The 71,727-nt window shown below is 50.3% G+C and overlaps 2 protein-coding genes and 2 pseudogenes across 2 annotated transcripts in view; 2 read left to right on the top strand and 2 right to left on the bottom strand.

The window, feature by feature from the left end:
- The window catches only part of LOC121835898 (trichohyalin-like), a 24,577-nt gene extending 23,287 nt beyond the window's left edge, over positions 1-1,290 (top strand). The window contains exon 7 of the mRNA XM_042290442.1: positions 922-1,290. Coding sequence (XP_042146376.1) covers positions 922-1,290 — 369 coding nt within the window. The remainder of the gene's footprint in view (positions 1-921) is intronic.
- A 32,842-nt stretch (positions 1,291-34,132) lies between these two features.
- Positions 34,133-44,523, bottom strand: LOC115329622 (annotated as a pseudogene).
- A 4,404-nt stretch (positions 44,524-48,927) lies between these two features.
- Positions 48,928-51,107, top strand: LOC115329614 (annotated as a pseudogene).
- A 1,594-nt stretch (positions 51,108-52,701) lies between these two features.
- LOC115329613 lies at positions 52,702-58,140 on the bottom strand. The gene is made up of 3 exons (XM_029991317.2): positions 57,529-58,140; positions 56,592-56,794; positions 52,702-53,182 (listed from the first exon to the last, which is right to left on the bottom strand). The coding sequence occupies exons 1-3, from the start codon at positions 58,138-58,140 to the stop codon at positions 52,702-52,704; spliced, it is 1,296 nt and encodes a 431-aa protein (XP_029847177.2).
- Positions 58,141-71,727: the final 13,587 nt, after the last annotated feature.

Here is a 71,727-nt window from a genome sequence, read left to right as displayed (position 1 = left end):
AACATGCAATAAAGAAAAAAAAAAAAAAAAACGTTGTAGCGTAGCTTAGCGATTCTGTCTCCGGCTGCCGATAGCGACGGTCGCAGAATGACTAGCTCCTCCGGAGCGGCGATAACGGCCCTTGACGGCCGCAGTAGTATGTCTTTTGCCACCGTACTTTCTACGGAAGAATACAGGATCGTACTGCCACCAGTACCTAGCGCTACAACCTGCGTCAACACTGTCCTGCTGCATTGCGACTTCAAGGGGCGTCCATACCGGATTGAAGACTTCCGCCAGGAACTGAAGCGCACCGTTGTTTTGTCTGATATCGTCTCGTTGGGCGCATATCAGATGAATCACGTGTGGCTGGCTACCCTTCGGACGCAAGAGGCCAGGGGGCGCCTCGTTAACTTCGGGGAGCTGACCATCAACAACCTACGGTGCGTCGTCATCGACCCCTGCTCCACCGAGGTGCGGCTTCGGGTTCACTGGGTCCCCTACCACGTCCCCGACGAAGCGGTGAGCAAGCTCTTCGAGCCATATGGGAAAGTGGGCGAAGTATCTCGCGAAAAGTGGCGTGTCGAGGGATTCCAGGCCATCGAATCGACGACGCGCATTGTACGCATGACGCTAAAGAACGGTGTCACGCCGGACAGCATGCCACACCAGTTGAGGCTTCAGGGAGGCAACGTCCTCATCGTGATCCCCGTACACGCGCCCGTCTGCCTTCATTGTAAGCGCACCGGGCACATAAGATGCAACTGCCCCTCGCCAAAGTGTTGGGTGTGCTATCGTTTTGGTCACCACGGCGACAAGTGTGTCAAGACTTACGCCGGCGTCACCGGTGGAGCCGTGACGGACGACCTTTCGCCCTTGACCATGGAAACAGAGGAGGCAGAGCGGGCTGTCCAAGGACTGGGACACGTCGTTCAACCGCAGCCTGATGAGCAGCAGGGGCTCCGCGTCGGAGACGCCACGCTCCCACAAGTCATCGCGGCGAAAGACGCGGCCGGGACGGCTCACGCCGCTTCTAAGCTAAGTCCAGGTCCTTCTCCCTCTGTAGCGACGTCGTCCGTGGGTGTCGAGGTTTCATCTACGGCCTGTTCCGTGACGACCAATAACACTCCCAAAGGCAACGAGGACATGGACGAGACGACGGACTCCATCAAGTGGGGCCTCGAAGAGGCGGACCCGACGACGGGGATGACCCCCAACCCCAACCCGTGGGTAGGGGTGGGCAAGCGCGTTCGGCACAAGGCGGAACATAACGTTCCCCCAGACGACCGACGACCCCACGACAGCAAGTAAGGCGGCAACGCCTGGTATCAGGGACCCCTTTGCGGGGCTAAAGCAAATGCTACACCACGCCCTGCATGATCTGTACGCCCGACACAGCCATCAAAGTCGCAACGCTAAATGTTCGAGGACTAGGCACGCGCAGAAAACAGTACCAAGTACAGCGTCTGCTCATCAAAGAGAGACCCGATTTCTTAGCGGTGCAGGAGACTAAGATGGCTGAGGAAGAGCAGGTAGCGACTGCGCTAAAGCCTTTTTTAACATCTTACGAAGTTTGTGTCACGCCGGCCGTCGGCGCTTCGGGGGGTTGGTTTTTGTTTTTGAGTAAGTCCCTACCCTTGTCGGAGTTGGCAGTCACCACCGACCAAGTGGGGCGCTTTATTTTGTGCGATTTCTTATTTTCAACAGTCCAATGGCGGTTTATTTGTATATATGCACCCAGTACGGTGAAAGACCGGGCTGCCTTTTTTTACGGCTTGCGCCGTTTTGTAGAATGTGATAGAATAGTCGTTTTGTGTGGGGATTTTAAATGTGTTATCCGAACAGCGGACAGATTGCCGTCTCGGCAACGCACAGATAGAAGTGTTACAGTACTAAGTGATTTGATCGATGATTTTGATTTGGTGGACGCCGGAACCGTGAGAAACGAAACGTCAGAGATTCGTTTCACACATTTCCAGGCGTCCTCACACGCGCGATTAGATAGTGTACGTGTCGGCTTCTGTTGCAGCCGTGTTAAGAAAGTACCGCGTCATGCCTGTTTATTTTTCGGGTCACTGTTTTATTTTGACTACTATAGGAGAAAATGCGTCGCCGAAGCCATTCAACTGGAGGCTCTGGAAGTTTAATGCAAAACTACTCAACGACGAAGCCTTTGTAATGGCGGCAGATAAAGCTTGTGAGAGTTCTTTTGAAGGAGCGAGGGGGGACATTTCTGGAGTCGTGGGAGCTCTTTAAGCAAGAGATTAAAATGGTTGCGATGGAAAGGTCCTCTTTCTTAGTTTTTGAGGCTCGCCGTGCTGAGGACAGTTTAACCGCCGATTTAGCGGCTTTGTCGAGAGCCGAGTGTGAGAATCCTTGTACTGGACTTAAAGATTTAGAGGGAGTAAAAGAACGTCTGGACGAGTTGCATTGCGAGCGGTTCCGGGGAGCCGTAGTGCGAGCTCGCTCGGAGATGTTCGTACTAGGCGAGCAACCGACTAGACGCGCCTTGGCCGAGGAGAAGAGGTACGCGCTCCGCAACGAAATAAGGGAAATAGAATGTCGGGGGGCGAGCAGCACGAGCCCGGCTGTAATCCAGAAGGCCTTCGTGGAACATTACCGGCAGCTATTTGATAGCCATACCAAAGGGAGGAAAGACCCCGCGTGCGGGAGCCTACTAGAGTATCTTCCCCAGTTAGACGCAGACGAGCGGGAGAGGCTCGAAGAACCCATTTCTATAGAGGAGGTGCATTGGGCCATCGACAGTTTGCCCAGCGCAAAAACGCCGGGGCCAGATGGTATAGGGGCGGAGTTCTACATAAAGTTCAAAAACTCAGTAGGCCTTGTTTTGTTACGAGTGTTTTCCCAAGCGTACGAACGTAAAACGCTGCCGCATTCTTTCGGGCGAGCGCACACCGTACTTATCCCAAAAAGCGACGACGACGATAAACTACGTAAAGTAACAGGTTATCGGCCGATAACGTTGTGCAACGTCGACTACAAAATCTTCGCGAAAATCTTAGCGCGTCGGTTTTAAGGCGTAGCCCGCCAACTTATCGGGGAGCATCAGACCTGCGGGATCCAGGGCCGCTCAATCACAACAAACATTCACGTAGCTCGTATTGTTTTGGAGACGTGTGATAACGGCAACGGGGGCCAGGCCGCCATGCTTCAAATCGACTTCGATAAAGCATTTGATCGCGTTAAACATGATGTACTCTTTGATGTTTTAGAGCGAGCTAATGTTGGCTCAGTTATTTTGGAGGGGGCCAGAATGGGGGGGGGGGGGGGGGGGGGGAGGGGGAGGCGTATAAAGATTGCACAACCCGGCTCATCGTTAACAAGGAGTTAACCGATGTGATAAACGTTCGTTCCTCTGTCAGACAATGATGTCCCTTGTCACCTTTATTTTTCAATTTATACCTGGAGCTATTTTGTCCGAGAGTTTTAAACGGTGAACAGTGTCGCGGTTTCCGGCTGGGAAACTTGGAAGTGAAAGTCATGAGCTACGCCGACGACGTAGCTGTCTTTTGTAGCGACAAGAGGAGCGTGAGTGCTGCGGTGACTTTGGCCAATAGGTTTTGTGAGGCTACAGGGGCTGCCGTAAATTGGTCAAAGTGTCGAGGCTTTTGGCATGGCGTGGGCCACGACGCCTTCGGTGTACGAAGGTGTGGGGTGGGACAGCGTACCGTGCACATACCTTGGCGTGCCTCTCAACGGTTACCGGGAGAACAAACAATATTGGTCGGGCGTCGCCACCGGCCTCGACAGGCGCGCTTCTTGCTGGAAGAGGCGTGATCTGTCGATTTTTGCTAAAGCGACGGTCTGCAACGTGTTTCTGATTTCTAAAGTGTCGTATGTCCTGCAGGCCATTCATTGTGCGCGCGTAAATATACTGAAGTTGCATCGAGTTTTCGCGAAGTTATTCTGGAACTCGTGTTGGGAAACAATGAGACGTGCCAATTTGTTTCACCGTCTACGTGATGGTGGGTTGGGGCTGTCGCATTTGTTTGTAAGGCAACTTGTGTCCCGTTTAGTCTTTTTGCTCGATCACGAACACCCATTCATACGTACATTTATCCAAGTAAAACTGGCGCCCCATCTTCCCTTCTTCCTTCTATCTTCGTGTGACGGCGAGCCAATGAGACTGGTTGGCTTCCAGAAAGAAGTTGTCGACGCAGTCCTTTTTTTGAATGCGCGTTTTTCTTTAGATTACCTCTCTGTTGTAAGCAAGAAAACACTCAAGCGTGACTTGCTGATTAGTTTATTTCCCACCCCAATGTACCGTGCTGTTGTGTGTAATGGCGCCCAAGACGTTTTGAAGCGAGTGAAGCGCATGTGCATACCCCCTGCGGCGAAAACTTTCTTTTTTAAATTGCACAGCAACACTTTACCCGTGAAGGCGTGGCTAAGAGAAAAGGGGTTAGAAATTCCCTGGTCTGTTGACTGTCCTTTATGCAAAGAACCGGAGACCATTGAGCATGTATTTATTGTCTGTTGGGACGCTTTATTTTTTTTGGGATGTCCTCCAACGCATGCTAAAGAAACAGTTTTCCATTAGCCCATTGGGCATACGTTTTCTGGACGCGAGGAACGATGACAACGTACCGCATGACATGTTTTTTCTTCTGGGACTTTTCAGCATATGGCAATCGCGTATGGCAGTGAGACATACGGACCCAACTGCGAAGGAAGTTCGGTTTTATTTTTTCAACCTCGTGAAGCGTGTTGAGAGCGTTTTTTCGGATTGCGAGCCCAATCCCGAGTGGCTGAGCGTGTGTGGCCCTCTTCTCGAGATGCGAGAATTTTAATGTGCGCTGCCAAATGTGCTGCAGTACATTTTTATTTGGAATTTGTACCAGCTGCTTTCTTGCAATAAAGAAAAAAAAATGTAGCGTAGCTTAGCGGTTACGATGTCAGCCTTATGCGCAATCGGTCGTAAGTTCGATCCGCAGTGGAGGCTTACTTTTCTTTTTTTTTTTTTCGAACATTTTGTTTTGTTGGGGCATTTGGCGATATTTACGACATTTCTTTTCTACGATTTTTTCTTTCTTTATTTGTTTTCCTTCGGGCAGAGCCGAAAAGAAAGACCAGTGCGAAAGGCTAAAAAAAAAAAAAAAAAAAAAGCCTGACGCGGCACTGGTTTCTTACAGTCCACACATAAAAAATAACATGGAAATGCATTACATCTAACAGAGCAGCAGGATACAAACTTTTGGAGAACTGAGGCACACACACATGACACAAATGCAACAATAAAAGCCATGTATATAAGGATAAAAAATCCGTACTGAATGCAAAAAACGATAATACATACTATAATCAACATGAAGGAAAAAACAAGTCATTAAGGAACACACAAAGAACAAACATCAATATCGCTCACTTTACGGAAACTGAACAGTATATACCCACTGAAAAAAAAAGTTGTCGACGACAGTGCTAAAAGCGCGAGCTAGTTGCTTCGAATCACGCGGCACGAGCGCTCTTGCAGCGGGTGCAGTCATGCCTGTCAAGGCTACTCGCTCGCCACTTGCACGGCGTTGCGGCTATTCTATGCAAGGGTGATAATCCGTCGCATTACACACAAGTACAGCTCCAGAAAAATGCGTACGAAATTACTGCGGCTGGGTTCTGTCGCTTCCGGTACACGTAATCTTCATTTGCAACAGGAGTGACGGACGGCACCGGGCGAAGTTTTAAAGGGATACTTCAACGAAATTTGAAATATTCCCGTCGTGTTCAAAAAATAGGTTGAATATGATCCACAATATCCGTAAATGACAATCGCACGTTTGTATTTTGATCCTGGTGGCTGTATTTTTCGTTATAAACGGCCCACTCTGGCAAGCGCTCGGAGAAGGCCCAGCTTAGAGCACGTGACATCCAACGCAATCGTGAGTTTGTTAGAGGAGGTCGTGGTTTGATGTTCGTGGGGACGCGACGAGTACAGGCGGCAACGTCGACAACACGCACCAGCGCGGACACCGCCGAGCCGCCGAGCACCCAGCCACACATACGCCGAGCGAGCAATACTTCAAAATGCAGTCAGCGGCATCCAAAGAAAACGTGTTGTTGACGTCAAAATAACTAAGACTTCAAAATAAAAGCTGATATTTTGACGTCCGTGACGTCATTGGTCACGCCTTTTGGATACCAAATCTCTGCCGAAAATACACAGCCAATAGTCTGCGGTCCTCCAAGGTAGATTCGTAATGAGAAAGAAGTTGGCTAAAGCCAAGACGAGCAGAGTTTAAAAAATGGCGGCTCTCAGGACCATGGTTGCGGCCGCTCTGGCGGCGTCGTGAGCGCGACGTCGGCGGCATCGTCGCGACTGCGATTTTCAATACGGGACGACGTTGTACTCGGTTTCGAAAACCCAGGAAGGTGGGCAACGATCACCGGCAACCTGGTGCTTGCGGCGCGCGAACATTTCTCGACGAAGGTACGGTGTGCGAAGGTCAGTACACCAGGAAAGCTAGGTTCGACATTGTACATGTACCTTTTTTTAGTACACGGAAGTGACGTCATCACGTCTGATTGGTTGGAAACAAAAGTGACGTAATTTCCCTAGAAAAATGTGGGCGGAGTCGGCAAAACTGGGCGGAGTCGGCTACCGGACGTGACAACAAAATGACGTTTCGTTTTGTATCGAGTACGTTTCAAAAGGTACTTGCTCGGAACTAGGTGTCATTGGCAGCATGTTTTCGGCGGCGAGGCGTCGTCGTCTCGTCAATTCGACTTTTTCTTTAATAGAGCTTTTTTTTTTTTCGCCCGAAAGGCTGTATCGGGAACACCGCGATGCATTCGAGCTCCCGGAGGAGATCTTTCGGAAGCAATACCGCCTGCCCAAGATCGTGGTGTGGTGGTTCTGCTGGTTGTGCGACGAACTTCACGAGGAACCGGAGGTGAGGAGAGTGCGTACCTCGTGGACGGTCATGACTGTGGAGCTTCAAGTGTTGTGTGCACTGCGCTTCTACGGCACGGGGAGCTTCCAAGGCATGGTGGCGAGCGACGAACACGTAGCGCGGGACCAAAAGACAGTCAGCGTTGCGGTCCGCGCCGTGTCCGTCGCTATCGTGCGTCGTCTCGGGGTCCAGCGTGGCTGGATCCACTTCCCCGAGACGCCGAGCGAGAGGTTCGACGCGGAGAGGGGCTTCAGGCTGCTCGGCAGGATACCCGGCGTCATCGGTTGCGTGGACGGGACCATGGTCTCCATCGTCGGCCCGTCCAAGAACGACCCCACCGTCACGAAGGCGGCGTACTGGTGCCGCAAGTACTTCTACGCCCTCAACGTGATGGTGGTAAGTACACTCATGTTACGTTGTCAAAACGCGCCCCAAATCTCTAGAAAAAAAAAAAAACGTATTGCCGATACGGTTTAAGTATGCCATTTTATGACTGCGGGCTGTGGGGTCTCACGACTGCGCGAGCGTGTGCTCTACGTAGCATGTGAGCCGTGAGACTCTTCTCCCAAAAATAATACTTGTCTGTTAAAACGTGCAAGCTTCCGTAAAAAAAAAACCACATTATTTTTGTTTCAAGGTAGTTAGTTGTACCTTGCATCCAGGAAGGTGTGTTGACATGCATGTGTCAGACAAAATAACTTAAAAGGTTCTGAAATTGCGACTGCTTTGTGAACCATAAGTACAATCTACTACTGGTGGATTCAGGTAATTACATGTCAATATCTCTCTCACTTTCAGGTGTGTGACGCCGACCGCCGGATAATGTGCATCGACCCACGGTATCCCGGGTCGGTGCACGACTCCTTCGTGTGGCAATTTTCTTGGCTCCGAAACCAACTCGAGCAAGGGCAGGTGCCACGCGACGGCCGGTTCCTGCTTGGTGAGCATACTAAATTCATTCCTTACGCACACGGTGGCTCCCACTGCTTGAAAGCCACAGTACCACACGTACTGTGCTTGTTGTGAGGCACACAGACACAGTTGCTGGAACTCCTTGAAGTAAGACAACACCCAAAGTTTGGCCATTAATCTCTGTTTATGTCCACATAACTCTCACACTCTGCAGGCTACGAAAGCCACACTACACCAATCTCACGACTATGCAAGGCATGCGACCGCAGTGCGAGTCGCTGTCCGGTTCGGCCCACTCACTGTTAAGGCCGGTTCTCACATGCAGCGAAGCGCTGATGTAGCGCACCTCACGTGCCATCAGCTACTTATCGTATGCCATGAGAAACAATTTTGACGGTGCGATACAAAGCTGGTGAACGCTGCCGTGAGCACGTGCTTAGCGCGAGGTTAGCGCTATGCTTGTAGCGCTCCGCTGCATGTGTGAACGGGCCTTTACTGTCTGCCTGTACCCTCTTGCTGGTTGGTTTTTGCATGAAGTTGGAGCTCTTTCACTGATACCTGGGGGCTCGCCTGGTCGCTTTGACGGTCGTCAGTTTGTACGGAATGGAATCAATTCCTCCTTGGCCACTTGGGGCTCGCCAAATCTGTCCTCGGGTCGTCTCTGTCCCACACACTGGATTCTTTTCCCTGACCCTTCTTCTTCGGTCTGCCTATATAGCTCCTCCTATTAGACCCTCCTTGTCCCAACAGGACCTGACTCCTTTCCAATCTAACCACCCCCTCTCTTTTCCCCATCTCCAACTCCGCCGAGGATTAGGAAAGAGGTTCGTCGAACTGGCGCCTTATCCCCTTGCTTGCCAAAGACAAGGCCAGCGTGTTCTGCTCTGCCCGTGCCTAAGGTCACGGCCACACTCCCAAAAGCAACAGAGCTTTTATCTGTCGGATGCAAGGGCCTAATAATGCACTTGCATAGAACACAGCACCCCTAAGGAATCGTGCACACATCCCATACAACCCACCAGGAAAACACATAGTTACATGAAATAACAGGGAGTTTGCAGGCAAGCTAGTGCTAATTAATCATAATGTAAACTGATACTGTAGTGCAGAAATATTAACACACTTTTAAGTCACACTTAAGTTACATTATAACTGACATAGTTGCACACAGCTGTTTTCTTGCCTTTTATTTTAAAAAGTAAAGAATGTAATATGTTCCATCCTCTACATGTGCAGGTGACAGCGGCTACCCCTTGGAGCCTTGGCTCATCACCCCTGTCCCCGGGAACCACGCGACCTCCACCGCTTGCGGCCGGTTTAATAAGGCGCATTCCTCGATCAGGTCTGTTGTGGAGCGCTGCATCGGGCTGTTGAAAAACAGATTCCGGTGTCTGCAAAGGCACCGGGCTCTGTATTACCACCCTTCAACAGCCACCGCCATTATTTCGGCATGTGCAGTGCTCCACAACATCTGCGTTGCATCGAGCGAGCCAGAACCGGAGTCAGACTCCGACCCTGAAGAGTCAAAGTTGGAGTCTGAGCCGAGCTCGGACGGTTCTGAGCCGAGCTCGGAGAGGTCAGCGTCGGTTCCCGAGAGGCTGGCTCCTGCCGGCCCTCCGGTCGGCCTTCCGGTCGGCCTCTGGGACAGGGGGAAGGCTCTGAAGCAGCGCCTTGTCGCCCGGTTCGGAACCCGCCGCAGACGTGCCCGTGCGGAGCGCCACACGCAAGGGGTCCGCCACCACGACGGTAGTCCCGACCACGAGGGACACCGTCGGGAAGCCCCTCAGCGCCCTCGCTGCGGTGGTGCCCAGCACGGACGCCGCCAGCGACAGGGAATCTCTCGCCACCACGACTGATGTCCTGACCACCAAGGACCCCGTCACATCCTTGCCCTCAGTGAAACCCTCCCCGTGGAAGCCGTAAAGTGCACACTTCGCTTCCTGCTCCACAGTCATGGCCGTCCACAAGCTACATACTCTCTTCAGCTCCTACACCTTGTGAAGTTCGTCGCACAGCCAGCGTGCTGCCTCCAGATACGTGTCGAGTGCATCGCGGTGATATCGATACAGCCTTTTTTATTTTTATGAGCAGAAGGCACGAGACGCAGTCGACAGTGACAGAAAAGGTTCGGAGGTTTAGTTGCCAGACCAACAGGTCATCTGGATTGCCCCTGCAAAGAACTCAGAAGTAATTTAGACTACCTCTAGAAAGAAATGCTTGCTTTTGCAGAGATTGCTTTCTTAGTTGCTGATTGAACCGGGGGTATTGTTGTCATGGACATTGTTTCATTTTACAAATGCTTCAAAGCGTCTTGCCTTCTGCTCCATTTTATTATCTCTTTTATGGTACTTCATCAAAGTTAAGTGATTGTGTTATCTCAAGACAGTGCACATGTAGTTTGTTTTGAAAATTGCTTTATTTCTTAAAGAAAAACCTGTGACTTCATGAATAAAAGTGTGATAACATGGAATGTAATATTTCATTCTTGGAAGTAAAACTGAGCATCGACTGGAACCATGTAAGCAATTGGGCAATCTTAAATATATATCACAGATATCTTGTTGAACACTCTGGTCTTATTTGAGCACAATAGTTAAATTTCGAAAGGAAAAAAAAATATATATATTCTCTGACTAGCATACCACCATATAAACACTGGACCACTTTGAAAGAATTATCACAGATGTTGCGTCAAACATTCTTATTTGAGCACAGCAATAGCAAGTTCTCGAAAGATAAAAAAATTGCTTCTGACTAAAGCAGCCGTCACTCGCGCGCTCCCCGTTGGTTCCGCCGACCCCTCCGCTGCCCCCGGCACACCCGGCTCCTCGTGGTTCGACATTTTGGTTTGAAGAAGGCGCGTAGCGCACATCCCGCATAATATTGGAACAACTTTCTCTCCAATTAATTCTTAAATGTATTGCAAAAGGGTACAAAAGGGTACCGGTTTGCATCACTCTGTTTTATATTAAAATGTTCAGTTTGTCATTCATTGTGTTCCTGCTCACGAGCTTGTATTACTGTTTTTACATTGAAACTATTAGTGACCCATCCCTTGTGTAATGCCCTGTAACGGGGCCTTCAAGGTATTATGAAATAAATAAAATAAAAAAGCGGTTTGTTTTAACAACGCCCAAAAGGCTTTGATTGTTTTTCAATACTTCTACCTGTACTAGAACAGATGCGACGGCCAGCGACGCACAGGATTGGTTGCCGTTCCTTCGCTAAACGCAGGAACTGCTCCCCGCGTCGTAGTAAATCCTACCCCGTATCCCGCGCGTAGGGACGCCTCAGGGAATGCGTAGCTACTTCCGCTCGTCGGTGGTTGGCTCCGGACGTCGCTGAAACGGGTGACGGGTGTCAATTTTGCGATGACGCAGCGGCGTCAAAGTGGGCAGAGCCGCCACGTGAGTGTTGCTAGGATACGCTCCTCCTTTGCATTACGTCACTTCCATGTACCTTTTCTCAAATGTCCAACCTAGCGATCCAGACCTCTCTTGCCCGGGCAACGCAGGCGGACACGACCGGTCGACCGCTCGTGTAGCATTCTCATGTTTAAATAAATCTAAAATGTTACTCTGGATCCCCAAAAAACGATTTTTTTTCCCAAGTTACTGCATTTCATATGTGGAATAAAAATTGTGACTATCTTGGTGGCGTTGCAAGCGCGAGATACTTGGGCTTTCGCGTCGCGGCAGAGAAACGCTATTCTAAAAGTCTCTTGCGTAGCGTGCGCTAACGCAAGCACTAAATTTAGCTCCAGCGTGCGCTAGATTGCGTAAGTTATGCTAAAACATTCTAATACCACCGGGAGATTTCGGAGCCGGCGGAGTGGCGGAGTCGTGCGCGCTATCACAACACTAACGCCGAGCATCGCTCTGAGAGGGAGCTGTTCCGGTGTGCGCTTTTTGGAGAATACACTCGGAATAACTCCTGGGTTCAACCGATTGTACCTGTTCGATCAATTCAAACTCTGGGGTACACTGGGGTTCCTAATGTACTTCCTCCACCTTAAAGTGCTCGCCGTACAAGCGATCCCCTTCCGCAGGAGCCCAGGTTGGAAATGACGAGCGCGCGTGAGCTGTGTACCGGCGTCTCAAAATTCACAAGTGTATTCCCACAGCCTTATGCAAGAAAGTGTTTCGGCATCCTGCTGAGTCAACGTGGTTGACTCGGCGTTGACTCGTAAACCCGAATGTGCGGCGAGCACTTTCGGATTGAGGACTGCGTCAGGAACCTCATTATGCTGCAGAGTTTGAATCGACCGAACAGGCACAATCGGTTGAACTCAGTAGTTCTTCCTAATGTATTCTCAAAAAAGCGCACACCGGAACAGCTCGCTCTCGAAGAGGCGGTCGGTCGTGCTGTTTTCGGAACGCGCACGACTCCGCCGCTCCGCCGGCTCCAGAATCTCCCGGTGATATGTTACAGCCTTCGCGTACTCTGGTAGTAATACGTTCACGCCGTAACTACGGTACGCTTGGCCGTAGGGAGGCATATGACGTCGCGGGAAAGTCGTAGGCGGGTCGAATATCGCTAGACTCACAGCGCTTTTCGGTCGCTGACGTATAAGCGCCCGCCACAATCGCAAAGAACGAAATATATAGCCATCCGTTTGAAATACAAGCGTGCGATTGTCATTAGGAGATATAGTTCATTATTTTTAACTTGTATCTGAACAAGAAATGTATTTTATAAGTTTCGACTCATCTCTTTAATGAGAGTTCCTCTAGTGGCTCGTCTGAAGAAGTGTCTGACTCCCGGAACAGTCCGGATCGTCCTCGTCGTTGCCGTAGTCATCGAGACTGTCGCCAAAGAGGAGGTCGCTCGTGGCTACTGGCACGACGCGCTTGGGCTTGCTAGAATTGTCTGTCTTGACGGAGTAGTCCACCCCCAGCACAGGTCTTCTGGCATGCTTAAGCTCATTCTTAAGTTGCTCATCTTTTTTGTTCTTTTTTTCAATTTCTTTATGGACGGCCTGTAGCCGAGAGATCTTTTTTCCGGCAACTTGAGCCTTTCGATGAGGGAGGTCTCCAGGGTGGGGGTCTTGCCCAAGGTTGTGCTCGTGGAGTGCTTCAGCAGGCACAGCATTCGATCTTGGTGCTCCTTTTTCGTGATCAGCAGCTGCAACTCTAGTCCCTTGATCTCCCGTTCCTTGCGTTCTTCAACCTCCCGGAGCTTGGCCTCAGCCTCCAGGAGCTTCAACTGCACTTTCAGGAGTGGTGTTGTGTTGGGGTTGCGCGCCTGCGGTTCAGTCTGCAGCTGCTCCGATCGTTTGCGCACTGAAAGGGCGAGCTCCCGCTCAACTGTGCCCTGGATGCGAGGGGCCATTTCCCCCGGGGTGTCCGTCTTGCCGGCGTCGACCTGCTGCCTCTTCAGTGCCGCCTCCAGTCGCGACTTGTCCACCAGGCAGCACCACCGGGCTCCCATTGGGCCCGGTGGTGCTGCTCCGACTCATCCTTGAGCTGGCGCATTAGCCGCACGCGCGTCTTCTTCATCTCCAGGATTTCTTCCTTGAGTTTCCTAACATCTCGTTCCTTCTCTTTCAGCCCGATCACCGTGGCCTGCTCCTGGACCTTCTTTTGCAGCTTCGCAACGCGCTCCTCCAGCTCCTTGATGCGCTTGCGCCGTTACTCCAAGATACGAGTCTGCTGGGACTTCTTGTTGGCATTGTTGCCAGTCACCACCAAGGCACTTTTTCATAAGCAGCGACACCTCCCCTCCAGCTCCTCGATCGTTTCTTGGTACTTGGAGTGCCCCACCTCAAGCTGCTCCCCGATGGCGTGCATACGTCGAGCCATTTCCTCCTTAGCCCGCCGCATCGGGCAGGTCGGTTGTATCGGTCCCTGAACGCTCCGAGGAATGACGGAGTGGAACGCACGGGCACGCGCACAGCCAGCACGTCTTCGGCTGCTGATAATGATGGCTTTAGCACACAAAGAAAGCTTGCAACAGTCAAATTGAGAACCGTTTAAGCGCCCCTACTCAACACCGCTTAGAATAATTAAATCCAAAGCCCGTGAACGGCCTTCGAGACCTCAACCTGCAAGTAAGGTCACGATTCATTCTTTCAAAACACATTGCATTGAACGGAAAATAAGAGAGGCCGGATGTCTTATTTGTGGTAATAATCACGTTTATGCGTTTCAATACAACCCCGAGAGGGGGCAGCCAGTTGGGGGCGCGTGCTTAACCCAGCTCGCTGGTGCTGTTCTGTCTCTCTCTGTGTGGTCAATCCGAATGGACCTTTTGGCGAATATGTGTTGCCACCTATGGGACGAACCTGAGGCGCACTGGGTTGGAGAGTATTTGTAGAGAAAACAACGTCCACGTTAGGCTTCTTGTGTGCTACCGGTTCGTTTTCTTTTTGCTGCTCTTAGTTTTCTTTCGCTGCTCGCATTTATACATCGGCCAAAGTGGCCGATGTATAAATGATAGAGCAAGGGAGCACGCAGCCTCGGTGAGAAGCACATCAGCAGGACATTTGTCAGCTCATTGCCGGACCTGTGGATGCGATGCCGAGCTCAGCAGCATAACCGTCCTTCATAGGAACAAGAACTCCTTCGCGCGTGAAGTGCCAGAGGCCTTGGCCATCGAAGAAAAAGGAGAAGATTGCGGTCTGCCACACCCCGTTGAATACTAGGCTAAAAAGTTTTTATAAGTGTTTATTCAGCCGTTAGACGAAGAAAAAGAAAGAAAAAAAAAAAGGCCAAGGCCGGGAAGAAGACAAAGTAAAATTCAGTTGATAGTCAGCGTTGTTTTTGTCCAGTTCTTTCTTTCGTCTCCTTGTTTCTTCGTGTTCAGCTGACCTGATTGCCTTGGGTTGATGATCTGGAGGACCAGCGCTGAAACCGACCGAGGGCTGGCGGCCGTGGACGCGAGTAGCTAAACAGTGTAGGGACATGGTCCGGGTGTGCCTTTTCTAACGCCGGCTGTGATCATCGCCGCACTTCGCAAAGCTCTATCGCTTGCAAAAATTACAAGTCAACTTACCTGTAATAAAATGGGCGCTACATAGTCTGGACAGCTGACTCGGCTTCCAGTTCTTCGAGGGGTCGGACTTGTCAACTCTCCTGACGGCACGAATCCAGGCTGCCCGCTTAACGGGATGAAGATTAGCACACGGGAAGCGAAAAAAGCTAGTTCCACAACCCGGGCGATAATAGTTCCGACAGCCGAAGGCTACACAGTTCACCGGCATGATTGCGGTGCACGTCGTAATCTAGAACGGGCGTCGTCAGTACGATGACTCGTGTTCATCTTGTTCGCAACATCAAACTTGAGTCTCGATGGTCTCCAAGGCACGCAAAGGCGAGAAAAGCAAGATGGCGGATTGTTTGGAACTAGATACTCTCGAAGCCAGGCGCATCAAATACTCCGCGCTTGCGCACCGCGTATTTCTACTAAAGGTCCATTATCACAACATGGTGTCAGAAGTAGGGTACGAGCGGCCACAGCAGTGAAAAGGGCAGGCATGACGAGCGGCGGTCACAGCAGAAGAGGCGTCCGATCGGGAAGAAAGAAAACGGTCGGGTAGTCCGGGTATGTCAGAGACGACGATGGCGGCGGGCGAGCATCGGGAAGGGTGCTATGTTGCGCTTTTTGGACTCCCAGGAGACTAGGAAGAAGGAAGAGACGTCAACGACACAGCAAACGCAGATTGGGTGTTGATTCCGTTTTCTTTTGTCAACACCCAATCTGCGTTTGCTGTGTCGTTGTCGTCACTTCCTTCTCCCTAGTCTCCTGGGAGTCCAAAAAGCGCAACATAGCACCCCTGGATAGCTAGGTTCGACATTGTACATGTACCTTTTTTTAGTACACGGAAGTGACGTCATCACGTCTGATTGGTTGGAAACAAAAGTGACGTAATTTCCCTAGAAAAATGTGGGCGGAGTCGGCAAAACTGGGCGGAGTCGGCTACCGGACGTGACAACAAAATGACGTTTCGTTTTGTACCGAGTACGTTTCAAAAGGTACTTGCTCGGAACTAGGTGTCATTGGCAGCATGTTTTCGGCGGCGAGGTGTCGCCGTCTCGTCACTTCGACTTTTTCTTTAATAGAGCTTTTTTTTTTCGCCAGAAAGGCTGTATCGGGAACACCGCGATGCATTCGAGCTCCCTGAGGAGATCTTTCGGAAGCAATACCGCCTGCCCAAGATTGTGGTGCGGTGGTTGTGCGACGAACTTCGCGAGGAACCGGAGGTGAGGACAGTGCGTACCACGTCATGACTGTGGAGCTTCAAGTGTTGTGTGCACTGCGCTTCTACGGCACCGGGAGCTTCCAAGGCATGGTGGCGAGCGACGAACACGTAGCGCGGGACCAAAAGACAGTCAGCGTTGCGGTCCGCGCCGTGTCCGTCGCTATCGTGCGTCGTCTCGGGGTCCAGCGTGGCTGGATCCACTTCCCCGAGACGCCGAGCGAGAGGTTCGACACGGAGAAGGGCTTTAGGCTGCTCGGCAGGATACCCGGCGTCATCGGTTGCGTGGACGGGACCATGGTCTCGATCGTCGGCCCGTCCAAGAACGACCCCACCGCTACGAAGGCGGCGTACTGGTGCCGCAAGTACTTCTACGCCCTCAACATGATGGTGGTAAGTACACTCATGTTACGTTGTCAAAACGCGCCCCAAATCTGTAGAAAAAAAAAACGTATTGCTGATACGGTTTAAGTATGCCGTTTTATGACTGCGGGCTGTGGGGTCTCACGACTGCGCGAGCGTGTGCTCTACGTAGCATGTGAGCCGTGAGACTTTTCTCCCAAAAATAATACTTGTCTGTTAAAACGTGCAAACTACCGTAAAAAAAAAACAAAAAAAAAAAAACACATTATTTTTGTTTCAAGGTAGTTAGTTGTACCTTGCATCCAGGAAAGTGTGTTGACATGCATGTGTCAGACAAAATAACTTAAAAGGTTCTGAAATTGCGACTGCTTTGTGAACCATAAGTACAATCTACTACTTGTGGATTCAGGTAATTACATGTCAATATCTCTCTCACTTTCAGGTGTGTGACGCCGACTGCCGGATAATGTGCATCGACCCACGGTATCCCGGGTCGGTGCACGACTCCTTCTTGTGGCAATTTTCCTGGCTCCGAAACCAACTCGAGCAAGGGCAGCTGCCACGCGACGGCCGGTTCCTGCTTGGTGAGCATACTAAATTCATTCCTTACGCACACAGTGGCTCCCACTGCTTGAAAGCCATAGTACCACACGTACTGTGCTTATTGTGAGGCACACAGACACAGTTGCTGGAACTCCTTGAAGTGAGACAACACCCAAAGTTTGGCCATTAATCTCTGTTTATGTCCACATAACTCTCACACTCTGCAGGCTACGAAAGCCACACTACACCAATCTAACGACAGTGATAGACTATGCAAGGCATGCGACCGCAGTGCGAGTCGCTGTCCGGTTCGGCCCACTCACTGTTACTGTCTGCCTGTACCCTCTTGCTGGTTGGTTTTTGCATGAAGTTGGAGCTCTTTCACTGATACCTGGGGGCTCGCCTGGTCGCTTTGACGGTCGTCAGTTTGTACAGAATGGGATCGATTCCTCCTTGGCCACTTGGGGCTCGCCAAATCTGTCCTCGGCTTGTCTCTGTCCCACACACTGGATTCTTTTCCCTGACCCTTCTTCTTCGGTCTGCCTATATAGCTCCTCCTATTAGACCCTCCGTGTCCCAACAGGACCTGACTCCTTTCCAATCTAACCACCCCCTCTCTTTTCCCCATCTCCAACTCCACCGAGGATTAGGACAGAGGTTCGTCGAACTGGCGCCTTATCCCCTTGCTTGCCAAAGACAAGGCCAGCGTGTTCTGCTCTGCCCGTGCCTAAGGTCACGGCCACACTCCCAAAAGCAACAGAGCTTTTATCTGTCGGATGCAAGGGCCTAATAATGCACTTGCATACAACACAGCACCCCTAAGGAATCGTGCACACATTTTATACAACCCACCAGGAAAACACATAGTTACATGAAATAACAGGGAGTTTGCAGGCAAGCTGGTGCTAATTAATCATAATGTAAACTGATACTGTAGTGCAGAAATATTAACACACTTCTAAGTCCCACTTAAGTTACATTATAATTGACATAGTTGCACACCGCTGTTTTCTTGCCTTTTATTTTAAAAAGTAAAGAATGTAATATGTTCCATCCTCTACATGTGCAGGTGACAGCGGCTACCCCTTGGAGCCTTGGCTCATCACCCCTGTCCCCGGGAACCACGCGACCTCCACCGCTTGCGGCCGGTTTAATAAGGCGCATTCCTCGATCAGGTCTGTTGTGGAGCGCTGCATCGGGCTGTTGAAAAACAGATTCCGGTGTCTGCAAAGGCACCGGGCTCTGTATTACCACCCTTCAACAGCCACCGCCATTATTTCGGCATGTGCAGTGCTCCACAACATCTGCCTTGCATCGAGCGAGCCAGCACCGGAGTCAGACTCCGACCCTGAAGAGTCAGAGTTGGACTCTGAGCCGAGCTCGGACGGTTCTGAGGCGAGCTCGGAGAGGTCAGCGTCGGCTCCCGAGAGGCTGGCTCCTGCCGGCCCTCCGGTCGGCCTCTCGGACAGGGGAAGGCTCTGAGGCAGCGCCTTGTCGCCCGGTTCGGAACCCGCCGCAGACGTGCCCGTGCGGAGCGCCACACGCAAGGGGTCCGCCGCCACGACGGTAGTCCCGACCACCAGGGACACCGTCGGGAAGCCCCTCAGCGCCCTCGCTGCGGAGGTGCCCAGCACGGACGCCGCCAGCGACAGGGAACCTCTTGCCACCACGACTGAGGTCCTGACCACCAAGGACCCCGTCACATCCTTGCCGTCAGTGAAGCCCTACGCGTGGAAGCCGTAAAGTGCGCACACTTCGCTTCCTGCTCCACAGTCATGGCTGTCCACAAGCTACATACTCACTTCAGCTCCTACACCTTGTGAAGTTCGTCGCACAGTCAGCGTGCTGCCTCCGGATACGTGTCGAGTGCATCGCGGTGAAATCGATACAGCCTTTTTTTTATTCTTATGAGCAGAAGGCACGAGACGCAGTCGACAGTGACAGAAAAGGTTCGGAGGTTTAGTTGCCAGACCAACAAATCATCTGGATTGCCCCTGCAAAGAACTCAGAAGTAATTTAGACTACCTCTAGAAAGAAATGCTTGCTTTTGCAGAGATTGCTTTCTTAGTTGCTGATTGAACCAGGGATATTGTTGTCATGGACATTGTTTCATTTTACAAATGCTTCAAAGCGTCTTGCCTTCTGCTCCATTTTATTATCTCTTTTATGGTACTTCATCAAAGTTAGGTGATTGTGTTATCTCAAGACAGTGCACATGTAGTTTGTTTTGAAAATTGCTTTATTTCTTAAAGAAAAACCTGTGACTTCATGAATAAAAGTGTGATAACATGGAATCTAATATTTCATTCTTGGAAGTAAAACTGAGCATCGACTGGAACCATGTAAGCAATTGGGCAATCTTAAGTATATATCACAGTTATCTTGTTGAACACTCTGGTCTTATTTGAGCACAATAGTTAAATTTCGAAAGGAAAAAAAATATATATATTCTCTGACTAGCATACCACCATATAAACACTGGACCACTTTGAAAGAATTATCACAGATGTTGCGCCAAACATTCTTATTTGAGCACGGCAATAGCAAGTTCTCGAAAGAAAAAAAAAATTGTTTCTGACTAAAGCAGCCGTCATTCGCGCGCTCCCCGTTGGTTCCGCCGACCCCTCCGCTGCCCCCGGCACACCCGGCTCCTCGTGGTTCGACATTTTGGTATGAAGAAGGCGCGTAGCGCACATCCCGCATAATATTGGAACAACTTTCTCTCCAATTAATTCTTAAATGTATTGCAAAAGGGTACAAAAAAGCGGTTTGTTTTAACAACGCCCAAAAGGTTTTGATCGTTTTTCAATACTTTTACCTGTACTAGAACAGATGCGACGGCCAGCGACGCACAGGATTGGTTGCCGTTCCTTCGCTAAACGCAGGAACCGCACCCCGCATCGTAGTAAATCCTACCCCGTATCCCGCGCGTAGGGACGCCGGGGACGCCTCAGGGAATGCGTAGCTACTTCCGCTCGTCGGTGGTTGGCTCCGGACGTCGCTGAAACGGGTGACGGGTGTCAAGTTTGCGATGACGTAGCGGCGTCAAAGTGGGCAGAGCCGCCACGTGAGTGTTGCTAGGATACGCTCCTCCTTTGCATTACGTCACTTCCATGTACCTTTTCTCAAATGTCCAACCTAGCGATCCTGGCCAGCCTTCGGTTTCGCGCCACCGACGGCGTTCGATTTTCAACGCCCAGAGAAGTGGACGGCCTGGTCCAGTCGTTTCCTCAGGTACAGAAGGGTCTCGCGACTCACGGAGGAAGGAGGAGCAGCTCAAGTAGACGCTCTAATCTACTGCCTAGGGGGAGACGCCGAGGACATACTCGCCGCAGCAATGCTGACGGAAGAAGACAAAGTAGAGTTCGAAAAGGTGCTGGTAGTATTCCAAAATCATTGCATCGGAAAAAGAAACGTTTTTTACAAGCGAGCGAGGTTTCATCAACGCAAGCAAGAAGCTGGCGAGACCGTCGAGGCCTTCGTAACGGCCCTACACAGACTGGTGGCCCAATGCGGGTACGGAGCACTCAAAGAAGAATTGGTGCGCGACCGCCGGGTGGTCGGCTTACAGGACGGGAAGCTGTCAGAGACGTTACAAACTGATCCCGAACTCACCCTGGAGAAGGCGTTACAAAAGGCGAGACAAAAGGAAGCCGTACGAAGGCAGCAGGCTGTCGTGCGCCAGGAGAACCCAGCAGAAGAACAGTCTGTCGACGCCCTCCGGAAAACGTCGAGTAAAGGCCGCTGCAGTTCCGGAGACCAAACAAACGAGACTGCGGGGTGGAAGAGCCCGCTACACGGTTGCGGGAAGTGCGGCGGACAAAGCTTTCATGAAAAGAGCAACTGCCCGGCATCCACGTCCAAATGTCACTCATGTGGCAAGAAAGCTTAAGGCCACTGGTTAAAGATGTGCTACAAGAAAACTCTACGAGAAGTCACCACAAAAAAGAATAAACCTTTACTGGAAAGATGGTCACTGGGCGCACTCAAGGAGGGTAGCAGTGCATCAGCATGGAGAAAAGAGCTCAGCGTCCATGGAAAGCCAATCACTTTCAAGGTTGACACCGGGGCAGATGTAAATGCCGTGCCACTGAGGGCTGTTAGAGATGTGAGTGCAGTACGACCCACTGCAGTGAAACTCTACGGCGCCGGCGGACAGCCACTGGAGGTGTTGGGAAAGGTTCAAGCCACCCTAAGCTGTGGAAACAACAGAGTCCGAGATGAAATGTATGTTATCCAAGGGCTGGAAGAACCTCTGCTGGGTCGTCGGGCGAGTACTGGTCTAAAGATTGTACAGCTGCTGCAAGCGGTTACAGCAGACCCAGGTGCCAAGTACAAAGAAAAGTTCCCAGGAATGTTCAAGGGTCTCGGGGAAATGAAAGGTGACTACTACATCAAGCTCGAGGCAGGTGCAAGCCCAGTGTCAGTAAACACGTCACGGAGAGTGCCCTTGGCTTTGTTGGATAAGGTCAAGGCTCAGCTGACGGAGATGGAGAAAGACGGCATTATTAGGAAAGTCGTAGAGCCGACTCCCTGGTGCTCAGCTATGGTGGTGATCCCCAAATCAAGTGGGGAAGTCAGGATTTGTGTTGACCTGACAAACCTCAACAAGTGCATCGAAAGGGAGAAGCTTGTGCTCCCGTCGGTAGAAGAAACACTGGGGCGTCTCGCTGGCGCAAAGGTTTTTTCGAAGTTGGATGCCAAAGCGGGTTTCTGGCAAGTGAAATTGGCTGAAGACTCACAGCTGCTCACAACATTTATAACCCCTTTTGGCAGGTTCTGTTTCCAAAGGCCCCCCTTTGGCATCTCCTCGGCGCCTGAGCACTTCCAAAGACGTATGAATCAAGTTCTTGAGGCGATACCTGGAGTGTTGTGTCACATGGATGACATTTTGATCACGGGAAGAGATCTCAAAGAACACGACGAGAGGCTGGAGGAGGTCCTTTCGAGACTGAATGCTGCGGGAATCACACTTAACGACAAGTGCGAGTTCGCAAAAACATCTTTGAAGTTCTTGGGACACATCGTGAGTGCGGAAGGGATCCAGCCAGAACCCCGAAAGAGTGAAGGCAATCATGGACTTCCGGGCACCGGACACCGTTACTAAAGTTCGTCAGTTTATCGGCATGGCTAACCAGGTTGGACGGTTTATACCCAACTTGTCGGAGAAGCTAAAACCCATCCGAGATCTTCTCAGAAAGGACGCAGAATGGAACTGGGACGCCCAGCAGCAAGGAGCATTCGACCAGGTGAAGCGAGACATCACGGAAGCTACAACGCTGGCACTCTATGATCCCCGACAGCAGCTGATAGTGTCGGCAGACGCCTCGGCGTATGGGCTAGGCGCAGTGCTGTTGCAGAAAGATCGACAAGGACTGGTGAGCCCGGTCGCTTTTGCATCCAAAGGACTGAGTGAGACGGAAGGAAGGTAAGCACAAATAGAAAAGGAGGCTTATGCGGTCACTTGGGCGTGCCAACGCTTTGAAAAGTTCCTGATAGGAACCAAGTTTCATGTGCAAACGGACCACAAACCCCTAATTGCGTTATTGGGTGACCGAAAGTTGAATACCATTCCTGCAAGAATCCAGAGGTTCAAGCTCAGACTCATGCGTTTCAGCTACTCCAGAGAACATGTACCCGGGAAGGATTTATGGACGGCAGATGCTCTCTCGAGATCCCCAGTAGAGCCCCCTGAGAAGATGGAAGAGGAGTTAGAGGCGTACTTCCAGCTTGTGACAAGCTTCCTGCCAGCTACGAGTCACTATCTGGACGAAGTAGGCACTGCTCAGAGTCAAGATCCTGTATGTTGCAAGTTAAGAGAGTACTGTGCAAAGGGCTGGCCCCACAAGACGGACATCCCATCAGAGATCGCTCCTTACTTCAGGAATAAAGACAGCCTCACGGTACAGAGCGATCTCCTCGTGAAAGACAATCGGCTAGTAATTCCGAAGTTATTGAGAGAGAAAGTGCTGTGCCAATTACATGCAGGGCACCAAGGAGTGTCCAAGTGCAGAGAACGAGCAAGAATGTCATTGAGGTGGCCAGGACTCAGCACTCAGTTGCAAGAGGTGGTTACCAACTGCACAAGCTGCATCCAAGAGCGTATCCCAAAAGTGGAACCTATGATAGCATCGGAGCTCCCCGACTATCCATGGCAACCTGTTGCAGCCGACCTCTTTGAATTGAACGGCAAGCACTACCTTGTAGTTGTAGATTACTACTCCAGATTTATAGAAGTGTGTCTGCTGAAGCAAACAACATTGGAAGCGATTGTGGCGGACCTAAAGTCTGTGTTTGCCCGCCATGGGATACCGGAGGTGTTCAGGTCAGACAACGGACCGCAGTTCGCGTCCAAGAGTTTTGACGAATTCACAAGAAAGTACCAGATTCGCCACCTAAAAAGCAGCCCACACGATCCCAAGAGCAACGGGGAAGCAGAACACATGGTAAACGTTGCCAAAGACATCCTGAAAAAGGCCGAAGACCCAGACCTGGCACTTTTGATCTACAGAACTACACCAGGCCCCTGCGGATATAGTCCAGCTCAACTACTCGTGGGACGCCAACTACGTACAACTTTGCCTATGTTGCCATCCATGTTAACCCCTAAAATGCCAAACTACGCGGATTTCCAAAGAAAAGATAAGGAAGAGAAAAGAAGGCAGGCCCAAGGATACAATCAACGGCACGGAGTAAGCTGCCACAAGGAGCCGTCCATCGGTGGCTCTGCTTGGGTCAGAGACCCTGGCACGCCGGGGCAGATTGTGAGGAAAACGAACAACCCGAGATCCTTCGTGGTGGAGACACCGTCTAGACAACTCGTCCGGAATACCTACCATTTAGTCCCAGCAGAAACACCGAGAGTGCTCAAACCGGGTACAATGGAGACGAAGAAACGATATGGGAACAAGTGATCAATCCAGGCGAGAATGTCCAGACCCCGTGCGTTAAGGACAAAGAACCGACATCAGAACAGGTACTCGACCCAGAGGGAGGTCCACCTATGGCTCTCGGTCCGGAAGAATCTACTCCGACATCGGAACAGGTACTCGACCCAGAGGGAGGTCCAGCTACGGCTCTCGTTCCGGAAGAATCTGTCATCGACTCCGGCACAAGGAAAGAGGAGCCCTACACTGCCACTGGAGCTGGGCGACGAATCATTCGGCCCCAAAGATTCAGAAACTAGTTTCAAGCCCATTGTAGAGAAAGGGGGATGTGGTAATAATCACGTTTATGCGTTTCAATAAAACTCCGAGAGGGGGCAGCCAGTTGGGGGCGCGTGCTTAACCCAGCTCGCTGGTGCTGTTCTGCCTCTCTCTGTGTGGTCAATCCGAATTATCACGACATTATTCATGTTCATATTCAGACATTATTTAACCCCTTAACTATTTTGGGCGAGCCTAGCTCGTCAACTTGGAGCCGTCCCCAAACAGTTCAGGGCGAGTATTGGTCATGTGCAAAATTCTTGCCAGCTATCATCATACTGCCATTAGGATCCGCCATATTTTTTCCATCTTCGAATTGTGCACGAGGCACACCTGATTTTAACTCAGTTTTCATGATATTAGGACAATATATTTGTGTACTTAGTGGGTAATCCTCCGGAGAATTGTTATGTATGATGCAAAGGGCGCGGGAAGTGAGCGCGCACGTTCACAAGCAGTGTGCTCGAGCGAGGTTTCCTGACGCCATCGGACGAAGACCTGCCGTGAAGAACATCATTCCTCAGTATTAAATGATGTACTCGGTGGCCGAGTGGGCTAGCGCACACCAGCTCGGAGCACGTGGAGCGAAAGCTCGCGCTGCAGATCCCAGGGCCACCGTGCCCAGGTGACGGCCGGACTGGAAGCGCGCGCCCAGGGATCCTGGGTCCAATCAATACCACCTAGAAGACAAGGCCTGCGCATGACGTTTCGTTAGTAGATCCCCGACCCGCCCCAAGCGGCAAACACCCCGAAGCTTGACGAGAGTATTTATGGGCGGCTTCAAAACTACGGCTGCGTTCCAAATCTTACCCAAACGGATCCGAGTTACTCCGACGGGTCGTGTCACGTGACAAGACAGATATTGAAAAACGCTGGACGCAGTAGGTTTTAGAACGCCAAGGTATAAACACTTTATCCTGGAGTAAGATCGAGTAAATTTTGGAACACGGCCAACTACGTCGCATTCACTTGCGGCCACAGCTGCGTGCGCGTCTGCTGAGCGCGAGCTGATAGCGAGCTTGCAGGTCATTTGTAACGTGCATGCGAACACACCCTCGGCCAGAAGCGCCGGCTGGCACGCGCTCCTGGCTTTGGGACGAGCATTTCTCGAGCGTGCGCTCGTTCTGCCGAAGAACGCTTCAAAGCAGCCCCCTCGAGCTCTCGTGCTTCTGGCATTGGTTGCGTTCTCTGCTTAGGAATGAACGGAGTATGAACAGCGCCCTCAAAAATGGCGTCCAGTGCCAGCGTTCAGCGCCCAGCGCAGGGCTTTGCGGCCCTTCGCACAGCAGTAAGGCACTTTCACTCATGCATTTGACGCTCCACGTGAACGTCTAACTTCATCTTATGCTATAGCAAAAGACACTCGACACGAGCATGTGTTTCATTATCTGCTACACAAACCACTGAAGCACTTGATGGAGCAGACGATGTTGCAGACGATGTAGCAGACGATGTTGCTCATCCGGGCTAGCTAGGGGGCGCTGAGGGGATCTACTAGTGATGACGTTTAGAGGAGGAAACGCGCAGGCCTTGTGTTCTAGGTGGTATTGGTCCAATCCCCATTCCTGCCCGTTTCGATCTGGATGAGCATCGTACCGGCTCGCGGTCGTGTATCACTACTGCGTGATGCACGTTAAAGACCCCAGACTAGCGGTTCTACTGCACTGGCTAAATTTCTCATCTACAGCTGGGAGACTCGTCACCCGTCGAGGCAGACCAAGTTCTAGGCTGTATAAACATACACACAACCCAATTTTTTTAAATGATGTACTCCTCAGCTGGCGACGAATAAGGCGACGGACCTGCTGCCACGGAAAACATGGTATACCCACGGCTCCATGGAGGAGTTTTCCGGAAAGGGCTGGTCGTCGTGGGCGGAGCGGCTGCGACATTACTTCGAAGCAAACGGCATCGGGGACGACCCAAATAGGCGCGCCGTGCTCCTGACACTGTGTGGTCCGACCACTTTTGAAACAGTGAAAACACTGGTGGCGCCAAAGACGCCAAGTGAGCTTTCCTTCTAGGAACTCGGTCACCTTGCTCCAAGTTCACTTCGATCCGCGCCCGTCATAGCTCTTCAGCAGGTGCAGATTTCAACGAGAAGACCAGCTACCGGATGAGATCATGACTGCATACGCTGCAGCACTAAAAGTACGTGCTGCAGTTTGCAATTTTGGAACGGTACAGCCGGCTGCGGCCAGCACCTCTACAGCTGACCTGCCAAGCCGTTCGAACGCCGTGGAATCGGCTGGAACCGCGGCAAGTGGTGCGACTCCCACCTGGGCCAACGTGACAATGCTCTCTATGGACGTTATGCTTCGCGATCGTTTTATTTGCGGGCTGCGGGACGAACACCTGCAACAACGCCTCTTCGCAGAAAGGGACCTGACGTTTCTCAAGGCCTTTGATATGGCCGTAAGAGCGGGGAACACCAAGGGTCATCAGTGACAGATCAAGCAAGACTTCCAGAAAGTCAACAAAGCAGACAAATCACGTCCGACACACCAATGGCACGGCAAGGCCACCGCAACATCTTCAACGCCGTGTTACCGGTGTGAAGAGCTCCACAGCCCGAGTTCATGCAGGTTCCGCACGTCGCAGTGTCGATACTGCAAGAAGGTGGGTCATATTGGTAAGGCTTGCATGAAGAAAAAAAAGGCTTTAGGCAAGAGCCCCGTTCACCTGGTTGACCCACAGAGAATTTCTGACTCGGCTGCTCAAGAATCAAGTCAGTCAAGCTCACTGCACGGCATCCACTCGCTGAGAAGTGGGCATACGACAACGAAAAAACTTGTGGTGAGCCTCCATGTGGAAGGTGTCTTTCTTCAAATCGAGGTGGACTCGGGGGCGGCATGCTCACTCATCAGCGAAGAGACGTTTCACGCAGCTTGGCCCAGGCAACCGCCCGAGTTCTCATGCGATAACGTCGCCCTGCGCACCTGGTCGGGTGAAAGTCTGGAATCTCTGGGCACAGTACATCTGTGGGTACAATAGAAGAGCTTTAGAGTGAAGTTGACGCTCCTCGTGATGAAGTGTCCTGGCTGCAATTTGCTTGGCCGTGATTGGTTTGAGCATCCAATTGGTATTGGACTGAGTGGTGCTCATCAAATCTTTCACGATGAAAGCTTGATCGATATAATTGAAAACACGCTCCGATTTTTGACGGTGATTTGAACCAGTACAAGGGTACGGCCGTGAGTCTGGAGCTGCAAGAAACTGCTACGCCAAAGTTTCTAAAAGCGCGAATAGTGCCGTTCGCACTTAAGCCAGCGGTTGAAGCAGAATTACAGCGCCTCACGGACCAAGACGTCCTGGAGCCAACTCAACACTCAGTGGGCCACACCTGTCGTGGTGGTCCGGAAAAAGGACGGCACAATTCGGCTACGCGGGGACTACAGCAGCACTGTCAACGCCGTCACACGCAAGACTGCATACCCTCTACCGACCTTGTCAGAAGTACTGTCAAAGCTCCGTGGAGGCAGCATATGCTCCACGTTAGATCTTGCACAAGCTTACCAGCAACTAAAGGTCCCCAAGAGCACTGTTGACATCAGATCAAGCGCTAGCCGTTTAAATGGTCAGCAGCACCATCAATTGTTTTCAGCGGTGCATGGATACCACACTGGTAGGGCTACCAGGAGTCAGCGCCTACCTCGGCGATGTCATCGTCTTCGACTCCACACCGAAGAAGCACGCTCAGTGTCTAGACTCCGACCTTTCACGGCTCCAGGGAGCCGGCCTGCGACTAAAAAAAGCCAAGCATCGTTTCCGTGTCGCCGAAGTCACCTACATGGGGCACCGAATCAACTCAGCGGGCATCCAGGCCAGAGACAACAAGCTGAGGGCAATTAAGGAATTGCTCGAACCAACCTTCAAAGCCACTCTACAGCTATTCCTTGGAATGCTTTGTTTTACGATCGATTCTTAGAAAACAGAGCCACGGTGGCTTGTGCACTATACAAGCTACTGGAAAAGAACGTTCCCTGGAGATGGGAGAAACAGCACGCTGCTGCGTTCAAGAACCTCAAGATGCTGGTACTAGACAAAACAACTTTGGTTCACTACGATGACACAAATTAGCTTATTTTGTCTTGTGATGCTTCACCGTAAGGCGTGGCAGCAGTTTTGGCTCAGGCAAATCAAGAAGGCAAAGAGGCTCCCGTCACGTTCGCATCCAGGACACTGGGCGAGGCCGAGCGGAACTACTCACAATTTGACCGAAAAGGGTTGGCGGTGGTGTTTGGAGTCATACTTTCCACGAATACATCGCTGGACGCAAGGTGGTGATTGTCACTGATCACCAACCCTTGCTCGGCATCCTAAGTTTCCAGAAGCCTGTGTTCCAGGCTCTCTCTCCAAGGATGCGACACTACTGCGTTAAGCTATTGGCATACGACTACCAGTTGGTCTATAGAGCAGGAAAGAAGCACCAGAACGCGAATGCGTTAAGTCGGCTACTCTTGCCCGACAGTAAGGATGAACCGTGTCCTCCAAGTGATGTTCTGATGATTGAGGCGCCAATCGATTCACCCCTTACGGCCAGCAGGATCGCACAAATGACGCAAGTGGACCCAGTTCTTTCCCGAGGTTTTCAAGCTGTACAGCGAGGAACTCTCCATCAGATAGAAAGGGCGATGTTCCTGCCTTTTAAAAAGAAAACAGCCGAGTTGTCGACATGCGAGGATGTCAGATCCGGGGGTCCAGGGTTGTCATTCCAACCGCGGCACGTGCCGAAGCAATGAAACTGCTCCACACAGGGCACAAGGGAATTGTGCCCATGAAGTTGACAGCTCGCAGCCACTTGTGGTGGCCAGCCATCGTCAAAGAGATTGAAACAACTGTTGGCAAGTGTGCTGCATGTCAGGAGTCCAGACCGCTTCATCATAAGGTACTCTTGCCAACGTGGGATCAACCGTCTCAGCCCTGGGATATCATACACCTGGACTTTGCGGGTTCTTTGGAGGGGCAGATGTTCTCGTCATAGTAGATGCATACACCAAGTGGCTTGAGCTGCGCTACATGACTTCTGCCACATCCGCATCAGTTATTCGAGAGATGCGAGCTCTATTTGCAACATTCGGACAACCAAGGAAGGTAGTGTCCGACAATGGATCTGTCTTCGCGTCAAGCGTAATGACCGAATTCTATCAGAAAAACGGAATTCAAGCCGTAACCAGTGCTCCCTATTATCCGGCTACAAATGTCCAAGCTGAGCGGATGGTCTACGAACTAAAACAAGGATTGGCGAGAGACAAGAAGGGAATTCTGTCGTTGAGAGTTGCAAGACTACTTTACAAGCAACATGCAACTGTATTTACTTCAACCGGAAAAACACCTGCCACCATGATGTTCGGCTGCGACAACCGCGAGAAGAAATACCTGCATCTAAAGCATTCAAGGAAGGGGAGCCAATGGTTGACGTCAACTTCAAGGGAAGTCCCAGGGCCCGTTTGCTCGAAGCACTAACCGCGGCTAAAGTTAGCCGCAGTACCTAGGAGAGGGATTTTGAGATCACGTGACTGGCTCGGTAGGGATGCGGGGAAACATGGCGGTGCCCCAGTGAGTGAGCGCCGCTCGCTTTGGAACTAATATGTCGTTGTAGTTGCAATATCGGGCGCGTTAGTCAGCAACGAATGGTGCAGGAGGCTTTAGCTTTGCCTTACCTCACTTAAACCGCAAAGCATGGGCAATGACATCGCCGCATTTTTTAGATAGTACTTCGATTCTGGGCACTCCTAAGCCTAAATGAACGCGATAATTGTCGGCATAGCGACTTCTTTGGAAAGTGGATTGTTGATAGCACACAAAAGCAGACGGCGTCCCAACAGACCTTTTTTTCTAAATTATCCAAGCACCGAGGTGCATGCTACGACTGTAGTTGCACGCGTCGCACCTGCTGGCGTCTGCAGTAGTAACCGTTCTAAAACAAAAAGTATAAAACAAATTGTGCCTTGCACGCGCGTTTGTTAAAGCCTTATTATGATTTTTTACTTCAAATCTTTTATAAGAGGAAGGCCAGCGCGCGTGAACCGTAGATTTACGCTTACAGCGTTCTCCTCGGGATGCTTGGATAGTTTAGAAAAAAAAGTCTGTCGGGACGCTGTCTGCTTTTGTGTGCTATCAACATTCCGCTTTCCAAAGACCTTGCCATGCCGAGAATTATCGCGTTCATTTAGGCTTAGGAATGCCCAGAATTGAAACACTATCTGAAAAATGCGGCGATGTCATTGCCCATGCTTTGCGGTTTAAGTAAGGTAAGGCAAAGCGAAAGCCTCCTGCACCATTCGTTTCTGACTAACGCGCCCGATATTGCAGCTACAACGACATATTAGTTCCAAAGCGACCGGCGCTCACTCACTGGGGCACCGCCATGTTTCCCCGCATCCCTACCGAGCCAGTCACGTGATCTCAAAATCCCTCTCCTAGGTACTGCGGCTAACTTTAGCCGCGGTTAGCGCTTCGAGCAAACGGGCCCAGGTGGATTGACGGCACACTTTTGAAAAGGATTGGCTACCGATCTTGGCTGATAGAAACTGCTTGGTGTAGAATCCGGAGGCACCTGAACCATATACGACGACGTTCATCTTCGTCGACTTCGTCCGCAGCGGGGGAAATCGATGGTTCTGACCGCCCTGGTGTCTGTCGACGCCCACAAGACGCTCTTCCGCAGGAAGACCCAACAGCTGGAGACCTCGGATCTGTAGCTACAGAACCACGCTGGATAAATCCACCAAGGACTAGACTTCCCCCAGGCCGGTATGGTGACTACGTCTGAGGTTGGAGGGATGTTACGTATGACGCAACGGGCGCGTGGAGGGAGCGCGCACGTTCACGGGCAGTGTGCTCGAGCGAGGGTTTCTGTCGCCATCGGACGAAAGACCTGCCGTGCAGAACACCGTTCCTCAGTAATGAATGATGTACTCATTATGAATCCAAAAAAGGCGGCCAAGACTTCTAGCCAACCCGGCCAAGACCAAATAGAAGCTATGGACACGAGAAGTACTGCTACCGGACAAGGCAACGCCGGACCCGTCGCCGACGGGACGAATAGAGACTCAGAATCATTTTTATTGGCTCATGAGAGCCGTGGCACCGAGGAAAGGTGACAGCTCGTACCATGGATGCCCGCGGTGTCACGTCTAGTGATGATGATGATGAGATGATATTACTTAGCAGTAATGTTTTCAGAGGACCTCACCGGGAAAATCATATCAATAACACCGTTTCAAGTGCATGTAAATCACTCGGACATATCAAACAGTACCTTTTCCGCTCATCTCAGACAGTCAAACTAACCGCCTACAAAGCATTTGTGCGATCCAAACTCGAATACGCCAACATCATCTGGTGGCCTCATCAAGCATATACTTCTTAACAAGCTCGAATCTGTTCAAAACAAGGCACCACGCTACATCATGCATGACTAATCACGAACCTCGAGTGTCACTATTATTAAAAATAACCTGGAGTTGAAACGCCTAACCGTTAGAACCAAACTAGCCCGACTTGCGTCCTTTCATGGCATCTACTACTCATCATCAGAATTTCGTATTCACCTTACACTTCAAAGCGCAGCGATCATCCACTGAAAATTCAGCCTATCTTCTCCAGAACTAACAAATTTCAAAATTTCCCCTTTTACTTGCTATTGCCGACTAGAATTCCTTACCCGCTCACATCGTCCATGAAACTAATACCAATAAATTTTTTGACATTTGTATTCTCATTTGTAAAGTGTGATCAATGAATGTTTTTGTTTTGTTTTGCGTTTACCTTTAAAGATTGTGCATTAAATGTTGTATTTATTGCCCCCCCTCATGTAATGTATCCCAATTGGGATACCTTTGAGGAAAATAAATCAGATCTGATCTGATAAATCTGATCTAAGCAGGCCAGGCCGGCACAGCGCCCGCGATACAAAAAAAAAACAATAACAATAAATAAAACATTTCTTGAGGTTGCCTCTGTATTTCAATTCAGGGCTCGGAAAATACCGCAATATATTTACCGCAACCGAGGCAAAGAAGAAGAAACCGGCGGACAAGAAGGCTCCGGCAAGTTTCATAGGGAAGATCGCAAGGAGACGGTACCGGCGCCGCCAATGGTGCCAGCTGCTGCACCTGCACTTCCAGACGCTACGTCCGACAAAGCCGTGACGACTCGGCAACACGGCGCGACGCAAGCTGCGTCGGAACTCGTGAACATTGCAGGTGCGACACAAGCTGAGGTCGAAGGTATCGAAGAGGAGCAGTTACCAGAGAACGGCGGGACACCCATCACGTAACTACAAAAAGAAAAGGAAGAAGGTCAGGTGCGACCCAACACAGACAGCTGCCGTCGCCGCCGCTAAATCTAGGCAACGCCGTCGCCAGTTCGAGTACAAGATCCGCCCGACGAAATCAAGTATACCGGTCAAGCCGCTTTTACCCCAGCTCATGATGCACATCTAGGGCACCCACACGGACGCATTGTTTACTATGCACTAAAGTCACTGGATCCTGAGAAAGTTGCGCCATTGCCTTCCCTACCTGCTAGCCGGACACAAACAGAAACTAACATACAGACAACGAAAACCTCGAAAGGCGATCTGTCCACGTTGCCATGGAAATCGCCATCTTGGTCCATTCAAATCTTCGAGACTTTCAGAGGGTAGTTCTAAACCAGTCGCGCCAAGATCACCATGGAGCATCATCGTACTGGAAGCGTTCCTCGCCAATTTAAGCGTCTTTAGCACTGTGTATAAAGTCAACTTATCAATCATGCCCATTCCACTGATCTCTTACAATTATATTGTTCTTATTGGGTATTTCAAATCAGTAAACTTATTTTTCAGCGCCTCCAGGAACCGACACAGCATGTGGTGGTGGCACGAAGATGTACGCTTGTTTCGCCGGCGTGTGGATAGAAAATCTCGGTATACAAGAAACGTCTTCATAAAGCTACCCGTCACCGGCGAATTTAGATCGGCTCACCAAAAAGGGAGGGATCAAGGAGATATTGCGCACCTCACGGACCAAGATGGCAAGCATATTGGGAGCTAGGCGCTATTTTCCCAGGATCTAGTGACTTTACCATGCACCTAATCGAGAAAGTCAACACGATCTCGATCAAGACCGACTCAAAAGAGGTGGTTGATTTCTTTGAAAACACAACGGAAGTTGATATCGAGCACAAAATCATCCCCGTGCAATTTTGTTTTCGCACGTATACGGCACCAGCTATTCCAGAGGTGTAATATACGACACATACAAAAAGAAACAGGACCCGCAAAACGGCGTCCTTAACCTTGACTTAGAGTCGGAGAAAATACGTGTGGTTGCTGCCCGACGCCTGGGTAAATGCAATACAGCTAGCAGTACTCACGTTTGACGACGAAAAGTTGCCGCGACCCGTCTGATTAAAAAGCGGTACATGCGGGTATTCCCGTATTAACCGAAAGCAGTGGCATGTACCAACTGCTACTTTATTGGCCACAAGCCGGACAAAAGCCCGAATTCTTCGGTTTGGCCACATGCGGCAAGCACCACGACCCAAACCAAGACGAATGCCCCACCGCTAAGGCATGTTTCTGCCAAGGATGCAAGAAGGCGGGCCATCTCGGCACGAACCGCGCGTGTTCCACCTGGCAGGGAACGAACAAGGAATTGAGCGAGGAGGTCAAGAAATCCAAGGAGCTCTACAAGCTTCAACAACAACGGGAGATCGCGACCAGAGAAGTCAGGCTCCCGTCTTTCCCAGCGCCTCATCACTGTGGGCTGGCCTCTCATCTCTCCCGCCTCCGGCACCGGAGGTCTAAGAACTGCGCAACACCTGCACAATCCTCAAAGCCGAACCGGACCCCCCAAGGCCATAGTCCAAGCTCAGGAGGAGGAGGAGGAAAGAACATTTATTGTCCGACAGAATTGGCATTCTCCCTCCCCCCTCGGCACCTGGCCGGGGAGGCAGGAGGCACCGCTTTAGATGCTGGCCAGGAGGTCTTGTGTCCTGGCGGCCTCTTCAGCCAGTCGGACGAGGCGGAGCTGGAGCTCAGGGTCTGAACTGCGCAGCAGGGTCTCCCAGGATTCTTTAGAAGCGACATTTAGCGCCCTCCCAGGAGAATTTGAGCATTCCCAGATTATATGGTCGAGAAACCCTCTCAACCCGCAGTGTGTACACTCGTCTGATCTTATATCCGAGAACATATGGTGAAGCAGGATTGGGTGTGGGTACGTGTATGTTTGGAGTCGTCGCCACGCGACTGCCTGCGTATTATTTAATGACGGGTCTGGTGGGGGTACCAGCCTACGTTCCAATCTGTAATGTTGAGTAATTTCCCCATATTTTACCATGCGTTCACCGCTCCCTTGCCAGAGGGGGTCCTCACCAGCCCGGTCGTATAAACCTCGAGCTAGCTCGTGAGCCGCCTCGTTGACGGGGACGGAGGCATGTGCCGGTGTCCAGTTCAACGTAATTTTCCTCGCAATTTGTCGCTGATCGAGAATCTTCGCCGCCGCAGGCGAGATTCTGCCTGCACTAAAATTTTGGATGGCAGTTTTACTGTCGCTTATGATAAAATTTGCTTCCGTGCCGACGCAAGCCAATGCTACCGCAACTTCCTCCGCCACTGCAGCGGAGCGCGTCCTTAAAGGGGCCCTGCAAGCACGTTTTTACTAATTGTTAATTTGTACCAAACCTGAGCGCACTGAACGTAGTAACTTAGTGTAACTTTTATTTTCTTGAAATTCGCTTTATTTTAAAAGTTATAGGCAAATCAAAATTACAAAAACAAGCAAAAAATAACCTCCCTCATGACGTCCTTGGTTGCTTGAGGGACGACGCTCCAGGCAGGACGATCGAATTTGTCGAGCTGCTACTTATCCGCGATTTGCGCAGGCTGCAAAGGCTAGAACAGAAAGGCGATTACTGCGAAGGCGATTAGTACGAATTGGCACTGACGGACGAAGTTAGTTTCCGTCGCCTGAACCTGGACAAGTCTTTTCGGACGGATCGAGAAGTCCGGGTCTGATAGGCCTAGAGCCAGACAAGTCTGACGTCGGCAGAGCTGGACGGACTCGACGTTGCAGCTGGTGTCAGCTGCGGAAAAGACGGAGGCCCTACGCAAGCAAGCAACGGATCCCAATGGGAGTCCATCGAAGCTTCTGGAAGCGAAGATCCCCGAGCAACGAGCGAAAGCCACCTTCAAGCCAGGCTAAATGGTACGAGGCCCACGTACGTTAAGTCTGCTCGACGGCGGGTCGCGATTAGCGAAGCGGGGGAGGGGCTTCACAAACGAATTCGAAGACCGAGTGCCGAGAGTATCGACACCATAGCGTCGGAAGTACCGGAGGACAGCACCGAGAACTCCATGGAAGTCAACGAGACAGAGGGCGGTTCAAGAGGGGAATCGAAGACCTATGAAGGTCCTGATTACGAGGGTGAGCCATGGCAAGAAGTGTATTAACGAAAGCGCAAGGCAAGGCAAGAAACTATGGACGTCGACACGCTTGCTACGACAAGCGCAAAGAAGCTAACGAATCAAGAGGAACGCTATGTGGTCGTCTTCAGAGCCCAAGAACGATACGACCTCACGAGTATTCCTACTAGCACACTTCAAAGAAACTTCTACACCGCACTGAACATCAAGCAGGCACAGTGCACAAGGGAAGAACTGCCGACATTCAGGACGTCAAAAGTCACCAATACAATTTCGGCCATAGTTCGGGACCGCCTGCAGGCACAAACCTTGCTGAAGATTAGAAGCCTCAAGGCGTCAGACAAGGCAGTGACAGTGATCGCCCACGAAATACCCCCGGAGGACACATGTAGAGGGGTGGCACACGGAGTAGACCCGAGGGAGACTGCGGGCGAACTGCACGAGGCACTCCACTGCAGGACACAAGAAATTCTCTACGCCAGGCCACTGGGCAGCAGAGGGCTGGCACTGGTCACATTCCAGGGAAAACGTCCACCGAGGACGATATTGTACCATGGTTTCATCACCAAGGTGACTCTGTACAAGCCCACTACAGTGGTTTGTCGTCGGTGTCAAGGCCTGGGCCACAAGGAAATGGTGTGCACTAGGAAACCAAGGTGCACCGAGTGCGGCTGCATTATTCAAGACGGCCACGTTTGCCAGCGTAAGTACTGCGTAAACTGCCGATCGCTCACGTATCTAGCGACGGACAACAAATGCCCGGCGAAAATTCGGGCAGACAAGATGCTGCAGCAGAAGACCAGAAAGGGCGGGCCGTCAAGTAGGCAAGCAGCCACGGCGACGGGGCAGAGGACGGAGGTAGAACCGCCCCACGTGACCATAGACGAATTTCCACCGCTAGAAGCAAGAAGTAGTGCACTCAAGAAAAATTCACCAGCCCGCAAGAGTAGAAGCAGGAGCGCCGCAGCTGGTAGCACCAGGAATGGCAGGAAGGCGTCTCGAAGTGCGTCACGTAACGAAAAACAAACCATCACGTTGCGCGGAAGGTCACCGTCAGCTCGACGGGTTCGCAACAATGAAAAAAGCTATGCCGAAGCCGCGAAGATACCGAAAGGCTACTACGCCGATGATGACGACGAGGTCAAGGCATGGCAAACAGAGCTCCGAGCCATCGAAGCAAGAAATCAAGCGGACGCCGACAAATGCAGGCGCCTCGAGACTGAACTACTGCAACTTCGACAGAAGATCGAGGAAGAAAGCAGGCGTCGCGAGGCACGAAAATGCAACATTTTAGGTCACATCAAGACAGCGATAGAGGCCAGGAAGACACAACAAGAGCAGCAAAGAAAACAGCGTGAGCAGCAGGCAGACAGCCCAGCTTCTCGGGGAAGAGATCCAATTCGCGAGGAGAGGACCGAAGGGACGGCGACTGCAAGCAGCTTAACACCGCAGCAACCTACGGAATGGCAAGTGGCATTACAGCGAATGCAAGCCCAGATACAAGCACAGATGCAGACCCAGATGCAACAGATACAACAGCAAATGTTACAAATGCAACAGATGCTGACGTCCCAGCAGGCTCTACCGACCAGCTGCCCTACGCCACAAGATAGCCAACAATGATGCAAGCAAGGAAGCGCTAAGAATCCTACAATGGAATTGTCGCGGTCTCGCAAGCAGAAGGGCAGAGCTCGTCCAACGACTCAAGAATGGAACTTTTGACATTCTTTTATTGCAAGAAACGAAGTCGGATCAGATCACATTACCAGGATTCAAACAATATTACATGCCATCTATCACGCACACCTACAGGAAGGAAAAGAAAATCCAGGCACAAGCGGCTGTTTTTGCGCAGGCGAAGCTACCATACATCACCATCGACACATCCCAGTGGTGTACGGAACTCCAAGAAGTTGTGGCGCTACGCGTAGCGCTGCAATCCACGAGCAAGAGGCTCACGGTGGCCTCGGCGTACAACAGGCCGCACACTACGAAGGACTTTTCTTGGATCAGGCACCTACGCAAAGAATATTTTGATGACTTCATGGTCCTGGGAGGCGATCTCAATACACACGTAGAACACTGGGCGATAGGCGACACGGCAAGGGGGACCGCAGACCTGCGCGACATCACAGAGCAGGCGGATATGGCCCTAATAAACGACTTCAGCAGAGCAACGAGGTATGCAACGGGATCAGGGCACAGAGACTCCATCATCGACGTCACGATAGCGCCTGCAAGCACCGCACGGAAGTTACAGTGGTCCATATTAGACGACGCCTGGGGAAGCGACCATTTCCCCATTGTCATGGAGCTGGACATCGGAGCCAAGAGCAGCCCAGGCAAAAAACAGACCAAAACGATAATCTGGGATGACTTTCGGAAGAACATCGAAGACCAGGGAGAAGACTTTGAGTTCCAACACGTCGCAACCCTCCTGACGACAGCGGCCAGGATAGCCGTTGACGAGCGCCAAGTGGACGAGGACACTCCAACGCCAGATACGCATCTTCTCTCATTATGGGACAGAAGAACGGCAGCACTCACAACCTACAGAAAGAAGAAGCTGAGAAAGTATCTCATAAAAGTGAACAAGCTCACCAAAGAGGCAAGCCAGTACGCAAGCCAGCTTGGCTTCGACAGATGGATAGAATATTGTGAGACCTTTGATAGACTCACAAACATGGGAGACGTATGGCGGACTTTACACTCTATGTACGGTAAAAAGAAGGGAGTCAGTCCCGTTCCCGTGATAGCCCTAATGTCAAACGAGAAGATGGAGGACATCCTCAAGCAGCTTGGGGAAGTGTTTTTCCCTCAACCAACCGAAAAGCCCGACCCGAGCACCTACTGGAGGAAGCATACCGGACCGTCCAGGCAATCCGAAGATCAGCCTTTCACGGAATGGGAGATGGATGCAGCAATCAAGCAATGCCGATCAAAGAGTACACCTGGACCTGATGGGATCACCGCCCCCATGCTTAAGAACGCTCCGGAGTCAGCCAGGCGAGCAATGTTGCAATGGTTCAACCAAATCTGGGACACTGGCGATTTCCCGGAAGAATGGAGGATATCCGTGGTGACGCCGATTCCGAAAGCTGGGAAACCCGCGACAGATCCGGCGAACGTACGGCCGATCTCCCTCACCTCTATCATGGGAAAGCTCATGGAGAGAATGGTCCTGGCCAGAATCCAGCACAACATACGCCACAAAGGAATACTCCACCCCACGCAGACTGGGTTTCGGGCTAACCTAAGTACCCACGACAGCCTGCTTATGATCTACAACGATGTTATCGATCGGCCGCGAAGCGATGGAAGTCTGAGAGTAATCGTAGCAATTGACATCAAGAAAGCGTTTTACAGCGTCCCCCACGAATCTGTCGTCGGCAAGATGGAAGAGCAGGGGCTCACTGGCAAACAACTGGATTTTGTGAAATCTTTCCTTGCGAACCGCAAGTACAGAGTAAAGGCAGGTTACGGAAAGGAAGCGCGAGAAGGCCCGACTAGCGAAAACAACATCGTCGTGCCGCAAGGAGCAGTTCTCTCGCCAACGCTATTTAACCTAGTTATGGCACCACTGCTCTGGCGGCTCTACAAGATCGAGAAGCTGAAAGCGACGGCGTATGCAGACGACGTCACTATATGGACGCATGAAGGTACGCCAGAGCAACAGGACGGAGCACTGCAAGAAGGACTAAATACCATCGGCGACTTTTCGAAAGAAGTAGGGATGAGACCATCCCCAGAAAAAGACTAAATACACCGTGTTCGGGGCCGGTAACGTCCAAAGAAACCTGCAGCTTACCTTCGCCGGGGACCCAATCGTTCGCATCAAGCTTTTAGGGGTCACCTTCGGAAACTCACCCAGCATCACTGACAAGTGGATGGCCGAGATGAGAAAGAAGTGGAAGCAAGGCCTCAACCTAGTCAGAAGAATCTCCCATCGACTTGGAGGAGCCGGAGAAGCAACGGCAAGGAAGTTAGTAATGGACACACTGGTCTCGAAAATCACATATGCGGCGCGATTTTATTCATTACGGTCGTGTCACAAGAACCAGTTCCGAGCTATGCTCAATGACGCACGAAGAGCCATCTTGGGGCTACCAAGAAGTACAAAAACGGAGAGGATGAGCCAACTCATCTTTTTGCCAGAAATTGAGGACCTACTGGTGCAGCAGACAGTGACGCACAAGGCGCGTGTGCATCACACAGAAGGCCGAGCAGTGGCAAGCTACATAGGCATCAAGCTCCCGGAGACCCTAGACCCCCTCCCCCCAAGCAAGGCACCGTGGGATGTGATTAGCGTCACGCAAGGTGCGAAACCCCTTCCAAGAAATATGGACCCGGAGCGACGCAAAGCCCGCAGGAAAAGGTACGCCCAACAGCACAAGAAGGAGGTCAAGGAGCTGTTGGCAAGCCAGCACAACACAGTGGTGTACGTCGATGGAGCAACAAAAGGGAAGGAGTATGCCGCAGGAGCAGTCTTCTACAGAGGCGAGGGGGCAACTCCCTTTGAAATTGCCACTAGCTGCGGACTGGGCACGGAGGTCACATCAGACACGGTAGAAGAAGCGGCTCTTCTGTTCACGTTGGGAGTATACGGGCACCTCCCCGGCAAGAAAAGAAACCTCGTTATCTATACGGACTCCCAGGAGGAGATACGAAACATGTACAAGCTCAAGGCAACTGCAAACCCGACGGTACACGCCTTCTTCGACACGGCGCTCAGCCTATACCGGGAGCACGGCACAAGAATCAGTGTACGATGGGTCCTGGGACACCAGGAGATCTCAGGAAACGACATGGCTCACGCAGCGGCACAGTGCGGGATGAGAAGAATTCCTCAGTTACCATCCCAACAGGCATCCAACTGCGAAGAGTCAGTCGAACAGCCAGAAAATACGGCATGCTACGACCCCGTCGAAGAGCTGCGTAGATGTCGCAAGATGCGAAAGATTCAGCTAGCGGAAAAGTGGCAACCCGAGGACTACCCGCTTCCGGCGAAATCCTTCAAGCGAAAGGAAACGGTTCAACTTCGGCGCATCCGTACCGAAGGCGCGGCCACGCCAAGGCTCAAGTACCACATCAACCTCTCGCAATCTCGCCGTACGCGGTCCCTCCGGACCCGCGATGTCAGAGATGCAAGGATCCAGGGCCCGTTTGCTCGAAGCTGGTTAACTAACCGCGGTTAACCGGATTTCCCTACGACGGGGAATTTTGGGTCACGTGACCGGCAGAGTAAGGACGGCGGGGAAACATGGCGGTGCCCCGGTGAGTGAGCTCCGCTCGCTTTGGAACTAATACGTCGCAGTAGCTGCAGTAGCGGGCGCGTTAGTCAGCAATGAATGGTGCAGGAGGTTTTCGCGCTGCATTACCTCACTTAAAACGCAAAACATGAGCAATGACCTCGCCGCATTTTTTAGATAGACTTTCGACTCTGACCATTCCTAAGCCTAAATGAACGCGATAGTTGTCGGCATGGCAACGTTTTTGGAAAGTGGATTGCCTTGACTCAATCGGCCGGGTATTGATAGCACACAGAAGCATGGAGCGTTCCCATAGACCTCTTGCTAAATTTCAAAAGCACCGAGGTGCATGCTACGAGTGTAGTTACACGCGCTGCACCTGCTGGCGTCTGCAGTAATAACTGTTCTGAAGCAAAAAGCCTAAAACAAATGTTGCCGTGCACGGGCGTTCGTCAACGATTTATTATGATTATTTACTTCAAATCTTTTATAAGTGGAAGGCCAGCGCGCGCGGATCATAGAATTACACTTCCAGCGTTCTTCTCGATGTTCGGGTAATTTAATAGGTCAATTTTCAGTGGAGCCAAGTTACAGGTTTTTCAATTTATGAGTTCTCACATGCTGGCCAACCATGCTGCCGGTGTACCGCCCGCCTTTCACTGCTCACTTCTTTCTCATCGTTTTTAGGACTCAACTTCGTCGTCCTCTTTCGAAGTCGGAAGGAAATTTCAACGAGGCTTTTCTTCACTTCATACAGCCAAATATTTAGAAAATTTCCAAACAAGGGTTAATTTAGTTTTACCTTGCCAATTATTTGTACCACGAGCAATAAAAATGGTTTCTTAAGCTCAAATGTATGCCACGCTGCGTCGCGAAAACCAGGCAGCGCGCATTTTTTGGGTCCCCCCATTTCGGGAACCTTTCCACAGAAGCCACTTATATTCGCTACAGCCAGTAGGTGACACCAGCCACCGCCCCATAATAAAACACGGAGCTATCGCTCATCCAGCCCTCTTCAAACTTGGCTAGGTACTTGTAGGTACCTAGTAGGGAAGGTCGGTTAACTTTTAACCGCGGTTAACTCAACTTAACTGCTGTTTCGCAGCACCACAGATACCGCACTATACTCTCTGACAGCTATATCAGAAGAAGTGAAGAGCGCGAGCGCACTGCTTTGATAGATGCTCAAGCGCACGTTCGCCCATAGCTTTGACTGCATAGCCGCAGAATGTTGTCCGCAAGTATTGTGCGCTATCTGTGGCTTAGCGTAACTGCAGTTAATTGTGACCGTGTAACAAGGGTATTAACCGGCTTCGAGCAAACGGGCCCAGAAGCCATTCCCAGGCTCGACCATCTCCTATGGGAATGCCAAGCTCTAGCCTTGTGCAGAGTGGAAGCCATCGAGACGCTGCCCGAGGAAGAAAGACCCAAGAGACTCGTGGATTGGACGCACCCGCAGGGCGAAGCCCAACGCCGGACGAGGATCCTCCAGTCGCTTCTGGACTTCGTAGCCAAGTCAGATCTTGGGGACTCCATATGAAAACATCCCTCATGACCCATCGCACAGTCATCTCTCATCACCCATAATCACGCAAGAACGAGGCTGCCAGATCCGAGGATCACCGCGGCGCGGATAATCTTTCTATTCGTAGTTCTTGGTTTCCAATAAACGTTTTCTACCTACCTACCTGGTTGCTTGAGCGCCCGTGAACTAGAGGAGGGGTAGTGAGCTCATCGCGAGCGCTCACGGCTACCGCACTCCGTGTCGACGGCGCGAGAGGGCGCCACTAAAGCGTGTTCTGGACAGGCTGTATGCAGCGGGCAGCCAGAGCGGTTCTCATTGCATTTGCTGCGTGATTAAACACTAATTCGGCATGACACTTCATTGGCCGCAAACGAGAGCAAACAAGGGGTAAAGATCAGTTCAGAATGGGAGCCACTTCGCGCTGCCATACCGCGAAACGGCCAAACGGCAAGACAAGCATCTCGCCGAAGGCCTTCGGAAGGCTTGGAGCCGGTCGGATCCTCCTGCCCATACGACCGCAGCGCTGCCGCGTACATCCGGGATTTTTCCGTGTCGGCGCCTGATCCCACTACTTCTTTCTAGTATGCGCCGCCTTTTCCACCGCTTGGTGGCGGGTATGTCGACGGGTCATTTCAGGTTTCCGTACTTTATAAACTGTATTTGTTTCTTTTTTGTTCTAAAATAGTGAACAAAAACTACTTTTATAAGTAATTGAAACGGTTCGCGCCATTTCTATTTTGTATTTCGACTAAAAAGGAGCTTTTAGCGGCTCTGACCAGTAGTAAGCCAAGGACCAAAGACGTCACATTTTGCGCGCTTTCGGTACCGCGGGTCGCCCTCGTCGGTGGAGGAGGTTTCCGCGTCGTCCGGTTAAAATATGACGCACTGATAATTAGTTACTCTCTCCGTGCCCGCTGGCTTGCCCGAACCCCAAGAGACGTGGAAACCGCAAAAAAGGTAGATGCTTAAATATGATTGCAGGGCCCCTTTAAGGAGACTGCCGTAACGGCATTTCCGCGGCCATCGACTACCGCGGCTACCGCTCGTCCGTCGTGGCCACAAGCGGCGTCCACATACGCTGCCTGCTCCGAGGGCAAATGGCCTCTGCTCTCTTCTCTTTTCTGATCTTATTATGCTCGGGATGCATATTCTTAAGTAAGGGGGGGATGGTTAGCCAGCTTCTGATTCCCTCCTTTTTTCTGCCTTCAAGATTGGGACCCTGTGCGGATTGATTCCTACTTTAGCCAGGATAGTCCTGCCCGTTTTTGTGGCGCACAATCTCTCAATCTGAGATGTGCGCACCGCTTCCGCCAGTTCCACCCACGTGTTGTGCATCCCGAGCGCCAAAAGTCGCTCCGTGGATGTGCACGTGGGCAGGCCCAGCGCGCGCTTGACGCATCTACGTATTAATCCGTCAATTTTCATCTTTTCTGCCGACTTTAAGTCGAGATAAGGCGTAGAGCAGCTAACTCTGCTGAATATGAAAGCTTGTACCAGCCTCATTAAATTCTTTTCTTTTAATCCTCGCCCTTTGCTCGCAACCCGCCTGATGAGGCTCAGTGTCTGCATCACGTGGCTCTCCAATCGCTTTAGAGTCTCTCCGTTGTGGCCGTGAGACTGGAGAACTAGGCCGAGAATTCGTATCTGTTCTACTTTTGGGACCTCTGCTCCCGCTACCTGAATTAGAATATCCGACGGTGCCTTACACCGGAGATGCTTAGGGTTGTAGACGAATAGTTCCGATTTTTGTGGCGAACAAGCCAATCCTCGCTCGGCCGCGTACCTCACGATTGTGTCGGTCGCCGCCTGGAGCCTTTGTTCAATTTCCGAGTCACTACCCTAGTTGACCCATAAGGTAATGTCATCTGCGTAGAGGCTGAATTGTTGCCCCTCGATGCGTTCCAACTGCCCGGGGAGCGCGCACATGGCCACGTTAAAGAGGAGGGGGGACAACACCGAGCCCTGGGGCGTGCCCCTGCTGCCCAGTTCAAGAATGGAAGATTCGATAGATTGGAATTTTACGCAGGCCGTCCTGCCGGAAAGGAAGTTTCGCACGTAATTGAAAGTTTTAGTGCCCACATTTAGATTGCTAAGTCCGGTAAGTACCGACTCGTGCTTTACGTTGTCGAAGGCTTTCGTCAGGTCTAGCCCTAGGATCACCTTGGCATCCTTAGACCGCGAGCCGACAATGTCGTGTTTAATCTGAAGCATGATATCCTGCGTGCACAGATGAGGGCGGAACCCGATCATTGTGTGCGGCAAGAGGTCCTGCTTTTCCAGGTATTCGATTAATCTCGTCTGGATGACGTGCTCCATTAGCTTTCCTATGCACGAGGTAAGCGATATGGGCCTGAGATTCCCGAGCTGCGGAGGCTCGCCCGGCTTGGGTATTAAGGTGACGTTTGCCGTTTTCCATTGCTGCGGCAGCTCGCCTTTGTCCCAGCATTCTTGCATGTACTCCGTTAGGTAACCTATCGAGGTATCATCCAAGTTCCTGAGCATTTTATTTGTAATCCCGCCAGGACCCGGGGCAGACTTTGTGCGGAGCCTAACTAATTCCGCTCTAACTTCCGCTTCAGTGATGGGGGCATCAAGCGCCTCGTTGTGCGCACCACCATAGTCTGGAAGGGGAGTTTGATGGGTCTTTTGACGGCGGCGACGACGATTTCATGCAGAAACTAATAGAAAATCCAAGCTCAGGAAGAAGAAAATAACCAGTACAAATCAGCCCTCACCCAAATGAGACCGCTCACCCCAGCCTTCCTCAAAGCACAGTAAGAGTGCTTCAATGGAATTACCTGGGGCTTCGCAAGCGAGCGGCGAAGCTCAGGGAACGACTGTTAGATAAGCTTGACGACAAACCGAACGCATTACTACTTCAGAAAACCAACGCACCCGACATCAACTTTACAAGCTACACGGTCGCTCCAGCCCATCCATCACATCAGAACGCCCAGGTCAATCACCTAACCCCCCGGAGAAGGTTGTTGTTTAGGGTCCATATCACTTGAGCGAATGACATTTTAGCGATGACACTTTAGCGAAAAGAGGTCATTTGAGCGAATCGACATTTTAGCGAATGATGTTTTAGCGAATATTGGTCATTTAAGTGAATGACATTTTAGCGAATGATGTTTTAGTGAATAAGCTTGTTTCGATTATTTTTCTTCACCATAGCCAGAAATGCTTGTCTGGCTTTTTCTTTTTTTTTCACCGCGGCGGAAAACAACGACACGGAAATGACTATTTTGGTTTAAGTAAAAGAACGTAGCAATTTATTGCGAGCCACCACAGCGTGTAACCTCCCAAATACACATAGCAGAGTGGAAGTTGCTCGCCGATAAATAGCTGGCGACGGGTCAAAAGGGTCACCCGGGTCCCCCGTGATCACTACGACGTGGTTACCTGTCGTTGAAAAAATCCTGAAGAAGCGTTACGTGGTATCACCGCTATCACTGCGATCGTTGTAACTTCGTTGGCTTCGGTGACTCGTGCTTCTGTGATTCGAACAGAAGTTCTCTTTTACTAACGACGAACGGTGTCGAAGCACAACACAGTTCATAGCCAGAATGTAATATCACGCGTATCCCGCAGTACAGCTGCCGCAGTTAGGAAATCTTAACAGCTTCAGCGATGTCAGAACATCCCATGTCACAAAAAATTCGCCCGAAACCATGTGAGTGTCGAAGTAAAATAAATTGTGTTCGCTCAAACAATTCTACGTCCCTAGGTGACAGGTAGTAACTCAGGGTGGGTTATTTTTGCCATGTGAAAAACTCCAGCGTTCTACCTTTGAACCTTAGGCAAACAGTACTTTAGGCTGATACGTAGAATAGGTCTTAAAAAGCGCACTCTGCTTAATTACTTCTTTTTAATAAAAGCCTAATTTCCAAAAATATAGCACGAATTCTTTATAAATGAATGTATAGGTAAACCAAGACAGGCTGAAGATTTCTATCAGGCGGTATCTTACGCTATCTGCCCTTAAGCTTTTGCGGCCTTTTTTGTTTGTTACAGTAATTTATTTTCCCCTAAGACCATTGCAATTACCAGCGGGCAGGAAAAATAATCACCAGTCGGTTCAGTTTATGAGGATGATTACGAATATTTTGTGGCTACTTTCCCTGATTTGAGTCAACGCACTGGTTCTGGTGGCGTCATCGTGCCACCTTCCAAATTTGTCGTCTTCTTCGAATTCGAATACTTTCTATACCTTGCAAAACTAGCTGACACCAGTGACCAACTAGCAGGGAATCCGTGACAGAGTGGGTAGCACGTGGAGCGAAAGCTCACGCCGCAGAGCCCGGGGGTCCTGGGTTCAATCAGTTCAATCCCCACCCCTGCTCGTTTCGATCTGGATGAGCATCGTACCGCGTGCGGTCGTGTATCACGACCGCACGCGGTACGATGCGGTCGTGAAACACGACCGCATCGTACCGCATCGTACTGACAGATACGTAAGCAAGCCGTCTCTAAGGAGACGGCTTGCTTACGTATCTGTCAGTCGCTTTGTGTATACAGAAAGCTTCGATTAGTTCTCTTTCTATTTTTTTATTCCCTTTCTTGATAAACCTTGTGCGCTCAAACAAAGGTTCGCACCCACATCGTTTGCAGTGCACCGCAAGATGCCCACCCAAAATACTGCGTACGGCAAGCCTGTGTATCTCGAAAGATGTATCTTTTCCGCAACGTGTCATGGCAAGAGTGCCTGTGATTGAATCATGGGTCGTGTCAAGCACCAGGCAACGTTGTACAACCTCCGATGGCCCACCAAGTCGGTCATCAACTCGGCGTCAGAGATGGTTACCCCACTGAACACTAAACTGCCGAACGTGAAAATAAGCCTCCTCCCAAAAGCTGACGTTAAAGCGTCCAGGGGCATAAAAGCACAGGAGTGGGACTCTATTTCTGTTGTGCATCGAATTCAGTCCTACCACTTGTGGCAGTGTACGCGGCCCGACACTTCGCAACCTCAGCTGTTTTAGCAAGAGCAGTAGACGCAGAAATGATATATCTTTAAAAGTAGTGTCCTATGGCTGTAAAAAGCTGATCGAGGTCGCGAGCTTTCGGTGCCCCTGAGAAGAAATGAACAGTGATCGCTACAGGCAAAATGGGGAAAAAATGTTCCTCCTCGGAGTGCCAGGAGAGCGCCGTGACCGACTCAGGTCAGCGTCCGACAGAAAGAATTCACGCGATAAGCTCCGAATGTGCGCGCAGGATCTTGAATAATTAAACTAGTTTCAATTGTACCACTTTAAACATGTCTTGTTTTTTATCACTATTTAAATCTGGTCGTCAGCAGCCCAGCCTCCCCACGAAGGGTAGGCTCCGAAATTCACTGATCCGAAAAATTTGTATTTAAATTGTTGACTTGTACTTCAAACTCAGGTGTAATCTTTTGTATGAATTCTTATTTTTCACGAACTCCTGTCACAGTGCTTTCTCTTCACAAACTTTCTACATTTTTCGACCCCTTGCTTGCCCTTGTTTGAAATCGGCAACGTTCTATATTTCCCTACTCCCGGTACGGTAATTCTGCATATTTTACACCCCGTAAAAAAATCAATAAATTGCAAAGCATTTTTGAAAGGCCTGAAAAGACAAATTATGAGCCTCGATCTGTGTATCGTATTGCACTATACAAGATAGCCACGCGGTGAAGCGAAGTAGTGCTCGCGCTATCAACGCGAGCGCCCGGGACATCGTTCGGAGCCTTTGGACTGAAAGGACACATGCTGGACACAGTGGGACATAACATGGAACTGATAATGATGTCGTAAGAATAAATCACGATACATGGTGTCAGAAGTGGCGGGACCTACTCAAACCCCCAGACCAGACATGTACAAATTACTCAAAAGAGGTAGTTAAGTTACTGAGTATCGACGCCAAAAGTAATTGGAGTAGCCCTATTCAAAATTCCCTCAAGATTCGTAATTTGGGACACTGACTGCCAGTCAGCAGCCTTGGTGGAACGTGCCCTGATGGTCCATCAGATGACGTCTGACTGCCACTGCCAAAGGAATTTCATCAACAAGGGCAGCATTTATATGAGTAAAGCTATAGACCTTTGCAAAAAGAGCGCTCTGGCCGCCGCCATTTTGCGAATCGAGCGACCCCTATCAGCCAGAAATTTCTGGCACCCGCCTGAGCTGTGGAAACCCGGTCAGCGTGACTCCCCACCTGCATTTTGCATTCGGAGTTCGCCGGCTTTTCTTGGAAGTTTTTGCTTTATTCGCTTGTTTAGGATGCTTACCCTTTGTATGTTATCTTCCACTGTGAGAACCAGGGAATACCAGGGCTCGTAGCCTGCTCGGCCTTCGCAGGAAACGAATGAAGAGAGCGAACGCCAAGCAGCCCGCGACGCAGGCAGTTCGACGTTCTTGGAGGATTATTTCCGTTGAGAATATCTCCAAAAAGCCTTCCCGGCTGTGTTCCGGGTTTTCGCGTAAGATAGCTGATAGAGTCGGGTCCGGGGTGTGGGGACGGAATAGACCCCTTTCGAAGCAAAGCGCCCGCTATCGCATGCAAATGCAACCCGGTCCGGCGCCATTGTGAAGTGGTCCCGCTGGCGTAGTCTGATCGGTGCTTTGTGGACGACGATTCCCGGTCTGAGACGCGTGCTGCGTCAAGATGCCAACGCACTGCTGCGTGCCTCTCTGTACGCAGAATGGATACGTTGATGAAAGCGCAAAGAAGGTGCGTATCAGAAGAGTTCTAAAAAGTGTTCTGAAAAACCAAGTCCGCGCGCGCGATCCTTGATGCGGTTTGTGTTCGCGCTGCTGAGCCTGACTTTGACGAGCGTCAGTTCAACTACTTTCTCCTCAGCTTTTGCAGGCCTGATAGAAAACGATCTTATCACCCGTGGGCATGAATGTCGCACACGATAATCCGGACTTCAAAGTTGTAAATGGGCCCGCGGCACCCTCCGTGGTGACCATCGCTTTAAATCGCACGGCGAGTTGATCTGTCGGTGGGCCCCTTATCGGTAGGCTCCTTCCGTTTACTTGCAACTCGAAAGTTGACACCCGGGATAGGAGCGTAGAGCTAGATCATGTGTACACCGCAGCAGAAGGCGTAGTGGAACCAAAGGCCCCCGAGGGATCGCTGGAGCATTCCATTTTAAACGTTTAGCTCGCCTCAGCAAGGCTTTTGTTAGAATTTATACCAGCAGACATAAAATATAACAAATGCTCGTGATAATTTGTAATCGTAATACATAACCCACATTTATTAATCTATAACAAATTGCGTTGTTAATTTGTAATTTCTGAGAATGGTATTATTGATACACTACCTTTTTAATTTGCAGGTGTCCTTCCATAGATTCCCCGAATTGGAGGAAGTCTACCGGAAGTGGATAATTGCTATCAAGCGTGACGAAGGCACATCATTCAAGGTGTCGAAGGCAACCAAAGTGTGCTCGAGGCACTTCGTAGAAAGTGACTTTGTGCGGAATGTGGCTAACGGGCACAGGCTGCTTTATGAGCATGCTGTGCCGTCAGTGTTCAGCTTTAAGAAGCCGCAAGTTGTCAGGAAGCCTCCAAAACAGAGAACGTCAACTGTACCACAAGCAACGCAACCCGAAGCAGACTTGCTACAACCCGAAGCAGACCTGCAACAATCAGAAGACACAACCACTGCCCCCGAGCTGCTAGATGAAGATCCTGGAGCGAGCCCAGTGCCCATGGAACCGCCAGTCTGCATGTGCAGCTTGGAGCCCGAGCTCGAATTAAGGAGGGTAGCAGAGAGGAAGCTGCACAGGGAAATTGAATTGCTGCGAAAGGCACTGAAAGAAACCAAGGCCGAAGTGTACCGACTGAAAGCCGAGCTTCAAAGAGCTCTAGCAAACTGCAAGGTGCTAGAGGAGAAAAATGTGCCTTTCAGCGTTGAAAAATTCCAGGAGAGTGACGAAGACATTCAGTTTTACACCGGACTACCCAATTATGGTACCTTCATTGCTTTCCTCGAGCTCATTGACGCTGGAGAGAATGGTAAAAATATTATTATGCGATCCGGAGTTAGCTTGCATGCTTCAGAAAAGGCTGGACGGCCACGTAAGCTATCGGCAAAGAATCAGCTGTTTCTTGTTCTGGTTAAGTTGAAAGGTGGCATGTTCCATAAACACCTGGGACATTTGTTCGACATTTCAGTAAGTACTGTGTCGAAACTGTTCAGCGCGTGGATGAGCTTTTTTGTATCTCCATCTCACGAACCTGGCTCTCTGGCTACCACGAGAGACCATCGACAGCACCATGCCACCAGCTTTCAGGGAAAAGTATCCGACAACTCGAGTCATCTTAGATGCCACAGAGATTAGGTGTGAGGTGACAAGCTCGTTTGTGACTCAGTGGGGAACGTACTCGTACTACAAATCTACGAACACGTTTAAGGGCCTGGTGGCCATTTCACCCAACGGCCTGGTAACATTTGTGTCCGAGCTTTTTATGGGTTCCGTTTCTGACAAAGAGACTGTCATCCAGAGTGGCCTTCTTGAGATGCCCTTTGATAAGGGCGACTCTGTCATGTCCGACAAGGGCTTTAAGATTGCCGACCTCCTCCAAAAACTTGGCGTAGCACTCAACATTCGTCCATTTTTGAATCGAGGCAAGTTCTCCACCGAGGAAGTCGTAGAAACACACGACATCGCTGCCCTCCGGATTCACGTTGAACGCCGAATCCAGAGAATCAAGTCCTTCCACATTTTCGACCGCCCTATTCCCATCTCGTTGGCACCCCTTGCCAACCAAATATGGACTGTATGCCCAGTCCTCACTAACATGCAGTCCCCACTCATCAGAGACAGTGAGTAAACTGCGAGGTAACTTGTAATGCTCATTGCAAAGCTGATAGCTTCGATTGTTCAAAGGTAATTTATTGTTTAAAGGGATACTACAACAAAAATTCGGCGCTGATTTTTTGGTCTATATATGTGTTCAAAGGAGCAGTATCACATCGAACATACCAATGCCTTGCTAAAAAAGTCTCGAAAAGGAATTTTAAAACAAATTAAACGATTAGCAAAGAGCACCTGATGGATTTCGCTGACGCCTCGTTTGTAATGCTCGTCTAGGAACCTTGACAGCTAGTGACGGAGCTTGTCTCGCCTCCGGCCACGACGAAAGAAGAGGGGAAGGAGGTACTCCTCTCTTCCCGAGAATGCCTTTTGTGTGTCGCAGATGTCGCTATTGTCCCTCTACAAGATTATGGAAGATTAACCCGTCACTCAAAATTCATACAAAGCAGCCGCTTCGGTTGCTGAAACGACTAGGCCATTCTCTCGACGTCAGCCTCGCCATAGCTTTGCTCGTCCCAAGACGAACTACGTCACGATTGCGTTGGATGTCACGTGGTCTCCACTGGGCCTTCTCCGAGCGCTTGTCAGAGTGGGCCGTCTATAACGAAAAATACAGCCACCAAGCTCAAAATACAAACGTGCGATTTTCTTTTACGGATATTGTGGATCATATTCAACCTATCTTTGAACACAACAGGAATATTTAAAATATGTTGAAGTATCCCTTTAACTGAAGTGAATTCACACTGAAAGGATCCGTGTGCCTCACTGCAGATTTGTGTACTCTTCCAGTTAGGAGAGAGGGCGAAATAAAGATTGAGTAGACAGAAATGTCGGCGATTGTCACACTTAACGAATCGAGTGCACCGTGTCTGAATGTTTGCCAAGCCCTGCTAATATTGCTTGTCAGTGCACTTCCACCTTGTGAATAAAAGACTTTTAAACACTTACCATCTATTTGTTGTTGGCAGTCATTAAAGCCCTTAGCACAGAATACTTAATTAGTAAGGGGGCGGTAGCTTTTACAGTTTGCAAAGCTATTGTGAAAAGAGAATAGTACCCTCGCCTAGTGTGTTTACTGAGACAGCTAAAATGGCACATGCAATGGGTCAAACTCGTTTATGCAAAAATGTTCCAAAAGCCAAGACTCGTGATGGTTCAAAGCATAACACCGACTTGAGAAAACAATACTAACAATTTAATCGGCAGTTTCGTCCCAATTTGGAAGACATCGTCAGTGTGCGCCAGGAAACACAAATAAAAAGTACAGCAACCAGTTCGCTATTTAAGGATGCCTGCATACACTTCGGGGAGGGTGATCATGGAGGTGCAGCAACGGGTACGCCTTTTAAGTGTGGGAGAAGGGGGGGGGGGGGAACCGCGGTGCAATGCTAACCACAGTTCCCGCTACGAACTGTATGTGGACGTCCTTAAATAGCGCACTAGTTGCTGTACTTTTCATTTGTGTTCCCTGGCACACACTGACGATGTCTCCTGAATTGGGACGAAACAGCTGATTAAATTGTTAGTATTGTTTTGTCAAGTTGGTGTTATTTGTTTAATAAATTTTTTATTCGGAACACGGAAGGCCCTATCTTGATGTTAGACAACTACCTGCTGCACTCCAGGTGAGGCAGCAACACGTTGAAGTAAAAGTCTTCGAGCCTTGCACTCACGCTCGCCCATTCGCCCGCATTGAACCTTATTCTCTCGATGAGTATGAAGTGCTTTGCGTAGACAATGAAGTCCCCCCACTGTAGCCCGGAAACCGCCATTTGTCCAAGAACTTGGAAGTGATGGGGGTGGCCGTCCTTTAGCTTTGACTGGTCCTGGTCCACTTTGGAGCAGAAGTCCAAGTGCTCGAGCTCGTCCGCAGTCTTCAGCCAGAGAGACGAAGGGCACTTTATCTCCACGATGCCATGAGGAGGGTCTTCGGCAGGATCATACACAATCCTGTCCGGTGACGCTCCAAGCCATGGAGCTTCCGGGTCAACAAAAAGTCCACAGCCGCTGACTGTAACGTGGTGCCCCAATCCTTTTAGGATATCTTCGTAAAACCTTGCAGCGACCGGCTCGTTGATGATGCCGTGCCTGAAAAATTAGATATGGGTTATATTACCACCCAGATATAAATGACGATGCTGTGTCTGCATAAGATGTTCTCATTTCTTTAGCCCAGTGCACACTAGCGGGCACAGGCTGCTTCACAAGCCTGCTTTGCCATCAGTGTTCAGCTTGAACAAGGTGCGAGGTATCAAGAGGCCTCCGAAACAGGGAACACCATGAATCGCACCACAAACAATGCAACCCGAAGCAGGCTTGCAACAGCCCAAAGGCACCACTAGTGTCGCCTCACACTGAAGAGATTTGACAATGCACTTTGGAGAGAAAGCTTAAAGGCCAAAATAGTTCAAACACGTTTTTCAAGTCATAGCAGTGTAGCAGCCGTGCCAGCTGTACCACTGGAGCGAAAGAAAAGAAGCCGAGGCGCACGGAAGGAGAACACGAGACACTAGCTTTGCGATTCGGCGACCGAGCGGACCGGCGCCTAGATCGGACAATGTTTTCTACTGTTTCGGTTTTCTTGTAAATATTGTATATAAAAATATGTTGAGTGCCACCTGACTGGTACCCACAGCAGATTCTGCATTGAGTTGCACAATTTTTTTATTATCAAAAACAATTATGTGCACTTTCAGAGGCATTGACAGTGGAAATTCAGGGTATGATGAAAACAGCTCTAAGTGTGCTTATATGGATGCACAAGATCTATAAACAGCAGCCATACTCTGTTCACTGCTAAGTTGACAGAGCGATAGAAGCTATGTGTATGGCAGACCAGTAAGTGTCGGCTTTGCGCCACACAATCAGGGTCCCTGCCTAAACGAGCGCACAGAGTCAAGCAATAAAAGACTGGAAGAAATTTATCCTCCGAGTATGTAGCCCCCGCCACCCTGTCAGCTTAGGTGTGAATGGAGTACAAGTATATTTATTTTCAAATGATGCTCATTTGTTTTAAGGGAACAAAATAGCACTTTTTTATTACGGTTAGTTGAGTCACTGCCTAGTCACTGCCCTATTTGCCTTTAAGTTGTTCCCACGCACAGTCCTCCGCCTCTTGTTCACAAACCCCTTTTTTACCTCTCCTATATTGTACATCATCTGAGGAAATAGTCTTCCTTTCTCGCCGAGTAAAATCGCTACGGTGAAACTATTCTCGCCAAGTCTGGCCCATAACATTTATAGGTTTAAGGCAGTTCACAAGATATTTCCTCTTGATATAGAATGATGTATTGCATATCTATACACTATGCTTGCTGCTTTGGACCTTGACCTAATATTCAGTTTGGTATGTATTTAAAAGCAAATGCTGTCCTGCCAATAGGGTGGTTTCGTGCGACATAATTCTGGTTCAAAATATTGCCGGAAAGGCGCACAATCGGGGACGTATTTCCTTTCCGTAACACATCGCTTACTCTGTTTTTGTTCCTTTTGAAGTAACCCTCGACGTGTCTCCTAAGGCCGTTTCGGTCAATGACACCCGTCTGCTAACACGTCGGCATGTCCTATACTCTGTCAAAGCTACTGGCGCGAGCGCGTGGCTTCATTTATGGTTTTGTTTGCGCGAGAACGAGTGCAAATGATCAACAAGATCAAGCCCCACGCTCATGCCAGTAGCTTTGACAGCGTTGCACGCTAAGCATGAAGCAGAGTATAACTCTGAATAAAGACCCGTACGTTTGAAAATCGGGTACCAGCTGATATTTTTTATTGTTGCCGACTGCCGTTGAGTGCGGACGATCAAAACACCAAACAACTTAAACGAGAAAGGAAAATCAACCTCACAGCATCCGTTCATAAGAATGCGTAGGGACAAAACTTACACCAAAATTCGTCGTCGACGGAACCACTCGCTGTGCTTCTGAGACTCACCATAACCCCAAACAATGCCAATAAGCGATCAGATGTCCGAAGACATACAGTGGCGGGGAAAGCAACACGGCAGCAGAGTGCAACACCAACATGTTCATTCATTACGCACCGGAAGTAAAACTGTGTTTCGTGAAATCACCCTATAGGGTGATTCCTGTGGCTCATCAAACCTCGGCTCTGCACTAAAAACCTTTCAAGCTTTACTGTAGCACATATCTTTCTTTGGATCTAGCTTCAGAAGGGAGGGGCTTCACTGTCATGTACAAGCCCTGTGCCTCAATGGTATACTCACTGGTCGCTTTCCAGCGCTCCCGTCACCTAAATCTGATCTATGAGACACCGGAGCGCACCTGAATCTGAGCGAGACAGACAGTGCGCTAGTCGAACGCTCGTGAAGTTTTCCGAGTGGCGAAAAGCAAGCCGTGCCGAACGGAAGTTTCTGCGAAACTATCAAACAAAGCAACGTTACAGCCTCAAAACTTCCTCGTACTTTGGTTCTTACCTCTCTGTCAGAGTAGATCCTCATTACTGTGAAAACATGAGCCTTCATTTTGGGCACTGTGCATGGCACTTTGAACAATTGTGCAAACTGTTTCCCCGTTGGCTTCGTAAACACAACCGTCGTCGTTGTCGTCCGAGCTGCTGCTATCACTGCTGTCTGCTAGGTCGACAGCAGCAATGATGCAATGCCCCATCAGCATTAAACGCCATATGGGGAGCACAACACAACGCTGGGATCGGTGCGGCATTTAGGCGCGACAAGTCTGTCAGCCATTCTCTTTCAACCGAACAATGGACTGGCGGAATGGCTGGAGTGACGTGACCGGTTGGCAGCATGTCTGCATCCTGCACGCTCCCACTTCAAAGTCAGAGCGCCTCAAATCGCTACAAGTTGGAGGAATACGAGAGTCGGAGCTTCGATAGCGCTCTAAAAGAACCAGCCGAACATACTTGGAGCGCCCAGCATCGACCAGCTAAATGCACAGCGGCTTTTCAGAGTGCTCTAAAACACTGGAAAGCAACCAGCCGTATATACATGAAAGTAGTCTGCCTGAACATAAATTGATGAAGGAATGAGACAGATGTGCCTTAGCAAACATAGAAACACCTTAAAAGGATGCTGAACCGAAAACTGGATTCCACAAGGCACGGCAGCAAAAGCGTACAAGGGGATGCTACAAACATCAAAACATCACTCATACAACGATATATCAAACGAATGACCATATTTTTCTAAAAAAAAAAAAAAAAGGAGGCGCATTTGACAGTTATGTTTACGTCTTGTTTCTCCAAGGAGAAGGGAATGGCCTCGTGTCTTCTCCGCCGCGCCGCCTTGAGGGGGCGAAACCAAGAGAGGAGGAAACGAGATATCTTGACGTCACGCGCCTCTACAGCCTCGTTCAATCTCGACCTTTTTTCCCCAAAAATATGGCCGCCGATTCGAGATGTCGCCTTACGAGCAATGTGGTAGGGATTGTAGCGTCCCGCCAGCTCCTGCATTGTTTTCTGAAATCAAAATTGTGGTTCCCCATCTCTTTAACATTTGTGGTTTTCATTAACACCTCACCTGACAGCAGGAACTTTTGATATGTCTTTTGGGGTGACGAGGGCATCCAGACCCTTGTCAGTCCACACTGCCCTTCGGAAGGCTGTGCCGAAGTGGGATGCTGTCAACCGCAGCTTGCGCTCTTTACACCACGTGGGATTCCGTGACTGCTGCCTCGTATTCCTCTCGAGGTCTCTCGCCTGCTGTGCTGTTAGCTGCAGGCTCTAGAATATACAAATAAAAAACAATGCTGAAATAATGAACCAGAGCATTTTGTAGTGCAAACTGTTTAGAACCAGATAAATTTATGACTGGTCCTATATAGATGCAAAAATCCCAAAAGGCCGCTCGCTTGGTTACGTTGCCTCACATCAACCACTGTTGGCTGCTTTAAACGGTTCGTGACAGTGACTCCCAGAATACCCCTCGGTGCCGGTGGAGGGAACTGCACCTTTTGCAACAATTTACATGCACCTTTGCATGAGGGACCAAAGTTATTCATTCCATAAAGCTGCTTTTTGTTCCTGGTCTGCTCAATTGTGGACTTACCGACAACTGTATAGTCAACGTGAGTAAAGCTGCAGTCTTTATTTCAATTCACATCAGCTCTGGCATGCCACCGAGTTTCAAGATCAATTTGTTGGCATTGTGTGCAAGCATATCCGACCCATTACGAACATAGGGTGCTCTCAATAACGCAATTTCAAGAACTATTCGTGCGCATACTCAAGTGCAACAACATTAAAACAAACACATAGCCCCCAGCTGCCCCCCCCCCCCCCCCCCTGTAACATAAGAACAATATTATCAGTGAGAATATGATGCGGCAAGCAGAAATCCGTCTCCATAGTTTTCCGTGCACACACAGCAGTGGCAGACCTTACAACCGCACTTCGATGTGATGTCATACAATTGTTCGCTGTATAGTGGCATTTACAATAACGATCTGTATCATTACCTCCAAAATCTCGTTTCCCAGGAACGGAATGTTAATCTCCCATGGTTCCCTTCCACGGAAGAACTGGCATTCTTGTGGGGCTTGGTAGGGGTGGCTTGCGCACTGGGGGATATTGGTGATGACCTTGAGTCCATGGGGGAAGACAGGCTGCTGGTACGCCAGCGGTGCAACAGCCAGTGCAGGGCCGAACTTCGTGTCCTTCGAGGTCTTGTCTTGCACTTGAAGCAAAGCTGCTGCGAAGTCAGTACAGCTGCCAAGGCTGAGGAGTGTTTCCGCAAACTTCCTCGTAGCAGCTTCTTGCTGCTCCTGGCTTCGGGGAGCCACCCTGCTCTCATAGAGGCGGGACATAAGTGGGGTGTCCTGGCCGCCCTCCCTCACACATCTCCAGTCAACTAACTGGATTGAAGTACCGCGGATGTGAGGCCCTCGAGGTACTCTCCACTGTTGCGGCAGGTCCGTGGAGGACAGCTCTGCAGGTGCCTCGCTGAAGCCTCTGGCCTGCAAAAGTGCTACGGTCCGAAGCAGCGCCATCAGGTGGTTGCACGCCACACCTCCAGCAGGGCAGTCACAGTTTCCATCCAAGAGTTGGCCTTGCACGTCTGTTGTTGCCATCACCGTGTAAGGAAGCTGAGTCTTTTTTTTTGCTGCGGAAACAGGAGCCCTTCAGGTGGAAACGTCCTCCGCTGATTAGAATAAAAGAAATCGTACAGAGTGTTTACACATTTCAGAGACTTGAAAGCAGCTGCAGTTGTGAAGTGGACATACACATTTTCAGACAAAATAAGGATCAGTCATCATACACAACCAGCTGCGAATTCCCCTTGCCATGCAAACAGCCTAAGGAAATAGTTTCAACATGCAATCATATATTTCATACATTTACAATAACATTACTGATCCAAGTAACCTATTTCCTTTTTTTTTTCTTTTTTAGGAAAACACCGAAGCTACCACGGTTGGAATTTAGGACATTATATTTGCGATACAGCAACAACTTCTTCAGTTGTGCAGTCATAGCAGTTCAGACGGTTTCTATTTTGGTGCGTTCGCGCTTTACGATATTTTCCGAAAATTCGAACGGGCGAGGCACCGTTCAGAACTACGGGTAAAAGATCATTTGTGCCTCCGCGGCTAACTTCTCGACTGGAAGCTTCAGGCGCCTTCACACCGGCGATGCGATGTAGTCGCGCGATAACTTTCATCGCTAAAGCGACCATCGCGGGGAAAAAAAAAAAAAAAACGACGCAATTTGAGGAGTCGCTACCTGACCCGACTTTCTGCGATGCGATTTATAGTCGCGGAGCGGCTGAGCCAACCAGCGACGTTCGGAGCAAGTTTTTTTCCCGAAGCGACTCGCCAACGAAGGCGTTGGACTCTCTCATGTCGCACGCCGTTAACATCTAATTTTTTTGCGATGCGATCTATCGCCGGTGTGAACGAGTTGGCACACGATATGAGATTCAAACCGTAAAAGAATGAATCACTTGCCTTTTTCGCGAGTAGTTCGCCCTTATTGAAGCGGGCACCACATACGCCTCGACGACGAAGTTGTAACTTCTCTACATGAAGCGGTCCGTGGCCGAACGGCTTCTGTAGAACTTCTCCACTTCGCTGTCGCTGATCGGTGGCAGTTTCGAAAGGTCGTTCACCCAGCCGGTGATGGGGAAGACGCCCGCACAAGCCATTGTTCGAAGGAGCAGAGATCGGCAGACGCGCTCCGCACCGCCGCTAACCAGACGAATCACAGCCGAAGCGAAGTGGCCGAACTTGCCGAACTGGCCAAACACTTCACAATGGCGGCGGTCGCCCAGTGTTGCTAGATGTTTCTGCTTTGCCCTTAAAGATTTTCAGGGTTGCCGAAATTTCGAAAGGGGTCTATAGACACGTTCGTTCATTTGCTTTGAAACTGTGCAAAAAAGGAGCTCCCTTTTACATGTTCCTTAAAACACGCGGGATTCCGTCCGATCGTCGTGAAGTGACTATCGTCGACACTGTATATTGGATATGCTGTGTTATTTGAGACCTTTCTCAAACCCTGTTCGGATAACGCGGCACCGAGGGGTACGTACAATATATTTTTTGTTTGATTGATGAGACTCATTGAATTTTATGTTGTGGGCAGGGAATATCCATGCAGTACGGATATCCTGTGTGGTCAAACATTTTGACCTTTATAGATTGACACGGCTGAGTGTACGGTGCCGTAAAACAATGCACATAAAATGAAACAAGCATTCCAGTTGCATTTGTTCTGTCGCGCACGGACTCATCAAAACAGCTTTCATTTCTTTGTTTTTGTTCCCAAAAAATAGAGCACTGCTTTCTTAAAAACCTCTATAAATTATGCTCGCCAGAGAACACAAGATAAAAAAGAAAACGCGGCAATTCACCCGCCACCAGCGTCCGGAATTGCTCCAACGCAGGCTGCCACAGCCTACTGACGAGAAACTCCACAGCTCAGCGCAGTCGGGCAACACTGACGTACACTCTCAAAACCAGGGGCACGCACTGTAAATCGCTTGGTTCGAGACTGCCGCTGGAAAGGTCTATACGCACACATAAATATCGCCAAATGCCTCGACAAAACAAAATGTTCGAGAAAAAAAAAAAAGAAAATAAAAAACAGGTCCACCGCGGATCGAACCCGCGTCCACTTGCGTACAAAGCGGACACCTTAACCACTACGCTATGCGATTTTGTTTCTTTATTGCCGTATTTTTTGCATTGTCAAATAGGCACGCATATCGCTCAAACCATAGGAAGCAGAGCACGGCTAAACTAAACCAGTCCGAAGTGACCGTCGGGGGCTAAAATTGTTTCATGGACAAAATTGCCTTAATGTGCGGAAGCCACTCAGGCACGCACTTCTGTGCTCTGTTGACTTCAACTAACAAAGATACACCTTCACGAAAATATTCCCGCGCCTCCCGTACATTATTGTCAGCGTTGTGTACAGCCATTCGGGACTTCCAAATACTGTGCAGACCCAACAGCCTAACCAGGTCAAAGGGAAAACCTTCCTCGTTTTTAACCGATAGATAACGGATTCCATGCGCGTCTAGGGGGAGGTCCTTTTTCAGGGTACGTTGGAGGATGTCATAGAAGAAGACCCCATCCCAGCACTCAAGAAACACGTGTTCGACCGCCTCTGGCATCTTGCATAAAAAGCAGTGATCCCCCCACGGTACAAAAAGTCTCCTCTCGTTTAGCCATGTCTTGACCGGCAGTGTACCTGAATGTAATTTAACGATGAAAGCCTTGGTACCTGCGGGCACCACCATACGCTTAACGCGCTTCAAAACATCCGGCCCTGGGCCTGCACAGTATAATGCTCTGTATAGAGGTACAGGAAACACAGTATCGCACACAGCCTTATACAATCTTTTCCGAGGAACCTCACTCAAATACTCAACTGAGAAACGAGATAACAGAAATTTACATGAGGCAACAACTTCCTTTAAATATCCATGAATACCACCAGACATCGAAGACGTGGAAACAATCAGCTCAGGCAACCTGCTTGCAGCTCTCACTTGACAAACGGTGCGCAAAAAGGGGTCACTTATGTCCCTAAAATACATGAACCGATTAACAACCTGGCGTAAAAACAAATGCGTCAAACTGAGCCCCCCATTGCGCTCGCGCCGGAAAAGATTCGTCCTACTTGATCGCTCCCACGTGGAGCCCCAAATAAACACTGCAAATACCCGGTGCAATTTCTGCACATTTACCCGCGAGCAATGCGAAACTTGTAAAACGTACCACAGTTTGCTGACAAAAAACAAATTGCAAACTGTGGCCCGTGCAAAAATAGACAGATCATACCTCCGACTTTTTTCTACTCTTTCGCGAAGCTCCACCACCTGCCGGCGCCAATAGGGTTCGCTATCGCGATAATTTTCTAGAGGCACTCCCGAATATTTTACGGGGGTGGTCACCCACTGCATGTTGGCAAACGAACAAGGAGTAGAGCTCCACTCTCCATGCCAAAATCCCAGGCACTTGGCCCAGTTAACAGAGCTGCCACTGACTTCGCAAAAACGTTTAAGCGTGTGAACGACTTGAACAATACTCTCGCGGTTGGAACAAAACACTGTAATATCATCAGCATACGCTAACACTTTAACTTCGGTCGCATAAAGCTTAAAACCACTGATAGTACTGTTTTTAAAAATACTAATGCAAAGGGATTCTATGTAAATGCAAAAAAGAAGTGGTGACACAGGACACCCTTGGCGAACGGATCGATTCACTTTTATACGCTTTCCAACCGACTTGTTAACCATAAGCCTCGTCGAGCAACCATTATACGCCATGCTGACACCTTCGCGGATAACAGCGCCGACGTTTACATGATCGAGAAGGGTTAAAAGCAGGTCGTGAAGCACGCGGTCAAAAGCCTTTTCCAAATCTACCTGGAGCATCGCAACGCAAGTACGCATTGCGTCGCAACACTCCAGAACACTGCGTGCTTTATAGATATTGTTGAAAATAGTCCTTCCTTTAATGCCGAAAGTTTGATCGGGCCCCACTATTTCTGATATTACAGATTGCAATCTCCTTGCTAAGATCTTCATTAAAATTTTGTAGTCGACATTAGTCAGACTAATCGGCCGATACGCTGTGACGTGCCTCAACTTAACTGCGTCATCTGTTTTGGGGATTAGCACTGTGTGCAACGACATAAAAGATGGAGGCACCATATTCAAATCATATGCTTCATTGAATACTTTGGCTAGGACTGCGGAAATCTCTTGTTTCTGAGTCTTATAAAAAGCAGCACTTAGGCCGTATGGGTCAGGGGACTTTCCCGGGTTTAGGGCTTCTATTGCAAAGACCACTTCCTCTACGCTGATGGTCGATTCTAGTAGTTGTTTCGTTTCGTCATCTATGCGCGGCATGAAACCCAAAAATTCATCTTTAAAAAGCTGGACATCTACTGGACAGGACGCAAATAATCTACCGTAATATTCGAAAAATGCGAGTTCGATTTCTTCCTTATCAGTTGTAAGTGATCCGTTCCTCTCTACCCCCGTTATCTCGTTACGCCGAGCATATCTTTTCTCAAGGCTCAGCGCACGCTTAGTTGGCGCTTCGCCTGTTGACCATCTTTCGGCTCTGGCTCTAACAATCGCCCCACAATATCGTTCCCGATCTAGAATCTCGAGTTTATCTTTCACAAAAGGAATATCCTCTTTGAATGCCCCAGGCGTTTTAGTCTCTTCTTTTAGCAATATCTGCAAATTATTACGTAATAACATTTCGTTGCTTCTTTCAGTGCTTTTAAGTACTCCTGCCCGCTCTAACGCTTTCATTTTTATTTCCTGCTTAAAAAGCTCCCATCTCACACCATACCCTAATTTTTTTCTGGCTCTCCAGTGTTTCAACCACGGCCTGCACTTGGGCAGTGAAAACGTCATCCTCCAAAAGTTTCGCGTTCAATTTTCATAATTCACAGCTGAAGACTTTCCTGGCTTGAGATTTACTACGCGTACAAAAGGAAACTAGACAGTGATCACTAAAGGAAACAGGGTGCAAGCGATATTCCAAACATAATGGTATCAAATCTAAATAAACGTACGCTCGATCTAGTCGGGCGTGACTCAACCCTTGGAAATGGGTGTACTGGATTTCGCGGCCATTCCTCAAACATTCCCGAACGTCATCTAAGCCGGACTCGTTGATTAACCTAAGAAGGCTCTCGGTGCTTAAATCGCGATAGGGCGTTGAGCTGGACTTGTCCCCAGCAGAGCAGATGCAATTAAAATCGCCAAGAAAAATAATAAGGCGATCACTTTGCAATACTGATGCATGAAATCGAAAAACACCCGCCGCTCATCAACCCTATTGGAGGGGTACACACAAATGACCCTCCAATCATACGATGAAAGAGAAAAATCACATACAACAAAGCGTCCTGAAGCACACGTCGTTACCGCCTCGACTGTTGCACCCAAACTCTGGCGCACTAGCAACATACAGCCCGCCGACGACCCAACCGCGTGAATAACACACACTTCGTAACGCGCCGTAAGGTCTAACCATAAAATTGGTCTGGTCCTCCCTCTCGACCTTGGTCTCCTGCACAGCGATGATGTCGAGGTCCTGTTCGACTGCTAGACGGTAGAGTTGCCTCTGCCTCCTGCGATCTGATAGTCCTCGGACATTAAGGGTCGCTATTCGTACAGGACTTTGTAAGGAGACCATGGGTTAGTAAGGACCAACCCGCCTGCACTGCCGTTCACTGCGACAGTTTGTCGTGTGATCCTCCGCGGACAGCGCCGGACCGCTGGTGGCCATCCACTCCGCTCCCGCCCGACACCATTCTCCACCTGCGCTCGAGCTGACGCAGCCGAAGTTCCTGACCAGTCCTGTCCGTGGCGTCTTCGAACCTACGCGTCGCAGAGCCCAGCTCGACGTCCATCTCTGATGTGATGGAGACCTCGTCTGACAATGGCGAAGCACCAGCTGCGCCGCCGGCGATCCCTGTTGGAGGTACCGTCGAGCTCTCGACTGCAGGTGGATCTGCAGGAGCCGCAGTCGACGAGTTGTCCGGCAGCACGGGGCTGCTCACTTCGGGGGAGGTGCCGGAAGCGTCGTCGCTCTTGGCTTGCTCGGCCTGGGTTTTCACGGGCCCGGCCGCTCTCTCCGCCTCTTCCTCGTCCATCATGTCGTCGACGTGGTCTTCGTTGACTCCTCGTCCCACGGCTCGGGCGTAGGAGCGGACACAGTCGTCACGCTCGTGGCCATAGGCGTGGCACTCGGAGCACCTGGGAGCCCGGCAGTCTCGACGGATATGAACCGTCCTACGGGTACCGAAGGCATACTGGGGCCCTCCCAGGCACGACGACCAATACCCAGCCGCTTCCGAAGCGCAGCTGATGGGGGAGGCGGTCAATTTGACACCCTCCCGGAGTACCAGCCACACTATCCGGGTGGTAGACTCGGCTCCCTCGAAGCCCGGCACCTTCCAGCGATCGGACGCAACGTCCTTCACCTCGCCGTACTCTGAGAAAGCCTTGCGAATGGTGTCGTTCGACACGCCGAACGCCACTCAGTGCAACTTGATGCGCACCTCTTGCCTGGAGGGGTCCACGACGATGCAGGTGCGTCCTTTGACAGCGAGCCGCCCTGCGTTCACCAGCTTGAGCTTGGCCGCGTCGGTCTTCAGGTCAAGCAGCCAGACATGGGACATCTGGTACGCCCCAATTCCGGCTACCTCCCTGAGGACCCCCAGTTCGTCGAGCGGTTGCCGGAAATCCTCAATCTTGTATGGCCTTCCGCCCATGTCGCAGTGAAGGACGACCGCTTTCTTCATTGAATCACCTGAGGGAAGCTGGGTCAACAAAAACCTGTACTCACTTGAGCTGGGAAAGACAGTACCACTGCGGCCGGCGAGGGCCGTTATCGCCGCTCCTTCGGAGCTCATGATTTCACCTCAGTGCGCCCGTGCGTTCGAAAATGGAATGACCTACGCTATGCGATCGCTTAGGAAACTTGATTTTACCATTCGTTTTATACGAGTTTAGCGGAGTGTTTATAGCCATTTCCGTCCGAAGTGCACTCCGGAGTGCGCATAGCTTTACTCTTTATATAAAGCTCAAATTCCGAGGTGGCAATCTTGGATGGCTATGAAACGGTTCACAAGCCGAGGTGGCCATCTTGCATGGCTTTGAAACGGTTCACAAATCCTTAAGACGAATGTAATTCATGACATCAAAAATCAGGAAAAGTGTGTACCCGTCCTTTGTTTTTTTCCCCCTTTCGAAATTTGCGTTTTTTGGGCAAAAGGGACATCCGTTTACAAACGAGACCACATGCACCGTAAGCATGTTTCAAAGAAACGCCCTCGATATCTGAACCTTTTGGGATGACCGTATACACTTTAATTCACAAAACCTATGCGACTCCGTTGAAGCTAGAGAGCAAGCATGCATGCTACGACAGACAGCCCTGACTTCCACGGACGAACACGAGCAGCAGACATATTTGAACTACGCTCGCGTATGCTTTTTGTCTGCATTCTTCATGAAACAATAATAATGAGGTGCGACACAGCGGTAAGGCCAATAGCCCATGCCAGATAGAAAGGTATAAACTTTCTAGCCCAAACCTCTCGGACCGAGTCAGGAGCATTTTAGTATTGCAGCGCGAGATTCCGACAATGAGCGCATCGCTCTAAAGAATGCTTCGGCTGCGTATGCAGTTAAACCTTCAGCATGTTATGCAAAGCACTCGTACATCGCTCGCCGTACTTCAGTTCTACTCACCTGCCGTGTAGAGTACTTTCGCGTCGTAGAACGATCCTTTTGTTCGCGCGTCTCCAGCCCCGTAGACCTGGTACACCTTGTCGTCTTTAACTACACCGCTAAAGTCCCTTACATCGTCGGAACTCACAACAGGCTGGGTCTTGTCGAGAAGAAATTCTACTAAAACATAAGATATTGTAGAGCCCGGGCAGGATCGACAGGCTGGAGCAAGCGGGCAAACAAAACGAGTCGAGAGCGATCGTTCATAGAAGCTCGGCGAAGCCTCTATGGGCGAAGCGAAAGTGGTGTGTTCGGCATTTCGGCGGGCTTCTGATCAAGGTTGTCGGTCGTTTGCGTGTCATAGCTCTAACATCAGCGGTTTTATAGGCTCACGTCTCGAAATCGTTTTCTCGTGCATAGATTATTTTTCGTATTCATAGATTTGACGAAATAGTGGTATCCGAACGAGCTTTACGTCCTTTGACCGTACGTCTGTCTGCACGTCAAAGATTTTTGACGTACAGTCAGAGACAATCGATGTACAATCAGAATCGCCACCAAGACATCTTGGTGGCATTTCGCGGCGGCCGACTGCCACCAGGAAACCATCAGAAAGCCGACAAGCGGAGTCTGACTGGAGTTTGACTATCGGTCAGACTAACTTGTTGCCAATCAGACATGCTTGACGTATAGTCAGGCACAGTCAGCGGTCCACTAGAAAACACTGACGGCCAAACAGGGTTACATTGATGGATGTTTCCTTCGGGAGAGTAAAAATTACGCATTTGTAATAGTAATTGAGTAAACTACTGACTACTGTAAAAAGTAGCGAGTTACTTTTAAAGTTACATTCGAAGTTACTTTTTATATTATGTGGTAGCAAAATGAACAGCACTTTTGATTCATGAAAAACCCTGCGAGCGTAAGCTAAAGGCGGTCATTTTATGCACAAAAATAGTTTATTCGCTTATTCGCTCGAAGAAGCAATTGATTTTCAAAGTTCTTATCGAAAAGTTTCCCTTTTTCCTCCTAAAGACGTCCCCAGCCAAGCTGAAAAGACGTTCCACCGTGGCGCTGGATGGAGCGGCAGCGTTGATTTTCAGAAACAGGCTGTGCAGGGTCGGGCAAGCGAGTGTCGGCACCTTTGTTGTCCATGACGAAACGTGTGCGGTTTGCCTCGGCTAGAGGGTCTATTATACACGAACTCAACTCTGTGACGTCACGGCGCGGTGGTGGCGCGTCGGTCGCACTTCCGGTCTGGGGTTGTGGGCAGAAGTCCCCATGCCAGACGTGTATTCCTGCGTTGTTTTGAAAGTAACCAGACAAAAACCTGCCTTCTCGTCAAAACGCCGCGACTGGGGCCGTACCAAAACCAAATATGTCGAGAGAGGTTTGCAGGTCAGTTTTCACGTGCTCGGTTCGTCCGAGAATCAGGATATGTGCCGTGAAAATAGAAAAGCAGACGCCATCGGACAACGATTGCTTGGGCGGGAAGCACTTTGGGTTGAATTCACGGATACTTGTGGTCATCAGATTTATTTGTTTTGTTCCAACATTAAAGCCAGAAAACCGTGAAGTGTGTGGGCAACCTGGCGAGTCCAAGCTGTTGGCCCAGGCTGCCCCTCCGACAATCATAAATGGTCATCTTGACCACGAGGGGGCCAAGGGCAACTGGCCACGCGAGCGGCGCTCCGCCGCTGATAAAAGGCCGTCGGGCAGGAAATGCAGGTGGATCCCGACTTGGTGGCACTGGCCAATGCGGCGCCCATCACACCAGAGTCGCGGTGGGGAACCCTGGTGAGCAGAGAGGAGCTCCGAGCGGCCCAGCTGTCCGATGAACTTTGTCAGAAGGTGATACACCAGCTGGCAGAAGAAAACTCGGCCGATGCTGGGAATCCCAGAGACTTGGACTCATACCGGCTCAGCAGCGACGGCATCCTGCTGCGATACATCCCCCAGGCGGACGATGGGTCCAGCGGCCCGCCATTCCGGTCTGTAATACCACGTAAACTGCGTAAGTCATTTATAAGATATATGCATGATCCCGCCTTGGCTGGCCACAGCAGTGGGAGCAAAACTTACGAAAAGTTGTCGCAAATTGCACCGTGGCCAGGTATGAGGCAGGATGTGATGAGGTACGCACGTAGCTGCCCGGTTTGTCAGAAGGCAAAACCCCGAGGTGGCCAACCACCAGGTTTAATGCAGTCGGTCGAAAGCAAGTACCCCTGGGAGTGTGTTGCCTGCGACGTTGTCGGTCCCTTTCCCCGTAGTCCACGCGGCAATCAGTATTTGCTAGTAGTGACCGACCATTTCACAAAGTGGATCGAAATGTTTCCTTTGCGCAGACTAGACTCTAGGAAAATCTGGGACTGTCTGCTCGAGACGTTCGCGCGCTTTGGATTTGCCGCAACGCTTGTTACAGACAACGCTTCTTAGTTCGTTAGCAAGGTGTTCGTGGATGCGTGTAAGGCGCTAGGCATACGGCACAAACGGACTTCGCCATACCATCCACAGGTGAATATCACGGAAAGAGTGAACCGTAACCTGAAGCAGATAGTTGTATCGCATACAGAGCGACACAAAGACTGGGACGCGAAATTGGCAGAAATGGCATTCGCTACCCGCACAACAATCAACCTATCCACGGGTTTCACCCCGGCCCAACTTAACTTAGGGAAAGAGCTCGTGTTTTCCCTGGGAAACGGCCTTCTTTGCACAGATCCTGCAAGCATGCAGCGCGCAACCACGCAGTTCGCAGAAGATCTCCGGAGGCGTTTCACGGAGAACCTGCGTGAAGCTCGAGAGAGCCTCGACGTCTCGAGACTGCTGCAGGCAAACCAGTACAACAAAGGGAGGCGAAATCTGCAGTTCAAGATAGGAGATCTGGTTCTGGGGCGAACTCATCCGCTGAGTGATGCTGCTAGAGGCTTCACGGCCTCTTTAGCAAAGAGGTGGGATGGCCTCTACCGTGTTAGTAAGAAGCTCTACAACCTGTCTTATGAGCTTGTGCATTGTGAATCTGGTGAAGTGTGCGGGTCTATTCATGTCGCCGACCTAAAAGCTTTCTATGAACCCGAGGAGGCAGATGTGTCGCAGGTTCCAGATGGCGACTATCTGGACCACCTCTCGGAAGATTCCACACCGTCTACCGCGGTACAACTTGAGACGGCGGGGAAGACGACCGGGAATTCATGCCCTCTTCGGTGTTTTGGGGGGGGGGGGGGGGGGGGAGGGGGGAGAAAGTGGCCACGCTCCCGCATGCACAGTAGGGCAGGCATCTTTTGTGTGCGCGGCCACTTATTCCTACCGCGCCATGGCCTCCATGTTGTTTTTAATTTCTAGTTCCTCGTGCCAGACAGCGGTGACACAGCTCCCATCATCAGACCCCCCCCCCCCCCCCACAGCTGCATCGGTACTGTCCGGAAGTACTGACGTCGACCCGTGCTCGCCCATCTGAGAAGACCCTTGCTGACCCAGAAAAAAGGCCCCCCCCCCCCCCCCCCCACCCCCCCAAGACCATCTAAGACGTCCTCTGTTTTCGTTTTTGGAAGGGAAGATATGTGTGGGCAACCTGGCGATTCCAAGCGGTTGGCCCAGGCTGCCCCTCCGGCAATCATAAGTGGTCATCTTGACCACGAGGGGGCCAAGGGCAACTGGCCACGCGAGCGGCGCTCCGCCGCTGTTAAAAGGCCGTCGCAGCGGATGCGCGGAGGCTGTTGGGATCGCGGCGCAGGCGATAGCGGTCATTAAATGTTTACGTGTTGTTGAACCGGTGTGCTGTGTCATTCTCTGAGACGGGTAGCAGCAAGGAAAATCCCACAAGTTGTGCGGACGACATGCGGACTACGTTCAGTGCGTCTTCAAGTTCAAACGGCCGCCTGATCGTTCGAACTGTCGTCTGCTCTTTCAAACGTTTCTGCTTGTCGTCTGCTCTCTTAGACGACGCCGGCCCGTAGACCAAATGCTGGCCCGGTACTTGCGATAAGAAGTAAGTGCAGGCCCCAAACGACTTAAATTTGAAGGTTGGTAAGCAGGCTCGATGTTAATAGTAGATACAAGGGGATGTTGATACCAGTGACCATCACCGACTTGTTATCTCTAATTTGGTCCAATTCTGCTTGCGATGTTCAATATCGACGTCGACCATCTTAGCTACGGTTCACGCTTTTGCAGCCCGAGCGGCGTCGCAACTGAAAATCGCGAGCGGAATCGCATCATGCGAATCAGGCCTTAGCGTACATGCTGCGGCGTCCACGCGGAATGAATCGCCACATGTCACATTGTTCACGCGAAGTTCTGCGGTGTAACAAGCCTCGGTAATTTCGCTGACGCCACTCAAGTAGTCAGACATCGCCAGGAAGACGTAGAATCAACAATTCGAACGCGAAAAAGGGCAGGCGGACTCACACCGACGCCGACAACATCGCATTTCAATGGTTTGTTTATGGGCGACGGCGAGCTTCTTGCCCACATCCCCATCGCGCATGCGCGGCGCCGGTGGAGTCCACTAGGGGCGCTCAGATTTGTTTGTAAACATGAGTTGGTGTATAACAAACTCTTCTCCTTTTTTTCTTTTTTCTTCGACAAGTTGAGATTGTTATAACCGGCCCTTCTTTATTCCCACGACGTTCGGAGAGTACGCTGAGCGAGTTCACCTGACCGTCAAGGTATCAAGTCTCGCGCCACGACGATGAGATCATCCGGACGACTTCTCGTCTCGTTGCAGTGCTAGTGAAACGCTACTAAAAAATGTCTTGGTTTAACAGAGGATTAAACGAAGTATACTTCGCCGCTGACGCCGGGTCCAACAAAAGGATCTCGCAAGGGTTACTCGCAATCCTCGCTGGACAAGTAAAACGTTTTCAACAAAGAGGTCTCCCTGGCGTGGAAGGTCGGAAGGACGTAAAAGATTACGTGAACAAGCATCGTCGCTCGTACAGTTGCAGCTAGAAGCGGGAACGTGCTCCCATGAACGGATTATCCCTGTCTGCGTTTGTGCGCGGGGGAGTCCGGCTTGGCAAAACGCTATGCACTGACGACGAGGCGACCCTGGGAACAGGCGCCCAGCTGCGAGGTCATACCATAGGCGCCTCCCGTGGAACCCACCGCTTGAGTCAGAACTCACTAAAGGCAGACAACATGAAAACAACAACAACCCTCGGAGAGTCCCCGTCTTTCACGGTTGCAGCTGGAGGCGCGGCGCCTGCGTGCATTACCGGATTAGGTCAATACCCGGCCAAGGCATGTTAAGGATCTCTGCCTGCGTTCGTGCGCGCTGGTGTTATGTTTTGACGTTTTGGCTGCTCGTCGCCACCTTCACCCCAGAACGCCTGTGATGCAGTTTCTACGGCTGCCGAGTATAAGTGCGTGGGAACGGAATGTGAGGGGGCTGCTTGTTCGGGAATGCCACTTCAACGGCCGGCGTCTTATTTATTTCTGCTCTGAAACTTTTGTGATGATCAAAATAGGCACTTGATTTCGAAAGTAGTTAGTAATTTGGGTAGAAGTTACCCGAAAAACGTAGTTAAATTAAGCTACTAATTACCCGAAATATGTTGTAATCGAAAGTTACCAAGTTACTCGGAAAAGTAGTGAAACTACAGTAGTTTGATAGAGTAGTTGAACTACGTCCAAGTCTGCCCCAGACCCACTTCGTACGACAGGTGACGTAGGCCAGAACTGGAAATTATTCAAGCAAAAGCTGGAGCTATACTTCATCGCAACGAAGCCGCACGGCAAGCCGTCAGGGGACGATGCGAAGACTGCGCTACTCGGGTTAAGATGCCACCAAGGTCTTCAATAATTTCACGTTTACCGAATAGGAAAGCTCCAACAGCTGTCGTAAACATGTTCGACAGTTACTGGGACGCTCAAACGAACGAAATTTGCTAGCGGTACATGTTCCGGAAAGGATCCAGGCAGAAGGAGAGACCTTTGAGCAGTTCCTTCG

This window comes from Ixodes scapularis, unplaced genomic scaffold (assembly GCF_016920785.2).
Source record: "Ixodes scapularis isolate PalLabHiFi unplaced genomic scaffold, ASM1692078v2 PGA_scaffold1__304_contigs__length_218370807, whole genome shotgun sequence".
In the NCBI taxonomy this organism is placed as follows: domain Eukaryota; kingdom Metazoa; phylum Arthropoda; class Arachnida; order Ixodida; family Ixodidae; genus Ixodes; species Ixodes scapularis.
Note: the sequence above shows the minus strand (reverse complement) of the source record. Positions and strands in the feature narration are given on the sequence as shown.

Coding starts and splice junctions, on each gene's coding strand:
- LOC115329613 (XM_029991317.2), bottom strand. CDS start 58,140: ATGGCAACAACAGACGTGCAAGGCCAACTCTTGGATGGAAACTGTGAC. Junction 56,795..57,528: donor TGGGAAACGAGATTTTGGAG/GTAATGATACAG, acceptor TGTATATTCTAG/AGCCTGCAGCTAACAGCACA. Junction 53,183..56,591: donor TCAAAAGTTCCTGCTGTCAG/GTGAGGTGTTAA, acceptor CTAATTTTTCAG/GCACGGCATCATCAACGAGC.